General features: G+C 43.0%; 1 protein-coding gene and 1 long non-coding RNA gene across 5 annotated transcripts; both read left to right on the forward strand.

Annotated features, from left to right (window-relative positions):
- The first annotated feature begins 5122 nt into the window (after positions 1 to 5122).
- On the forward strand, positions 5123 to 47156 carry LOC130379074 (calcium/calmodulin-dependent protein kinase type II delta 2 chain). Of its 3 annotated transcripts, XM_056585665.1 has the most exons (22): positions 5123 to 5500; positions 8443 to 8537; positions 23577 to 23636; positions 25288 to 25342; positions 27650 to 27715; positions 29025 to 29097; positions 30782 to 30884; positions 31083 to 31166; positions 31782 to 31876; positions 33802 to 33924; positions 34131 to 34214; positions 34474 to 34516; positions 35642 to 35682; positions 36365 to 36424; positions 38733 to 38777; positions 39727 to 39775; positions 40621 to 40719; positions 41399 to 41419; positions 41787 to 41862; positions 41944 to 42038; positions 45162 to 45396; positions 45567 to 47156. In XM_056585665.1, the coding sequence occupies exons 1-21, from the start codon at positions 5439 to 5441 to the stop codon at positions 45392 to 45394; spliced, it is 1662 nt and encodes a 553-aa protein (XP_056441640.1). In that variant the 5' UTR covers positions 5123 to 5438; the 3' UTR covers positions 45395 to 45396; positions 45567 to 47156. The 3 variants fall into 3 exon arrangements, with proteins under 3 accessions (XP_056441640.1, XP_056441638.1, XP_056441639.1); XM_056585663.1 differs by lacking the exons at positions 40621 to 40719; positions 41399 to 41419; XM_056585664.1 differs by lacking the exons at positions 40621 to 40719; positions 41399 to 41419 and having other exon boundaries at positions 35645 to 35682.
- Positions 47157 to 65179: 18023 nt separating this feature from the next.
- Positions 65180 to 66405, forward strand: LOC130379079 (uncharacterized). Of its 2 annotated transcripts, XR_008895091.1 has the most exons (5): positions 65180 to 65226; positions 65357 to 65503; positions 65645 to 66015; positions 66105 to 66198; positions 66302 to 66405. It is a non-coding gene; the product is annotated as an uncharacterized LOC130379079 (long non-coding RNA). The 2 variants fall into 2 exon arrangements; XR_008895090.1 differs by having other exon boundaries at positions 65357 to 66015.
- Positions 66406 to 72089: the final 5684 nt, after the last annotated feature.

A 72089-nucleotide genomic window follows, 5' to 3' on the forward strand; every position in this document is an offset into this window, starting at 1 on the left:
CGTCTACGCGCCTATACCAATGGTTCCCTATGCAAAAATGCAGATTTTCGACGCCCCAAACGCGAGTAAAGGCCTCCACACACCGGCGCCGCAGCGCAGCGTCGCGTATTTTACGCGCGTCAAAAGCATGCCCCTAGCACAAACAGGAGGCGGCGCGACGGCCGCGCTGCAGTATAAAATCAGGAAGTCACCTGTCAATCAACCGCAGCAAAGACACGAAACGCAATGGGTGAGTAGCCTATTGTAGCCTAGTTTATTTATTTTCCATCTTTTTGGCTGAATAGTTGGAAAAATGTAGGCTAATCTGCGCAGTGAAAGTATGTTTTCAAGCATCAGATCAACTTAGTTTGTAGGGCACTTTATCGTTTTATTGACTGTCATTTCTTATTTATTTTATATTTTGCAATTATTCATCTACTGCATCAACAATCTCAATATCTGCAGGACCTTCTATTAAGCCTTTTTAGTATATAGTGCAGTCACCTTTTAAGGCCAATTGTTATTGTGTGTATTTATTGTATTGAGCTCCTGGATGGCTTTATTGATCCCCATTGGGACCAATACAGTATCTATCTATCTATCCATCTATCTATCCTTAACATAGCCACACATTTACATGTATGCAGCCAGTAGTTAGCCATTTTAATTGAGCAAGCTCTTTTACATTTTATTGAGTTTTTTTTATTTCAACAGAACAAATAACTGTTGCCAGACAGAGGGGGGCTGCCCTTCTTCTCCTGCAAGGAGCAAGGAGAAGACGAAGGGTTTGGGTGCACCCCATCAATGAACGGAGACAAGAACAGGGGGTATGCCACAATCTGGTCCAGGAGCTCCGTGCAGATCCTGAGAGGCACGCCAATATTTCAATTCGCTACTAAGTGTGCAATGGCAGAACCATATGGTGCAGCCTATATGATGACCTATAATCTAGTTATTATCCCTCTCTGGTATACTCTTTTGCATATATATACTTTTTTTTTATCCCTCGGGATAAATACAGTGATGTTATTGCTGTGCTGGATTCAGTAGCCAGTGTATTTTATTTGAGTGCTCGAGACACTTAATGTTATTTTTCCCTAAATCCAGAGAGACAGTTAATACATGTTCTGATAACAGAGAGACAGTTAATACATGACAATGCATTTTTGAGTTTTGCCTGTGTTTCCTTTTACTTATCTATTTTATTGTATGAGAATGTTTCTATGTGAAGCACTTTGAGTCTGCTTCATGTATTAAAAGTGCTATATGAATGAAGTTGGCTTGCCTTAAATAAAAAAATATATATTACAAGTAATCTGGTTTCTACCTACATGGTGTGATTATATGTGACTTGATTTCGTCTATTTCCCATTATGGTTAATGGTTTGGGTACTTAGTCCACCATTGTTGATTTCTCACCTGAAGATCCAATCTCCAGAGCTAAGGCTCGCCAGGCAATGACCTTTTTGGAGTTGTCTTTGTAATGACGGGAACTTTGGTCATACAATTCGACATATTTTTCCACCTCGACGACCAGTCTCTCATCGTCCATTCTCGTAATTGTTTATCACAAACGAAAGAGGGCGACATCCAGTGGTGAGGGGTAGATATGGAGGTGCCTACGGGACCCGGGATGAACAAACCAGCTTTTACAAAGCGCTTTTTCAGGGGCGGCGACGCTCGGGAATAGAACATTGTCTCGAAGAGTAGTTGGGCGGCGCGGCGCGGAACGCTGCCGCGCGGCTAGTCGGCGCCGGTGTGTGCTAGTACACCCGGAATAATGGGGGCAGACTTTTTGACGCGACGCTGCGGCGCCGGTGTGTGGAGGCCTTCACGCGGTTGGTGTGGCCGTACCTTAACGCGTCTACGCGCCTGTACCAATGGTTCCCTATGCAAAAATGCAGATTTTCGATGTTTTCGTGGCCGTACCTTTAGGCGCGTTTAACCATTTTTGTGACATTTTTGTGACATTTTGTGATCAAGCGTCAAGTTAGGCACGTTACACTCGTTATCCAACGCGAGAAACGCGTTTGGTGTGGCCGTTCCAGGTTTTAGTCAAACCTTCAGGCGTTACCAGGGAAACTAAATTATGGCATGTGAAAAACGTTATATTTGGATTGTAAAACGCATGAAAATATAAATGAATGATCTAATTCTTCTTTGGCAAGTGACCATGGTATAAGCGGGATTATGCCCTTCGAGGTGTCCAAAACATGTTTGATCGATCGTAATTAAATGTGACTACTTTTGAGGGAGATGAACTCAAACAGAGTATACATTTAATAAGCATGCGATACGAATTAGAAAAAGCATAATTATCGAAGTATTGAAATTGTTTTATTATGTTGGCAAGGAAGAAGTAGAATAAACGGGATAATCACCTCAAGGCAGGGCAATTAGCAGTTTGATATGCCCGGCTCCTCTCGGGCGGTAAGCCGTCCACGAGCCGGGCATATCAAACTGTATATTGCCCTGCCTCTCCGTGATTATCCCTTACTTATTGTGCTATAGTAATTAATTAATTCCATTATGTAGAACACATTGACACAACATCTCTTTCTCTTCTATCTAAATGAAATACTGCCGCCCTCTGGATGATATTGGTGTTGACGTGCTATAAGATGTAAATGGCCAACTGCGGAGGGGTTTGCTGATTGTGAAGTTGCGCTACAGTTGTGAACATTAAGTAGACCTACATAACGAGTAGTTTTATCACATTTTCGAGCAAAGATTTACTGAGGTGTCAGGAGGGCACAACCAAATACCTACATTTCTAGTAGCAGCCTACTACCTTGCCTGGAAATGAGACAGCTGTCGATGATATGTGCCCATCTCCTTCAGTCTAGTCAAACGGGGTCTAGATAGGCCTACATATGGCTAAATAGTACTTCATTTATATCCAACACTGAATTAATGAAATTAAATCTAAATCAGTTTAAGCTGACGGCAACTGCCACTTATCCTGTCATCTTTGGGATGAGAATTCCATGTAAATGTGTGACATATCTTCCATCAGCACAAGACAAATTACTGGAATTACTTTGCAGATGATAATTAGCCTAACCAGCACATACGCTTGATATGCATTTAAAAAGAAGAGGAGGGAAGTTCTGTTGACCTGAACAAAGTGATACTGCAGTAATAGGTTCAGTAATACATGCAATGAGTCGACAGATGGCCTTAGCAAATTAACTTTGTATTTTGTAAATAATCAGGAAGGTGTTACTTTAAATAAATATTGATTTATTTTGAAGAAAGTGAACTCGTTCACGCGATATTCTGAGAGCGTGCTGAAGTAGGCCTACTAATGCTAGCGAGGCTAAAAAGCAAGCCAAGTTTCAAGTCCCTGGGCTGCTTTGAAGCAGACTTGTGATTGATTTAATAATGGGGCCGATTGTTTGTGTTTGATTGTGAGCTATGGCGCCCCTGTCGCCAATGAGGTAGGCCTACTTTACTTTTTGGAGGCCAGTTTAAGTTCTGTTTCTATAAGTATACCAACTTTGACAACTCTGAATTGCTCCCCTTCAGAATTGTTAAAGTCAGCGTTTTATCCCCATTGACTTGAGATTGACCCTGCAACGAAACTTTGTTAGCTATCAAACCAAACTTTACACATTACCTAGGGGGTATGTCCTTGATGGGCACATCACATGTAATGCCTCTGGGATTCTCTGAAGCTCATTTGCATAATCATATGTTCACATAAATCGGCCATAACTCGGCCGATAATATACTACAAGGTCAGGTAGTAGGCTATTAGTAGTACGTTTACCAAATCTTGAGTGTACGGGTCAGTTAAAACTATTCTTTCAAGATTTTCCAAAAGTTTAAGGGTACAGAAAAAACTTTGGTCCTTGAGACAAAAAGTTTCAGCATGTCAAATAACGCAGTGCAGCCTTTAAGGTTTGGTCTTCAGTTATAGAGGCCCCCCTGGTAACAGAAGTACAAACATTTTTGGAGACCTCCTTACTTCCGGTCCTACATATGCCTATTTAATTTGACAACTCAGTTTTCACGTTGGAGTGATTGATTTTAGTGCTTTTGCCCATTTCTCTTTTAATATTAAATAATAATGTTGTAAATACTAATTAAAAAAGTATACACATTTTCTTAATTGTAGGATCTCAATTTTTATAACTCCAAAATGTAGGATTAGATAATAACGCAAAATGAGGGGGAAGAATAGGAAGATTATAAAATATATAATAAGGCACATGATTACTAGTGTGGCTTGCTTTGCAACCACACTAACTATATGTATTCATCTGTGTTTATCTGCCCATAACCCAAATGTCCCAGATTCATGTTTCAGACATTGAGAAAAAGTTGACACATATCAGTTGTGTCATGTTATTTCACAGTAATCGCCTTACCATGACTTTCATGATGGTCGTCCTAAAAAAACTAACATCTGATCTGATAACCGCGCACAAAAATACTGTGATCAAGTTATTCAGTCATTGTTATTAAGCCAGAGCTATCGACATGTTGATCGATCACTGAAACTGAAATTGTTGACTTTCCAATCATTTTGGGGGATTGAAGCCCCATTAAAAAAGTTTGGATTAGGCACTGGCTGCAGGTGTCTCAAAGGTTGGGTTTAAATGAGGCACGGTGGCAGTGACCACAACTATGGAACTCCCCAAGAATACACCTGCAGCTGTGGCTAACGTTCTGATCCAACCTGGCATTCAGTGTTAAGGAGATGCCTTATTAATACGATGAATGTGGTTTCTAGGACAATCTTCACTGACACAAAACCAACAAATAAACTGACATACATAGACATTTCTTAGCTTGTTTAATCCAAAGCGAGTGCCACTACAATTTAAGTTAAAAACCAAAACAAACCACGCAATAACGGGATACCAATCTTCAAATAGAACCGGACAATGATTGCCTATAATATACCTATATATATATATATATATATATATATATATATAAAAAAAAAAGAACTATTACAATAGGTTGCTCGCCGTTTCACCGGATCTTGACATCTTAATAATAATGATAATGATAAGATTAATAAGAATCCTAATATTATAATGTGGAGGAGGCTTCCAGAGGGGGCGGGGCCTGTCTCGCAGCAAGGGTGAGATGCGGCGGTGCGGCGTCTGATGAGCGCACAGAGACTAGTCGAGCTTCTGGGATGTACATACGATAGATATGGAAATGAACCAAATACTACGCGACTGATCTGTGACAAATCACCGCATGTGAAGACAAAACCCCATACACGGCAGAACACTGGAAATCCTCTGTCCGGCTAGAAGCCATAAAACCGACACCTCTTCCCTCAACATCATCTTGCCAAGTACTCCTGTCAATGCGATTTAGCTTTGCATGAATCCCTCCGTTCTGGCTTGCAGGTTCAGGACAAATCGGGCGGCGTTGAAGAAGGGGATTCTGTGAGCACCTTAAACGCGTCTCCGAGCACCCCGAGCTTTGCTATCAGGATGGCATTAACGATCTGCACAAGATTTACTGATGAATATCAGCTCTTCGAGGAACTGGGAAAGTAAGCACGCATGATTTTTTGTGTTTTTATTTTATTTGCATCATTAGGGCATCATCGATATTGTAGGAAATGTCATCCGGTTATGTAATAGATTGCCTTGGATTAGGACCCGGAATCCGCGATGTTGTAAGAACAGGTGCTGCTGTAAGAACAGGTTCGTGTCCGACATGTTCGCTGGTTTAATCATGGAGCACACAATGCAAATTATATGAATATGCCACATTTCGATGGATCAATAGATGGTTATCGGTAGGCCTACTGAAGCCGATTGAGTCGAAGGCCAGTCCTTTATTGTCGACGACCTTGCTCCTATAAATATTGCTTAACCAGGCCTATATCTATTTGATTGTTGGGGATCGAACGGATTTGGAGACAGAATCCACGACAGGCCTGTGGCATAATGCAAGCTGCAGCCTTGAGGGCCACCCGAGTGCTTCCATAATGTAAATTGAGAATGAGTACGGATGCATCTGGCTGTGTGAAACGCTGAGGTGTTGGACCCTGCGACAGAAATACACATAAGGTAGTCCTACTAGGCCTAATGCGACAGCAAACCTTGCAGTTGGAGATTACAGATTCCACTGCCGACCACCGATTTGCGGTTAATTATCACAGGCACAGGCATTCCTAACCCTGAGCGACAGAGAGAGAGGGAGGGTAATGGTGGTGGTGGTGGTGGCGGTGGCGGTGGTGGTGGTGGTGAGGGAGCCTGACCTGCAGTCTATTTACCACCCTATGGTCAGAGTAAGCCTGCAGCTCCCTGACTTTCAGTTAATGCAAAAAGACACCCACTCCTCAGTTATAGTGCATACAGTAATATACAAGTACAAGTTGGGAGCTTGAAGTTCTGGAGGCCTTGTTGCAGTGAGGATGGGTGAGAGGTTTGGTCTCCCTCAAGCATACATTTGTCTTGTCGGTGTATTATATTGCTTAAGTATTGCTGTGGTTTTTGCGCAGCCATATTACCACACATGAAGTTGAACAAATGTCTCATGTACTGATCACTATTAATAAACATTTATTTTTATATTTGTGACTAAACATAAACTGGGTGAACTGAATGTATAAATGTAAAGATGAAAATAAGTCAATTTAGACAATATTGTTATCTAAGGAGAGGATAATGCTGTCTGAAACTATTCATGAATTGGATTTCGATTTTATAAAAAATACTTTTGTTATTCACATTTCTTTCCTGCAACATGGTCACGGTGAGAATGTACTTCTGGGATAGATACCGAAAAACAATGCTGGTCTATCATTTCATATTTATATTTTAAACAAACTTTTTAATAACAGTCCTGTTATCGTTTTTGTTACACAAAATTGCACGAAAACTACAATCAAATGTACTTTTCTCTGTCTTATCGATCAATCCTACACCATGATCCGACCAGTCCACTTTAAATGCAGGAAGTTATTTCACTGTTTCTCATACACACAGAGAGAAGTGAAGGATAAACGGGGCCAGGAACGCAGTCCAGTTAGCAAATACCCTAGTTGGGTCAGTGGCTTGCCCTGCGCTGCCGTCAGCCATAAGGACACTGTCCTACAGCATATGAATCTTATGTAATGCTCCACGGGAACATCTCCCCCAAATCCCTTTACATTAGAGCTAAGTTGGAACAGTATGCTGCTAAAGCGTGTTTAGTAATGCTCAGTAAAAGCTTCAGGAATTTATTATTATCAATTGGAAGAACACAGCTGTGGTGTGCATCTTATCTCACGTTTGGACATGAATACACACATTTACGCACTGAAGTGATATGATAAAGATAGGGAGAGTGCATAGACTATCATCACAACCTTACACTGCACATCCCACGAAGGGACAGCACATTCTATCTCGTATAAATAACATAGTGAGTGAATAAATAAAACCAGTTATCCATTCCCAGTGTAGCATGCTCAGGGATTCTTCAAACTCTGTCAGGTGGATCATCCAGTGTGACTTTATTTGACTGCATACCTGGCAACTCTCCGCAACATCTGACACCCTGCCATCCCAAATCCACATTGAGGGGACCAAAGCGCTGTAGTACCCTACACGGCCACATACCCCGCTTTGACAAAGTTCCATAGGCAGGCATGGTAGCATGCGTTCATCTATCCAACATTTATGATATTGTGCTTCAACATAATTTAAAAAAACGTGATTTTAGAGAAAAGCCATCAGGGAGAAAAAAAACAGAGTAAAGCGGGAACAGCAGAGCAGGAACGGCAGAGCGGCAAGCATCTGGACGGGGTAAGAGCTGCATTGAGTTGCTGGATGGCCGTGTTCGCAGATGTAGCGCATTGCTCCTCTCTCAAACATAGCTGACCCAGTTTCACATGGCTGAGGCCCAGCCTCATACATGTGTTGCACACCCTGGATCTACATGAATGCCACAGATGATAAGGCACCCTGGCCCTGAACACATAAACCCTGCGTTAATTAATTCAGCCTCTTGGTCATGGTGGGCGCCGTTCCTGTGCTGTTGTGTACAGAGGGGTGTTGAGGTGTATTTGTGTGTTTGTGATTTCATGCCTCAATAAATCTTTCTCGATTTGATATTCTTTTACAAATACGAGTGACTGAGACATGGTAGCAAAGGCTTTTCCTTGTGTCTTCCATTGAAACATAACGCCCAGTGAATGGCAAGCAAACATGTGCTCGTACGGAGACGTGCCATCTGAATGGCAGAAGGAGAGCAGCTAAGCCGTGATGCAATATCATAATATACTATCATAAACCAAATTGTTTTTCAGAAGGATGAATGGTTGGCGTTGGGGACTTCCAAAACCCTGACTGTCATCAGGATAACATTTCATCGCATCCATTTGACTTGAAACTGGATGTTGAGGCTACAGGAGTGTTGAAAACAAAGTGTTCCTGTCAGAATGCTCTATAGGCCAGTTAACAAGTATGTGTGTGTGTGTGTGTGTGTGTGTGTGTTTTTTAGGGGAGCTTTCTCTGTGGTCAGAAGGTGCGTGAAGATCTCCTCTGGACAGGAGTTTGCTGCCAAAATAATCAACACCAAGAAGCTTTCTGCCAGAGGTCGGTACCACACACAGGCATGCACACGCAGACACACTCTCACACACACACACACACACACACACACACACACACACTCACACACACACACACACACACACACACACACACACACACACACACACACACACACACACACACACACACACACACACACACACACACACACACACACACACACACACACACTCACATACACACAAGCACACAAGCACACACACACACACACACACACGTGCAGGCCAACATGTGCCAAGTGACATTGAGTCACGTGAGGATGAGCTGTGAACATTACTGCCCCCAGGAATAGGCTCTGGGGATGAGAGAGTGAGAGAGTGAGATAGTGAGACGGTGTGAGAGAGAGAGAGAGAGAGAGAGAGAGAGAGAGAGAGAGAGATGGACGGATAGAGTTAGATGGTGAGCAAAGAGAGGGAGAGATACAGGTCAGATACATGGGAATCGATAGCATGTAACAGCATAGGAGGGTTAGGGTTGGAAAGAAAGAAAACCAATCATTTGACAGACAGAGTTTCTTCATTTATATCTGAGTATGGATGTGTCTGTTTATTTCACTCAATGTGTCCGATAATACTAGGAAACCTCTTGGTTGGTTTTCTCATTTTCTATATCAATCTGTCTTTAAGTCTTTAAGATCATAGCTATTTTCACTGTGCCAATGATGTGTCTGTCAAATTTGAATGAATACACACATATATATATATATATATATATGGAAGCAGGTTGGCTTTGTGAATATATTTGTCTGTGCATATGTTTAAGCGGGCATGCATTTGTCTGTGTGTGAGTGGGTGTGTACATTGGCGTGTGAGGTTATATCTGTGCGCGTGCATGCTTATTTTCTTATTGATTCAGGACACTGGCTGGTCTTGTTGTCCCGTGGGCAAATCTCTTGCAAAGCCGACCCAGTTCTTTCAGATCCGTCACAGTAATTGTAGCCCCTGGCCTGGTTGCCTCAGGCTTGGGACACGTGTGCACGAACACACACACACACACACACACACACACACACACACACACACACACGCACACACACACACACACACACACACACACACACACACACACACACACACACACACACACACACACACACACACACACACACACACACACACACACACACACAAACGCATGCATTCACACATGAACCTACAGCCCCCACACACACGCGCACACACACACGGACACACTCACCCATGTCCCACACGCAGACACCCGTCACGCAAACACAAATGCACACACACATACATACAAACATTCTGAGATGCTCCGACACACAAACCAGCATATGTACAACTCTCAGCAAGTCCAAGGAGTCAAGGTTTGGCCACTTGACTCTTAGTGATTTGAGTTCCTAGATATCAGTCTCTGTCTATTGCGATACAATCACTTTCGATATCATGTAGGCCATCGGCAGCCGCTTGGGGAAAGTGCTCCAACAAGCATTTGCATTTGTGTAGGTTTATGATGTGAGGACGCAATTAAGTAGTCAAGCTGACAAGTGCAAACACGTAAGGGGCTCATACAACTGTAAAGGAGGGGCATAGAAACTCAAAACTTTAAGTGGCAGCATAAATATGATTATTGACGTTAACAAGCAGGAACACAAAAACGTGGCGCTGCTTATTATCCAAACACTGCGTCGCCTCTCATACCAAATCTGTCATCAAGCACAACATTTAAAGAGAGGCAGGGAGACAGGGAGGTGCCAAAGGGAAGTGGAGATGTTGGCATTCCCTCTTTTTAATAAAAGAAAGCGTGTGGTTTGGCCCAGTGCGGGTGTACATATTACCCTTGCGAGGTGTTCTTTTTGTCAGGTACCAGCATCCATTCTTTGTGGAACGATTCACCCTAAGCCAGCCCAAAGATATATCCTTCCTCTCTTTTTGTTCTACCCATCACATCTTGTTTCTTGCCCCCCCTCCCAGCTCACATCCAGTCCCCCGCGTAACCTTTACATGCCTCCCTCCTCCGCTGGTAGCGCTCCGCCCCTTCTCCCCTCTCTGGAGGGTCTCCTTTGTCCATTTTGCTTTGCAGGCTGTGAGATCGAACGGCTTCCATCCTACTCACACAAACCTCAAACTGCCCTCTCCCTCCCCCCCCCCCCCCTCCTCGCATCACACATCCCCCTCACTGTATCCCTGGAGTCTGCCCCCCATCCCCGCTCTCCATACCTCCACCACGACCATCAGCGCAGTCTATCCCTCTCTCACTTCTGACCTTGTCCGCGCTGAGAGGACATTACAACAGGACTGCAGCTACTGTTTTGTTTTTTGTTTTGATGCTCATTCTTTCATCTTCTTTCTTTTGGTGGATCAATGACTCATAGAACAATATCCATAATGCTAGAGGCACATTACGTTAAGTTAGCACAGCGCTGTGATTTCTTCAAATGGCTCTATGTTTCTGACAAGCGGCCAAGAGATGCTAACGTATTGTTTTTAGAATGACCCGAAATAGAGGAAAGCAACTGTTTGAATTTCTGATGCTATAAGCAGCCAATATTATGATTACTTTTTGACCTAATACATTCTTAGATTGATTCATCGATTGTCAGAATTTGTACTGATCAATTATCTATCAGATTTGCCTTTTAACCTATTTGTGTCAATATTCCTGCCATCTCTCTGGAGTTTCAAGCTTCAGATACACTGAGGTGCTCAAACCTGTGTCAAACATCTCCTGGGCAAACAATTGCTTGACTTTCGATAGAAAGATGTCTCTCTTCATCTATATGGTCACAGAAGTTGTGATTTAACCGTCCCCTTGCTCTCCTTCCTTGGCCTCTTCCCTCCCCGTCAATGCATCACTTGGGTGGTAATAGACTCCTCAGCAACGGGGGATCTGTGTCTCACCCCGTTGCATGCAGGGATAGATTTTCCCTACAAATACTGCAAGGGGTTATCTCATTGCACAAGCTTGTGCACATTGCTCGCACACACGAGTGTGCATGCACACACGAGGGCGCACGCACACACAGGCATTTATGGGACACACACACATACACACACACACACAAACGCAAACAAACATACATCCACCCGTATACACACACAAACACATGCGCTTTCTCTTTCCTTCCTCTTTCCCTGCCTCGTTCTGGCTTCTTTTCATCTCTCCATCTGTCGCTCCTTTTGCTCCCCTCATGCGTGGGTGGATGCAGGGTGGGGGTGGGGCATGGAGGTCTTCCATTCCAGGCATGCTGCTCCGTCAGATATGGTCTTAGCCTCTTTCCGCGATAAGCCCTGGAATTGCAATGCTGATTCCCTGCTCTTCGGCAAGATCATGACCCTCCACAGATCCCCCCATCTCCCTCTGCTGCACAGAGAGACACAAACAAATACCTACACACACAGCACCCCCCCCCCCCCCCCAAACACACACACACACACACACACATACACACACACACACACACACACACACACACACACACACACACACACACACACACACACACACACACACACACACACACACACACACACACACACACACACAAACACAGTCACTCATACAGCGTGTGACATTGTTATGTCTATTTCGATGCACGACTGAATGTTAAGAAGCAGACATGTGCGGGGTAGTACTGAGTACGGTCACTGTGCGGAGTGCTTATAGGTTAACGCTTTGAGAGTTTGATGAGGGGTGTAGGGGGCTGGGGGGGGGGCTGGGGGGTGTTGTCAGGGCATTGCAATCCCGCATTTAGCAATCCTGATTATGCAGGATTTCATTAACAGCCGTCAGTGATTGAGATAAACTGAGGCCTAGTAGACAGACAGACAGACAGACAGACAGACAGACAGACAGACAGACAGACAGACAGACAGACAGACAGACAGACAGACAGACAGACAGACAGACAGACAGACAGACAGACAGACAGACAGACAGACAGACAGACAGACAGACAGACAGACAGATAGTGTGGGTGCTTGTGTGTATGTGCCTGGGCATGTGTGTGTGCGCATGTTTGTTACCATTGGGGGAGGGGCGCTGGTGCATGTAAGTATTTCTCTCAGCAGTTGAATATTTGCCCTCTCCACCCCCTATGCAAGTGTCAGTGTGCTGTCACTGTGACTCTGTTTGCTAGCCATCTTTGTCACTTTGCATTTCTCTATGCCAGCCTGGTTTGTTTGGCTCTCTGTGCTTGTTTAAGTGTGCATTTTGAGGGCAGGTTTTTTGTGTGGGTGGTTTAGCACATTTGTGCTTATCTGCGTCTGTGTGCCGTCTGTGTTTGTGTTTTATTCAACCTTTATTTAATCTGGAGTGCATAACAATGGTATACATATATTTTTTTGTAATCCATTTCAAAGGAAAATGGTCGCTCATTGGAAATGGTTAAGTGTCTTTTCGTGTCACCATGGTTCCTGGCTTAGTTCTGCTTTATTCATGATTCTGGAAGTAAGATATTGGACAGTTCCTATGGTAACGGGGCAGGCTGTTGTTTTAAGATACCTTATCTGAAGGAGTCATGGTAACAGAGATGCTGAAACCTAAACTAACAAGAGAGGCTAAATCTAAATGGGGTGTGTGTGCGTGCATTTATGTGTGTATTTGTTTGTGCATGTGTTTGTGTCTGCATGCCTGTGTTTTTGTTCCTGTGTGGGAAGATAAACTCATTCAGTGAACATTCATAGCTCTTGTCTGCCCTTCCTCCTCCCTTTCCTATTGCGTTGTTTTGTGCTGACCTTGTAATTTTTTCTCTCACCTTGGCCTTTTCTTGTCTGTCTCTGAAGGCAATCTCTTGTCTCTCTCTTTAAAGGCCTTGACTTGTCTCTATCTGGAGGCCCTTGCCTTGTCTCTCTGAAGGCCTTGTCTTTGTCTCTCTCTGAAGGCCTTGTCTCTCTCCGAAGGCCTTGTCTTGTCTCTCTGAAGGCCTTGTCTCTCTCTGAAGGCCTTGTCTTGTCTCTCTGAAGGAATAGTCTTGTCTCTCTCTGAAGGCCTCGTCTCTCTCTGAAGGCCTTGGCTTGTCTCTCTCTGAAGGGCTTGTCTTGTATCTCTTAAGGGATAGTCTTGTCTCTCTGAAAGGCCTTGTCTCTCTCTGAAGGTCTTGTATAGTATATCTTTGAAGGCCTTGTCTCTCTCTGAAGGACTTGTCTTGTCTCTCTGAAGGAATAGTCTTGTCTCTCTCTGAAAGCCTTGCCTCTCTGAAGGCCTTGTCTCTCTCTGAAGTCCTTGGCTTGTCTCTCTCTGAAGGCCTTGTCTTGTCTCTCTCTGATGGTCTTGTCTCTCTGAAGGTCTTGTCTCTCGTTGAAGGCCTTGTCTCTCTGAAGGCAGGGCAGTGGGAGGGGAGAGAGAAGTGGGACTGCTGAAAAGAGAAACGGAGCGATGGATTGATGGGAGGAGGGAGTGAAGGAAAAAGAAGTGGGGATAGATAAATCACATGACACACACTGTGTAGCTCTGGGCTATAAATAAACGTTGGTCACTCACTTACTCACTCACTCTCCTCGCCTAGACACACACACAAACACAAACACACACACACACACACACACACACACACACACACACACACACACACACACACACACACACACACACACACACACACACACACACACACACACACACACACACAGCGACCCACCCACACACAAATGCAAGATGTTTTTTCTCCTCCTCGATATGCTAACCTACCTTGCCAACCAAACGGCTTATTAGTGCACGCCATCCTTCACGAATATGTCTGTAGGTGAGTGTGCGTGTGTGTCTGCGCACGTGTGCTGTGTGTTTCATTCTGTATGTGTGTGTGTGTGTGTGTGTGTGTGTGTGTGTGTGTGTGTGCGTGCATGCGTGCGTACGGTTTATAAAAAGTAAAGTCAGACTAACTAGGGCATTGTACCTTGCAGAGGAAGCTAGGGCATTCTTAATTAGAGAGCATACTCTCATTCTTCGCTCCTCTCCCTCTCCCTCTCATGTATCCTCACCGTGTGCTTGAGCTCTCTTCAACCTTTTTTCTCCCTAGCCCTGTCTTCTGCTTGTCCTTCTTCTTGTCAGCTCATCATGTCAATTGATTCGACTTACCCTTTAACTCCACATCATCCTCTTTGTACCCCCCCCCCCCCGCTCTCTCTCTGTCTTCCTGTTGCCTGCTTCTTCAGCCCGGCGGTCTGTGCATTCCTCATTTCTTCATTGTCCAGCCTGTGTTTGAAGGTTATGAAGGTTGTCTCTAGACAGCTGCCCATTGATGTCTTATCTCCGTGTTGAGGATTTTAACAGAAAACAACATGTTCAATAAATAAAATCAGAGTTGTAATAAGTACTGCCTATTTTTTGTGGCTGATTCAGACAACAGGTTCAGACAAACCACAAAATGTGTGAGATATGGAAAGAGAGAGAGAGAGAGAGAGAGAGAGAGAGAGAGAGAGAGAGAGAGAGAGAGAGAGAGAGAGAGAGAGAGAGAGAGAGAGAGAGAGAGAGAGAGAGAGAGAGAGAGAGAGAGAGAGAGAGATGGAGAGAAGAGGGATAGAGATGGGGGGGAGAGAGAGAGAGAGAGAGAGAGAGAGAGAGAGAGAGAGAGAGAGAGAGAGAGAGAGAGAGAGAGAGAGAGAGAGACTCAGAGAGAGAGAGACAGAGAGAGACACAGAGAGAGACGCAGAGAGATACACAGAGTGAGACAGAGGGAGAGAGAGAGAGAGATGGGGCTGGAGACAGAGAGGGAAAGGGAGAGAGATGGAGAGAGAGAGAGAGGTGGAGAGAGAGAGAGACAGAGACAGAGAGAGACAGAAACACAGAGAGCGAGAGAGAGAGAGAGAGATGGGGCTGGAGACAGAGAAGGAAAGGGAGAGAGACAGAGAGAGAGAGACAGAGATAGAGATCAAGAGAGAGAGAGAGAGAGACATAGAGAGAGAGAGAGAGAGAGAGAGAGAGAGAGAGAGAGAGAGAGAGAGAGAGAGAGAGAGAGAGAGACAGACAGAGACAGAGACAGAGAGAGAGATGGGGCTGGAGAGAGAGAGGGAAAGGGAGAGAGAGGAGAGAGAGAGAGCGAGAGAGAGAGAGAGAGAGAGAGAGAGAGAGAGAGAGAGAGAGAGAGAGAGAGAGAGAGAGAGAGAGAGAGAGAGAGAGAGAGAGAGAGAGATGCAGAGAGAGAGAGGGTGCTTGTGATAAATGTGAGTTTTTTTGTCCTTGAAACCCTTGTGATACACACTGGGGAGGAGAATCTTTAGTTTCCTCTGAAAGCCTGAGAGTGAGACCGGAATGGAAATGAGAACAAGGAGAGACAGTAGAATGAGAATAGAGTGACAGAGAGCGAGGTGGCGATTAATGGATTTGTTGGGGTGATTGATGATAGATTGAAATAAATTATAAAGTGCAACATGTGTGCAATATTTTTCATTCCATTTCAACGTGGAAATACAACATTTCAGTCACAGTTTCTTCTGTAATTCAGATGATTTAGCAGCTCAAGGGCGTTCACGTTAGCTGAATAAATATTTACCAAGGTGATTCTGTGGGACTTGGATGCGTCAGTGTGAGAACCAAACATGACCACTACGGGAGAAAAATGTCTATTAATGCCTTCAAATGTTACTAAGAACAAAACCGGATCCCACTTCCCCAGAAATAGCACGTACATACCCCATAAACTAGCCACAGTGTGCACATATGTGTAGGTGCTTGTGCTGTACATGTGGCCCATCCCTCTGGACCTGTATGCTTGTTTTCTGTATTTATTGCTGCTCTGCCCTCCAGAACTATTGACACCATGTGTGTGACGCAAGCGGAAGACTTCTTTCTCCTCCAAGAAAAGACAAGGAATATTTGGGAGCCTCAGACCTCTGATGTTTGTGGAACAGACAGAGTCCAGGTCATGGGCCCGGGCGTCACCGCTCTTTCCTAGGGCAGTGGACTGTGCATTCTTGAATGATGATCCTTAGAACCGGGGGGTCTGACAGGGTCTGACAGGGTTCTGCAGGGTTCTACAGGGGCAGAAGCAAGGAGGGAAATGTACGGCGGAGAACCACTGGCAGAGGATGTTACATTCACACCGCTACATCTTTTTAATGAAAGGAGTTAATTAAATTTATTTTTAGGTGTGGTGTAAATCTCAATGTAAACTATGACATGAGTCTGGGCCTGTGCTACTGAAACAATATCTGCTGAGCATATTAATCTCAGTTACTGACTTTCTGTATTTTCTGTCTCTCTGCTTTGAGTTGATCCCTTTTGCTTCTGTGTCATTATTTTCGCCTGCCTTTCCTTTTAATTCCTGCTATTCGTTTGGTCCGAATTGATCCATAACTGCCCAATATCCATAATTTTTATGCATGAACCCATGAACCCAAGCAGGAGTTGGTTGTTTTAGACTTCTGCCAACCAATGTAAAACATTCAGCACAGTCAATTGTTTTTCCCCAATAAACTATTTTTCATGCTTTTTGTTCTATTTCCTGTTTACTAAGGAGGATAGCTTTTGTGGTGTTACTGTAACAGCACTTCGGACTCAAATTACGCTAAAAACACTTCTTACATTTATTAAACACGTAGAGATATACTTACACTATTTCATTCATCTCATGGTCTTGGTGAGGGTGTATATTTGCAAACAAATGACAGACTTTGACCATATGTTATGTATGTGCCATGCAAATTGCAGACAGGGGACAGGTTGACCATAGATACAAAACCAACCTTGCACAAAAGTCTAATGGCGCAACGCATTTAATGAAAGAAAGTTTACCTTATACTCATTGCTCTGCAGAAGGCAAAGACACACACACACACACACACACACACACACACACATACACACACACACACACACACACACACACACACACACACACACACACACACACACACACACACACACACACACACACACACACAGATCATCCTCTGCTGCAGTGCGGTTGCAGACCCCATATACTTGAAACTGACGGGCATAGAGAGAGCGAGAGAGAGAGAGAGAGAGAGAGAGAGAGAGAGAGAGAGAGAGAGAGAGAGAGAGAGAGGCACAGAGAGAGACAGAGAGGTGACATGTAACCATGGTGGAGTGGTTTGGACTGTCTTAAAATGACCTATAGAGGGAAGGGGAAGGTTCCAAGGCACTTGCATTTGGCCATAGGGAGCTAAATGAGCTATATTACACAGTTGAACCGCAACATACAATCAGGGTAGGGCAGGGTAGTGCAGTGGCCATGGTGTTTGACTGGTGTATGGCTACTCCATTCAATCTACAATGTTCATCGGAGATTGTAGAGAAAGATGCCTGATTCCTAGTACCTGCTGCTACATCACACCCCTGACCCATGACAAGCTGATTCATGGTGGTGTTAAGTTGGACATGGGGGACAACAACCAATGAAAGAGTTTGATAGCCCTTTTTTGGTTTAACATGCACTTCACCCTGCCCCTTTGAAAATAAAAGTGATGGCTGGCTGTATGTATCCTGTCTAAGGAAGTGTCAAACACAGGTTTATGAATCCAGGAAAATATAAAACCTTAAACTAATGTAAACCAACAGTCAGACAATCAGCGGAGAGCTGGTGAACACAGGCCCGGCAGGCGTAGCATGCAGAGGCTGACTGGCATCAATGTAAATTTGTCTGGACAGTCAAGTTGGTTTTACATTAAGAGAATATGCAGACCTTGGCTTACTCAGTTTGAACCACGTAAGCCTAAAACTCCCATCTGACATGGTGGGGAGGCTGAGGCTTAGAGAACCTTTCACTTCCATAGAAACACAGACAGAACACTGATGTACAGTATACACACACCAAAGGCCCACAAACGCATGCACACCCACACACGCACACACCCACACACAAAGGAGTCGTGAAGTAATATGCCAGGCTGGTCACGGCCTATTGTTGACACTCTTGAACTTGAAAGGTGGAGCAGATTATAAGTATTATAAGTATTATAATTGCCAGATGACTGTGGTCAAATGGAAAGCAATGTAGGAGTTCCCCAAAACAGAAACATGATGGCAATCAATTTCAGCTGGAATACTACATTTACATTTAGGGCATTTAGCTAGTACATTTGTCAGAAGTATACTATTGTATATTGTATTGTATACTAACTATACTATTGGTAAACTATTGCCATTAAAATAAATGGTTTTGTCAAAAGGAATGTTCAGCATTATAAATATATTACTAATATGCCATGATCTATATTCAGGCTCCTTTTAAGGGTTCCATATAGACAACTCAACAGGCAAATCTGGTCATTTATTTAAAGCTCACGGTATGATCTGAATCGTGTAATCTTCTGGAGTGCTAGTAACCTGTAGCCATCCAAGTCTGTAGGTGTCGAGAGCTGGCTTGTGTGTGTGTGTGTGTGTGTGTGTGTGTGTGTGTGTGTGTGTGTGTGTGTGTGTGTGTGTGTGTGTGTGTGTGTGTGTGTGTGTGTGTGTGTGTGTGTGTGTGTGTGTGTGTGTGTGTGTGTGTGAGGTAGTGCTCGATTCGTCAGTGTGGGACATTTGCATGCAAGGCTGGTTCCACTGCAGAGGAGAGGCGAGGCCTGGATCTGTGATTGGTGCAGGAGTTGCTAGACAACAGATGTCCAGTGGGCTGGGAGGGGTAGCTACCTGTGGAGGGAGAGAGTAGGTGTAGGAAGGAACAGGGTTGAAAGAGAGGAGAGACCGTGAACAGCGAATAGACGATGGGGAAGTGTGTACGTGTGTGTTTATATTTTGCAGAGGAGGGCAGATATGGGAACAATTTTATTGAAAAGGAAAAGAGAAATAAGAAAATGTATATGCTTTGAAACTGATCAAATGCAAAATGATGCATTTAATTAGTAAAAAAACTAAGAGGCACAAAACCTGTATGCGCACATATCCAGGGGGGCTGCTGTAATTGAAACCATAGCAGGGTCAGTAATAGCAGAGGGTGTAGAACTAAGCAAAGTGAAGGCCCAAAGAGGCTCGAAAGATTTGAACTACCAATTTCTAATTAATATTATCCGACAAACAAGATAAAGAGGGCAAAGTAATAAAAACCCTAACTAATTCCTAGAAAAAATAAATACATCTAATAAACCCTAGAGCAAACCAGGCCAGTGCTGGCTTGTGGATTACACAAGGCGAGATCAATCAAACACAGATCACAGAACAAAGGACAGGGAGAACTAAATAGGCTCTAAACAGCTGAGGGACATTACTAATCAACACATGATCGACATGACCAATGACCAATGCCGGAGACAGGACGACTCGTAGTGGAAGCTAGAGGTGAGGGAACAGTGACCATGACAGGACTGCCCCTCTGATGCATGGCTCCTGACGGTCCATCACAGTCCATCCTCAGGGGAGGTGAGGGCTCAGGGAGAAGGGAAACCTGACCTAGGTCACCTCAACACCACTCTCTGGTTGAAGACGACACGCTGTGGATGGAGGCCTCAGGATAGGCTGACAGAGGCCACAATGGGGGTACAAAACACCTCCCAGAACCTGGAGGTGATCTTGAGCTCTGTCCTGAGCTAGGCGATAGAATCAGAAGATGTGCTGGACGATCGGCCAGGCTGTTCTTTGGGCTGATGGGAGCTTGGGGAAAGGGAGGAAGTGTGTGGCTTTCAATTAGAATAGTATTGAGTCCTACGGAAGGGGGCGAGCACAATTAAAATGAGAGAAATCCTTATGGGAACAGGGGCTGTATGGGTAGGGGATCGATGTGCCCATAGGGGATTATGACAAGTTCTTGTTCTGGTCATACTTGGGACAGGCATGGGTGTTTGCATTGGCCAGAGCTGCCTCCTCTGGAAGGGTAGTATTTTCGAGGCTCCAGGATAAATGGTAAGGCAGGGATCAGTGAGCCCATTGGAGTCATGGTGAGGGGCTTCCCTTACCAATGTCTCAATACCCGGGAAATGCAGTGCTGATAAACGGCGATAATGGGTATGTTCCTCCTCTGAGGTATCAAACTGTCGGGATAGGGTGTCAGTTTTGGGATTCTTTGATCCAGGGCAGTATGCAAACTGAAGCACTACTCAAGGTGTGTGAAGAACAGCGCCCATCTGTTCTGGAGAAAGTTGAAAAAATTTGGTGTCCTGGCTGCACACCAAGTTTTTGTGGTTTGTCCATATTATGAAGGGGTGGATAAACCACTGCAGCCAGGGCCTCCATACCTCTAGGGCTAGCTTAGCCGCCGGGGTGCCAGGGTGCAACATCATAGCTGTGCTCAGCAGGGGTCCAACTCCCCATCTGTCTGTTTGACTCTCTGTTTCTCAGCTTGTGCAGTCTGACTACCCACAATGCATAGTGCGTATGCATATGCACAATGCAGCACTCACACACCGGTGCATGTACTTGCAGTATCTTTCTTGCATTATTTATTTTTACTTAGTACACGGTGAAGAAGAGATTTCTCTATTTACATTTTTTCAGAGAAGTTGGATTATGTAAATAACCACACGCTACCCCATATTCAAATATGTGAACACCCACTTCAGTACTTGCTGTCTGGTGTGGAATGCCTGGAGGCCTTGTTCCTGGTTGGTTCAGAATACTACTGAAAGTGTCAACAAGTTACAACAGAGGAGGAAGTGGCAACAAAACCTACCCCCCCCCCCCCCCCCCCCCGATTTAAGCTGAAAACAGACTCCACTTTCCTTTTGCTTAGCTGGCTTTCATCTCCCATGCATTGCTCTCCGTTTCCTCTCTCTGTTCTCTCCGTCTGGAAGCATCGCTGAAGGGCTTATCTCTGGGGGGCAGATAACAGAGGCGAAATCCCTCTTAGGGTGCTTCAACATCAGGGACCCAGGCCTGGATTCGAGTACACTTGACCCAAAAGTCTGACTTGTTTGATCAAGCTTGAACACTGTGTACAGTACTCAAGTGTGGATCAGTGAACCATGTCCGAGTCCACCTGACAAGGTGGTCTTGAGTACCGGTCTTGTGTACTCGGTAACGGTTTGCATCAAGTGTCAATGCAAACTGTACCTAAACACTGCATATCTGCGCATGCACGTAGCACGTACCTTTCTCAACCTCTGAACTGCACGGCCATAGCTGATGAGGAATAGTGCGAGGTCTCTATTGAATTGGTTTGGGATCTTGCGATTGCCACACTTTCTACACTGGAGTGACAACATAAACAATGAAAAGTGTACTCTTTTTCTTCTTCTTTGTGTTTATTGGCAGATCGCAACCCAACTAAGGGCATACCGCCACCTACTGTATCGGACCGTGTAGATAGGCAAGTGTGCTCGGGTACGGAACAACATTACTTTGAAGGGGCATGGATATCTCGTCACTCTCATTTTTTTTGCGGCATACAATGCATTTCAAATGTCTCTCGCTCATGCTCTCTCTTTCTCTATCACATTGTCCTTCTTTTATTGGATATTATGTTGCCCTTAGGTTGGCAAACACAACTGTTTGTTGTGTTTGCCACAAAAAATGCCAAAAATCCCATAAAAACCCAACCTAATTAATGCTAGCCCATGCCGGAGGAACAGGGGGGTTGGGGTTCTAGGAAGTGCTGGGATTGTGTACCTTTAGCCAAGGTTTTCAGTCCCCTCCTAGGGCCGAGAAACAAGCGGTATGTATATGCAGTATGATTGAGTAAAGGATCATTCTATATCTTTTTAATTGCCAAGATCTCCATGAAACGGTGAAGCGATCAATGAGGCAAGGCTCACGAGTCAACTCTGTTAAAAAGCCATTTCATATAAAGTGGCATATTTATTTTATTTTATTTTATATTTATTAGTCAAATAGCTGATTTCCAGCAGGTTCCTGCTGGAAATTAGGAACCTGGAAATCTTTTGGACTTCCATGGCTGTCCAAAAGAGGACAGAAGGCTTAATCCAGACACAGAGCCGTAGAGTTGCTTTGGTTAGCAGAATCCACTCTATGAATACATTACACTTAAACATTTGTGTCACCACACTAGAGATGTCTTTTGCTGCTGTGGTATGTTTTTATGTATCTTTAGAAAATTATGAAACACACCAAAGGTAGAGAACACCACATAGTCCTGGTGCCTCTTTTTGCTGTGTGCCGTGCAGATAAAATCAGAGAGAGTGTGCTGTTGAAAGATGGCCCAACCATGCTGTTTGCACCTGGACCCAGCGGGCCATGTTCCGCCTCCAACGGCCAAACGTGACACTGATAACTAGCTGCATATTTGATAGTCCCCGTTAATATCACCCTTTCAACCGCAATGCTGTAGGCAGACATGCTTTTATTTTGTCATGCTAGTTGCAACAGCATCACTTATAATGACTCTCTTTATTACACCCTGAATGTTCTCTCTGGGATGAATAAATTACATTGTATCTTCAATATGTTAGACATATTTTAGTTACATATTATTTTCAACATACTTAAAGTTTAGTCAATACTTTCCAGTATGTGAGACAGTGAATCAGCTAAATCAGATGATCTCACGTCTCATGTCAAAAATAATTACACTTGTTTTAACTTTCTAACAATATAAGTGCTTTGCTGACTATATTTATAACAATAGTAGTACAAGGAGTGGATGTAAAAGGACAAATAAGTGGACTTGTGTTTGATGTTGAGAGGACCGTATAGTCAATTCTCCTGTTTCATCTATCTTCCTGGCTTATTTGTTGTCATGGTTTCATGTCACTAATGGCATTATTCCTCAGTCTATCATTTCCCAGATATCTTTTATTCAGTTACGTTATATGTCATGATTTTACCCAATAACTGCCATGCATTGCGGATATGCTATTTCTTCTATTCCTATGACCTAATTTCAAGAGAGGGTACCATTCAAGCAACAATCTTGTTATGCCTTAGCTTATCCATATCTACCATCCAGTAAAGTCATACACAATCAGATCAAACATGCCTCTGTTGAACATTAGGGGAAAATTACAAGATTCAATTATTTTAGGATGTAAAAGCAGTTTGTTGGTGACTATCTGTCCTTTCAACCTATTGGCTGCTAGCTTAAAATCTCTTCGCACAGTGCTTTGGTTCCTCACCAACCCTGACTGTATATATGTCACATGAATATGGGCGTTTCAGGTCACACACAGAGGCTGTATTTCAACTAACCCCTCATTATCCTATTCCTTGTGTCCCCCTCAGATCATCAGAAGTTGGAGAGAGAGGCAAGGATTTGCCGTTTACTCAAACACCCCAACATTGGTAAGCTCCGCAGCTCTCTCACAGAACCTTCTTATCAACGTTGCCCAGCATTAACATTGTCACAAGACTTACCTTGATAGTGATCATCTGACTGTATTTAGGTTTAGCATTAAGAAGTCACTGTCACTACGTCTTCAGTAATTTAAAAGCATTGATCCAGCAGCCAGAGGCATTGATTTGTAATCACACTTTCCTGTAACAGGAACAGGAGAAGATGAAGTGTATTCAATCTCACAGCAATATCCCAAATATCTAGAGATATAGAGGTATAGAGATACAACAGAAATTCAATGTGTGCTCTATATATTCATGAGCAAACACTGACTCAGATAGTTGGGGTCAAATATATGACATATGTTAATATGTGGCCAATTCAAAAAACATCTACACACATATCGCGGACACAACACACACATTGAATGAACAAGTATGCTTTGTACAAACGCACCCACTCACACATCCATTCAAGTACACATGCTTAAGTGTTCAGATTATTTCCGCACAGATTCATATTTAAGATAATGCAGCAAGTATATGGGTACACAATGTATGTTTGTATGTGTGTCTGTTTGTGTATCTCTGTGTGTGCCAATGTTTCTGAAAGTGTATGTGTTTACCAGTGCATGCAAACTCCTAATGATGATTTATCTGTTCATCCTCCCTTTTGAGTCTTCTCAAGTTAAACCTCTGGATGAACACCCTCCCTCACTATCTTGTACTCTCTTGTTTGCTCTGTCTTCCTGTGTTTTTTTCTGTCTCTCTCTTTCCCTCCATTCTTTCGTTCTATTGGTCTCTCTATCTCCTTCCCTCTCTCTCTCTTGTGCTCTCCCTACTTTTCTCTCTCTCCCTCTCTCTGTTTCTCTCCCTCTCTCTCTCCCCTGCTCTTGTTCATTCTCTCTGTCTGTCTGACCGACTCTTTCTCACTGTCTTGTTCTCTTGTCTGTCTCTCCCTCTCTTTTTGTCCCTCTACCTAGTTTTCTCAGTCTCTCTCCCTCTCTCTTGTTCTTCATCTGTCTCTCTGCCCATCTCTCCCTCTCACTTGTTCTATCTATAGGTCTGTCCATCTCTCTATCTGACTCTCATGTTCTGTCTGTCTCTCTCCCTCTCTCTCTGTCCCTCTCTCATTTTATGTTCAAAATAAGTGACCCCTTTACACCACTCAACACTACAAAATGTTTTAATCCTTTTAAAACTACCGTATATGTTTTTTAAAGTAGTAGACATCAATATATTATTCTGTTGTTTATATTGGCATAAACAAATTGTATACTGGTGAATATGTGTGTTCAGTTCATGTCAAAGTAAAAATAAAAATAAATTCTCACATAAGTAAAATTCCATTCCATTTACAATTTTCTTGTTGTTACGATTTTCAAAAAATAAATCTTGTTGAAATCCACATCAGTAATTGTAATTATGCAGTTATTCATTCATGATTTGTGAATGTATAGTTCAATTCAATGCTATTTTGGCAGGATTATTTTGAACTCTGTTGATTTATACTATGGCATTCGGTTATGATGAAGGAGATGCTGAACGCTGGGAGATACGTGAAGTTCCCTTGCATCTCCTTGGTCATACGTGTTTGTCTGTGTGTGCCTGAGTGTGCATCTCTCTGTCTCTCTGACTCACTCTTATTTTCTTATTCCAGTAAGACTACATGACAGCATATCAGAAGAGGGATTCCATTATTTGGTGTTTGATTTGTGAGTAATGCGTCCACACACACACACACGCACACACACACACACACACACACACACACACACACACACACACACACACACACACACACACACACACACACACACACACACACACACACACACACACACACACACGCATACACACTCACAATCACACAGACAACTGTGTGCACACACAAGCACACATGCAAATGCGCACAAGCATCCATGCAAATGCACACATGCACGCACACACACACACACACACACACACACTCTTTCGCCAGGCATTGCCTGGTGTGCAACCATGTCTGTATAATCTCCACTCTGGCAACAGATAAGCGGGTTACATTTTAGGTTACAGATATTAGGCCCACATTGGCACCCAGTTCTAACGTCAGCAGCGGTGAGGACTCAGACGTTATTTCATCCTATTATTCCCCCAATAGAATCACATCTAACAACACATGTAGCCGGACGGTTCATAACCCACACACAGACTGCAAAGCCATCTTTCTTCTTCACGATCCTCTGGCTGTGTTGCTTATGGTTCTCGAGTGCTGCATTCTATGTATGCCACTGTACATGGAGCTGATTAACATGAGGATGCAGTGTGTGTGTGTGTGTGTGCATGTGTGTGGGTGTGTGTGCGTGCATGTGTGCATACGTGCGCGCGTGTCTGTGTGTGCGTGGGTGTGTGCGTGAGTGTGTGTCTGAGTGTGTGTGCGTGAGTGTGTGTCTGTGTGTGTGTGTGTGTGTGTGTGTGTGTGTGTGTGTGTGTGTGTGTGTGTGTGTGTGTGTGTGTGTGTGTGTGTGTGTGTTGGCCGTGCGCTGACCTACTTGAATGTTCCCCGGTGCCGGGGCTGAGGGAGAAGAGTTAACCCAGAGCCCGAGGCCCCCCCCACAGAACACCTAAAGGAAGATCTGCTCCAACATCCAACGCACACACACACACCCACGCACACACACACACACACACACACACACACACACACACACACACACACACACACACACACACACACACACACACACACACACACACACACACACACACACGCTCAGACTTTGCAAGCATGCACGGATGGACATTGGAAGGCCAAAAGGATCCCAACTACGCTTCATTGTGAACTTGTATTTATTCAAATCAAATGAATGTCTGTTATGTAGGCCTACATCTATTATTTGTGATGTTCTGTGTGATTGATTCACCAATAGGTGATTAGCCTGGGAGCCAAACGAATCTCGTCAGCTCATGTTACATATGCTCTGCGAAGGTCCCCCCTCCCATCCAAAAATATTTCTGCCCGGTATGTGATAGACCGAAAAATCACAACCGCCTCATCTAAGACCTCAATATGATGACGGTGCAAAGAGATGCCATGAGGCATTTTCAACAACAATAAAGATGGCTTCCGCTGACGTAGAACGATGTGTTGATTCCATTCTGCCTGCTTGTCTTTTAAAGAAATGTGTCATCCAGTGCTGGGTCAGTTGCTCTGATTGGTTGTAGGCCTATCCAATTGGGTCCAGGGCATTTTGATCTGGGTCCGTTGGTGACGCCCCTTGAAAATCCAAAGTGAACGGAGAGGTTCCAGACGAATCGCAGTTTGTCTGGAATTCGTCTCGCGATGCCAGGCTGAGACAGCCACACTGAACATCAAGGATACCAGATGTATGCCTACAATAACACATATACATTGACCACAGTCGAAACACAAGTCCATGCGCTACTTTCTGAGAGTAAACACAGACAAAAAGTGGTGATCTAAGTGAAAATAATGTTTACTGAGTTTGACATAAATACGCAATACAGACTCCACATAGTGTAGTGTAGTGAATGCATAGCGTGAGCAATGGAAAGATCATTAATGGGCCGATGTGCGCTCACATACTCCACTCAAAAGCCGTCCAAAAAAGTGTATTTTACGTTTTTAAGTGTTTAGGAAAAACGCTGTCAACTATGTCATATTGAAACACTCAAAAGGCACATTTTACGGCGCAATCAAATACAAATGCTTAAAATGCAGCATCATGAAAGCTTTAATGAATTCATTTCTGCAACGAGGCATAGTGTTGACCCTTTTGTTCCCTCCATAGAGGCACAGATGGACAGACGCCTACATGCATGCACACACCACCCCCCATGCACACAAACACACACACACTTTGGTGTCTGAATCAAAAATATTTTTGTGCAAATGCAGCATATATAATAAACTGACATAATGGAAGGGTGTATGAGCACCAAAGCAAGATAAAGACAGGATGTTAAATGCTAACGATAAAATGTCTTCTTGATGTCATTTTGAGTATTTGTCTTCACAGAGTCACAGGAGGAGAGCTGTTTGAGGACATTGTTGCCAGGGAGTATTACAGTGAGGCGGATGCAAGGTAATACGCACACACACATACGCTCATGAAACACACGCACATGCATGCACACACGCAATGCACGTACAAACATACACACGCACATGGAAACACACACAGACAGACACATACACACAAACACACAAGTACACACACATACACACACACACACACACACACACACACACACACACACACACACACACACACACACACACACACACACATACATACATACATACACACACACACATACACACACACACACACACACACACACACACACACACACACACACACACACACACACACACACACACACACACACACACACACACATAATTGCAAAGCAAAGCATAAGTAAAGTATCAATGTGGTGGAGAGGGTCTGTTATGTGTTTTAACTGGGTCCCTGTTTCCCTATTGGTCAAATGCAGCTGCTGATGCTGCTTATATGCTGTGGTTATTTTTAGAAGTGATTAATGACACTGAGTCCATATTATTAATCATACAGAGCCTTCCTCATACTCCCAGCTTTATGTCAAAGCACCTCCCTTCCCATGGGGGTAGAGGTAAAGGAGGAGGGGGGATGGCGAGAGAGACAGGTGAAGACGTTGTATAATAGAATGAGACATAGGATATAGAGAAGGAAGGAGGTAGAGATATACAGAGGAAGAGACAGAGAACAGCAGAAAGAGATGAGAGAGAGAACAACAGAGAGAAAGAGAGGAAGAGAGAGAGGGACAGAAAGAAGGAAAGAGAATGTAAGATTGAGAAAGAGAGAGAGAACAAGAGAGAGTGAGTGTGAGGGCGAGAGAGTTATTCAACTAGGGAGAGAGAGAGAGCAAGAGAGAGAGAGAGAGAGAGAGAGAGAGAGAGAGAGAGAGAGAGAGAGAGAGAGAGAGAGAGAAAGAGGCGGAATGGGGTTATAATAAGGAGGGCAATGAAGAACCGTCAAGTGGAACATAGTTATATGGAGTGATTAATAAGCATGCAGGAGATGCTCTGTGCTCCTAGTTAGACAGCTTGTTGGTGCCCATTGTTTGTATCGTGCAAGGCTTATCTCTCTTTATCTCTCTCGTACACCCTCTCTGTGTATGCATGCTTTTAAATAAAGCCTCTTCAGGGGGAGATCATCAGCTACCAGGGATTAATAAGACTCTGATACACTTTTATGGAATGTTTTTTATTTGATATTTTATTCATCGTTTCATTTGCTTTGCACAACTCTATATTCGCTCCTCTCCATCATCAAGTATTTCTTCTTTTTCTCCTCTCTCTTTTCATCCCTATACCCATCATCTCACCCCCCCCTCCCCCTCCGTGTGCAGCCACTGCATACAGCAGATCCTGGAGAGTGTCCATCACTGCCATGTGAACGGCATAGTCCACAGAGACCTAAAGGTTTGTATGTCCGTAGCAACCAGGCAGTGATGGCAGGTGACAAGGTGCTCTGTGTGGGGAGCAGTCCTATGGCAACTAGAGATCTGTTTCCCCCGGCGGTGGGCGCGTTTAGCCATTAGCTCCTACACGTGAGCGTTGTTCACAGCCTTTGTTGTTTTATTTAAAACCCCCCAAAAATAAGATTTTGTCCACAACCACAAACATGTAGTCTGAGGAGAGTAAGTAACAAAGGAATAAAAGGCTCAGGTGAATGATCTTTGTTTACCGTGGGAGCTAATGATGTATTTTTGTTTGTATGCCAGCAGCCATTAATGTCTGGTACATGTGAGTGGCTGTGTGTGTGCGTGTGTTGTTTTTGTATGTGTTACTTAGGTGTTCCTGTGTGTGGGTTTAAGTGTGTTTGTGTGTGTGTGTGTGTGTGTGTGTGTGTGTGTGTGTGTGTGTGTGTGTGTGTGTGTGTGTGTGTGTGTGTGTGTGTGTGTGTGTGTGTGTGTGTGTGTGTGTGTGTGTGTGTGTGTGTGTGTGTGTGTCTGTGTATGTTTATGCGTGTGTATGAGGTCTGTGTGTGTGTGTGTGTGTGTGGCAGCATTGAGCCTGCATGACCACTCTGGCAGGGATAAGAGCAGTGTGAACACATGAAAGGTAGCATTTGCATATTTATGTGAAAATGATGCTGAAATGTGAAGCATTTTACAGGACCATGAATATTCCAACGGTAAATTCCTTTCCGGTGCCCAAAAATAATGACTCTCAAAGCTGTTGATTTAGAGGAAATACCCTGCAATAGTAAGGATCAATCTACTGCCTTTAAAAAATATTATTGCTCAAATGGTATGTTGGCCTTATGGAAGTTTATTTCATTTGGTTCATCTTTAGCATCTTGTGATAAAGGGTAGTGTTTGTAACAACAGAACTATTTGAACTGGTCACAATGGAGAAAATGTAGACATTTGGTGTGTGTCTGCTGTGGTGTAAATCTATGCCTGCGCTGTTTCTTGCGGGCTGTCTGAGGCTGTCTCTAAATGTTAGGAAATGTTTTATTCATAGGGGCGCATTGTCTAACTGGCCTTTGGTTAGCAAAGACCTTTAAGACCTAGCACCTGTGCCTCTTTGTCGGTCTGTGTCTGTGCATGTGTGTGTGTGCGGTGCGCCACAGGCTTGGTTATGTTCACGAATGCGTTACGCTGTGTTATAAGCCTGTTGTGTGTATGTTGTGTTTTGTTTCTACCCCCCGACTGGTCCATCTGTGGCCGATGTCGCTCGTGGTGGTTTCCCTCCTGTTAGTCCCATACTTCTATCTCTTGGCTGCTTCCTATGCTGTGCTTACTCTCCTCCCGGTCATGGATGTAAACATGCTGGATTAGTTTACGTGTCAAACTACTCTGCCATGTCTTGCAGCCCATCCATGAGTTTAAGATCCATGAGGAGGCAGAGGCAAGCACGCAGCATGGACGTATTCCAAAGATCCGTCCCACAAGCCGTTGGTCTCGTGTCTGTCCGTTTTCTGCCTCACAAAGAGAGCGCCCTATGGACACCGATCTAGGAGCAGTTTAGCACCTTTACCCCTGATGATTGCGTTAGGATTCGGTGAGGCTAATCTGATCCTAGATCTGTCTCTTTGGGCGTCTTGTTCCCTGAGCGTGTGTCCTCTTGCCTCTAACCTTTTTGACTCCGCCCCCCCCAGCCTGAGAACCTTCTATTGGCCAGTAAGCTGAAGGGGGCGGCGGTCAAGTTGGCTGACTTTGGGCTGGCTATCGAGGTGCAGGGCGACCAGCAGGCCTGGTTCGGTGAGTATCCTTCCATTGGCCGAAGCAGCCACTCCCACCTTCCAATCAGATAAAGGCATTAATTTGGCCGACAAGTGACGCACTCCCTTAATCAAGTCATCCAAATCAATGAGCCAATCAGCGATCAATCAGTAGGTTAGCAACTGACCGGCCCCCCTCCCTCCTTCATCTCCACTCCTCCGTACTTCTCTCCTCCAGGGTTTGCGGGAACCCCGGGCTACCTGTCCCCGGAGGTGCTGAGGAAAGACCCGTATGGAAAGCCCGTTGATATGTGGGCCTGTGGTAAATAACGTTTGTGCACTCTCAGTGTCTCTTCGACTGCTTCACCGGTACCCCCTCTTCGCCCCCTCCCCACTGCTTATACTCTATTGTCTAATGCGACCTGCTATCCTCCTTGAATGTATACACAACTATATTTCCTTTTGTTATTCTCTTAACTGATGGCTACCAGCTTACTCACTGGCCAGCACCTCATCACCACGAACAACACACATCTTTTGCACAACAATGTAATTGACAAAAAATGTTTGCTTGTAATGCTACCATTATGAATGTAAAAGATGGCACCCAATGCAACCCTAACCATCCCTGGAAGGAGGTATCCCCACTATTGTGATGTCCTGTCACTCTTTGTTTTCTTTTCAAGGCTTCTTCCATGATAATTAAGGGAGTTCTTTCTTGCTCTTTGAGGGTTAATGGTTAGGGGGGTGTCATAAATATATGGGCTGCAAAGCCCTTTGAGACTGCAACTGGGATTGAGGGCATTATCAATACAATTGACCTGGTCCTCACAGGAGTGTTGTACTGTTGGTGTTGGTATGAATCTAATTGTAATTATTAGTCTGTTGTTGTTGTTGTTGCTGCTCGACAGTAAACAGTAAAATGTCCCCACCCTAGGTGTCATTTTGTACATTCTGCTGGTTGGGTACCCTCCATTCTGGGATGAGGACCAGCATCGTCTCTATCAGCAAATCAAAGCTGGGGCCTACGATGTGAGTGTGTAATCCTAGACACACATGCACAAAACACATGCAAACACACACACACACACACACACACACGCATAGGCACACACACATGCACTCACATGCAATAGCATGCACACAAACACACACACACACACATGCACACGCACACGCACACACACACACACACACACACACCCACACAGGCACAGGCACACACACTCGCGCTCAACACTCCACAGTGTCGATAACACATCCAGGGTGAACTTTCAAAGCACTAATGTATGCAAAAGCCAGCATGCAGTGCAGCGGATGCGACTGTAGTCTGATCTGTAAACAGCAGACAGTCATCAGCTTCTGCTCTATATCCTCTGCCCATATCCCTGTTCAGCCCCACAGCATGATGGTCCTAGGTAATGTTTTCAGTGTTGTGTGCTGTTAAAAGTAGCTCTGAATCCCTCTCTCTGCCCCATGTATATTGGTACTGAGGGCGATTTGTAAATGATCAATAATCAAGCAATTGGTCCGCAATTGTATCGATATTTTGAGAAAACCTCACCAGGAATTTGCCTGCTCAAGACCTAGTTACATTACCAGATCACTGGCGGTATGGCTGTGTTGTTATAAAAGCAGTAAGATTGCCGGAAGTCATGTAAAGGGTTAAGTCCATCTGATGTAATACACGTTCACATGTCAAACTAAACATAAGGCTCTGCTGGAGACGTGGTTGAACCTGCGACTGCTTGTCTTAATGCGGCTATGCTTGTTGGGTGATCTGATAAAAATATCTATACAGCTTGTTTTGTAAGCAAACAAGAGTACTTTTTTCAAGAATGGCTGCTAACTGGACAGGTTCAAGTATATTGGAACACCTCTCGTCTGTGAGTGTTACGGCGTCTGGCATCAATAAGTGTTACATCTTCTTAACCGACCCTTGGCCCATCTATCCCGGCAATGCTATGCCATGTGTGAAAGAGTGCAATACTGATGTGTGAATGTGAAAATCCCTAGCGGTGCCTGAAAGGTTATTCCAGTAATTTACCAGGAATTATGTGTAAATGGGGCTTTGCAACATATACGCTGTACTTCACAGCCATCTCATCAACATCTTTATTAAAGGCCAGGCTCTTCGCTGCCAGTCCCAGTGGAAGTTTCAGCGCAGTTTCTCCATCGTCTTGACCTTCTTGTCCATGAACAGTTCCTTCAGCAAATGCTCTTTCTCTAGCAGACCCTCCCTCTTCTGAAGGAGGTGTTCTTTCAGCAGATGCTCCTTGTGGGTCTGAATCTCTTCTTCCTGTTTCTGGAAGCCTATGTACCTCATGGACATGTTCTCCTTCTCTCTACCCACTCTCTCCTGGAGTAGCCGGCAGTCTTGCTGTCAGTCTTGAAAAACAACATTTATTTCAAACATGAGCTAATTGAGCTTGAGCCAGAGAGCCTTCTCTGGATGTGAGTTCAGCCATCAAATTTTCCAGGTATATAATACATATATAATACAGTAAACGACTATTTATGTTAGTAATATAACATAATATTTACAATTAAACCTGTGCGTTTACAATTAAAACCTTTATTTTTTTCTACGTTGCAAATGAAATGACAAAACACTGAGAGATCTAAGTTTACCTTATGAGTCATCTGACCAGATATATTTATGTTCATCAAACAGTAATGCGCCCACATGCGCCCATACGGTCCACGCACATTGACACACACACACACACACACACACACACACACACACACACACACACACACACACACACACACACACACACACACACACACACACACACACACACAACCACAAACACAAGCACACACCTACGCCAATACTGCTTCCCTTCCATTTGCACGCTTCCCTTCTCCGCCTTCAGGAGTGCTTTACAGTCCTTGATATTGTCTTAGCGAGGAGTGTGGGTTGATGAGTCGGACACGTTGCTTCTCCGCAGTTCCCTTCTCCAGAGTGGGACACAGTGACCCCTGAGGCCAAGGACCTGATCAACAAGATGCTGACCATCAACCCCAGCAAACGCATCACTGCCACAGAGGCCCTGAAACACCCCTGGATCTGTGTATGTGTCGAGCAACCACACACACACACACACACACACACACACACACACACACACACACACACACACACACACACACACACACACACACATCCGCATATTTCCTGTTTCACACTCGAGCATGCAGGGTGAAACTGTTAGGATTCTGCTTTAGTCTAGCAGTGTGGATATTGGTCTGGTCTCATATATCCACCTTTGTCCTGCAGCAACGCTCCACTGTGGCCTCCATGATGCACAGACAGGAGACTGTGGAGTGCTTGAAGAAGTTCAACGCACGGAGAAAACTCAAGGTGAGTCTACTAGGAAATTCAGCTTCTTTCTCTGTGTTATTTCAGCCGTTTCACCTTTTTAGCCTTGGTTCGTCTTTTCTCATGCCGGACAACGCTAGATTTGACTGGCAACACTTGAGTCCCTGTTATACTCTATACTCTACTCCAACAAATTTACTAATCTGCCCATCTGTTGTCCACAACTCTCTCCCCCTTTCCTTTCCTTACTGCCATCCATCCTCCCTTCCTCCCTTCCTCTCTTCCTTCCTGCCAATAACAGGGAGCTATATTGACAACTTTGTTGGTCACACGAAATTTCTCAGGTACGTCTTTTCTTGTCGGGTCATCAGGACCTGCTTCCTACACCAGTGTTTTTTAATTCAGCTACTTCAGCTCTCTCTCTCAGACACACACACGCATACACACACACACACACACACACACACACACACACACACACACACACACACACACACACACACACACACACACACAAACACACACACACTCATTCACGCATATGAACACGGATACACATCATACACGCATTCCCACACAGATAAACATCATATACGCATGCACACATACTTTCTTCTCCTATCTCACTTTCTCTCTATAATCTATGTTTTGGTCTGGTCATCTAACCCATGCTATACACACTATTCTGTGTTTGCTGCATATTTCTGCAATTCCTTCTGTTGGAAGTCTTTTGCTTTACATTGATCTATTATGTTTTTTGCTATCTTCTTATTCATCATTTTCTTATTTCAAAATTCTTTCCTTCTTTTGTTTCGAATGTGGTTTCGATTTGAGGTAAGATGGATTTGAGAATGGGTTTGAGTAATCAATAGTTAACCAATTTGCTCAGATTTCAAAAGTGATGCTGAAAAAGTTGCCTGTATCTATGCATGTTAATGATATGCAGCATTTTGATTATGTTAATGTTCTGTATGTTTGTGTGTGTGTGTGTGTGTGTGTGTGTGTGTGTGTGTGTGTGTGTGTGTGTGTGTGTGTGTGTGTGTATGTGTGTGGGTGTGTTGGCATACTGAACAGAGCTTGAGTGTAAGATGCATGTGGATAATGTGTGAATATGTTTTACGCTTCTCAAGACAGTCAGTAAATGATGCCACGTTTGAAGCTAGTGAATAAGGGTTCCATATGAGGTCCATACTTTTGCATCACCTTGTAAAGCTACAGTTTTGCATCCAGTTGGTTATGTAGTGCATTTGCATCTATTGTTTGCATAAAAAAGGATGAGGAACAAAGGCACAGTGTTTGCAATGCATTTTCTATGTACATTAGAACAACCTTGCACCTTGTTTCATTAAATAATAGTTTATATGTTTGCTGCATGTAACTGTAGGGTGATGACTTTTGGCTTTTCTAAGACAACACGTTGAAGAGGAACACCCCGGGCTGAAGTTCTGTGTGATTCTGTCTCTCTGCAGCAGCCAAAAGTTTACTGAACAAGAAGGCCGACGGCGTCAAGGTGAGTCACCCGTTGCTACGTGAATGAAGACCTGAAGGTCTTTTGCCCTGATCTGGTCTGCTCTGGGCCTTGAGTGACCTGCCACTGATTGACACTAGGTACTTATGACATCATCATTCAGGGACGGTCTCTAGCACTAGTGGGCAGTGGTTTGTCATGTCTGCCGCGATAGTCTTTGTCACAGGGGGGAAAAGGACAACAGTGTGTGCGTTATCCTGGAAGTAAATCCCAAATGCAGTTTCACAAGTTTGTATCCATTGTTCCCATGCTCCTCTCCTCCTAGTATTCTTAATCAAGAGCTTATTTAGTGTACTTTTGTACTAAATAGCTATCTAGACTTAGGTGTGGAGAGACCGGCGATATAGAATGCGTCCCTATCAGTGACCCGTTGAGAATGTGAATTATGGCTAAATGTGTCGTCGAATTGGAAGGATTCGATGTGGATCTTATACATACCAGAGAATTCCCTTGGTACAGAGAAGTGGCTCCGTCAGTGGAGGGATTACAGCTCATTAGAAGGCCTACTTTCTGCGTGGAACCCCTGGGGTTGGCGTGTGTTTGTGTGTATGAATGTGTTGTGTGTGTGTATGGTTGAATGTGTGTGTATGAATGGTGTGTCTGAATACATTGTTGTGTCATGTTCCCTCTACACTGCCACCACTCCCCCACCCCCCTCCCACAGGTGAACAACAAAGCCAACACAGTGACCAGCCCCAAAGAGACAGGCCCTGCCCCTGCACTGGTATACATACACCCCCCTCCAACACACACCCCTCCTCCCCCACCCATCGCCTAGGAGGTACGGGTTAACCCTGACGTGCTCACCCAGACGTGATACCTGTGGAGCACGGTGATTAGTCGACTGTCGGATCAGTAGATCGGCGACTAAACATGGTCATCTCACTAATCAGGGACACATTATTCACTTTATCCCTGAATTAAATATAACGTTTTGAGCCTTCTGTCTTAGTGTGTAGCACGAGCAAGGCAAACTAGACACAATTGTGCATGAATGGTCAATACAGTAAATCCAGTATATGCAGTAGGTTGAACCAACAGGAGCTGATGCTAAAGGGCTGTACCACAACCAAGCCAGGCCTCAGTAGCAGTTTGTATTTGGCCTCAGCTGGTGTGCTGATTGAGCGTTCATAATACTACTACTAGTACGCAATAAGGATAATTGAAGCTGTAGTAAGGGGCAACCTCTACCTCCAAACCCTCCCGTTCCTCGCTTGCTTCCCTCTTCACATTCCTCCGCCATGCCTGCTTCTCCTGGACAGTGCCTGAGATTCAACGCACAGGGATGAAGTGTTTACAGAAGCATGTGTGTGTATATATGTGTGTGTGTGTGTGTGTGTGTGTGTGTGTGTGTGTGTGTGTGTGTAGGGTTAAAGATTGAGCTCCTGCTCTTCTCAGGCCCATGTCTGTTTCTGTGTCTGCGCATGACCACGTGAAGTGCTGACGCTCCGCATGAAGTTATCGGCTTTCTCCGTGTTCTCGTTTGCTTTTCCTGTTGATTGCGCATGGACACGCCCACACACCGTCGCATTGTCTTGGTTGATTTTTGTCTCATGAGTGCACACGCGCACACAACACACACACACACACACACACACACACACACACACACACACACACACACACACACACACACACACACACACACACACACACACACAAAGGCGGTCTGGTCTTGGATGTAATAGCCTAATGTAATCCATCTGAGAGATATAAAGGGTTGAGCCGGTCATTGGTATGGACACGCCCTCTGAGCCACGGTCAACAGTACATGTTGTTTCCACGGTGGGGCAGTGTGCACAGAGCAGAGAGAGGGTAACACACAACACAGCAGGAGGAGATGAGCAGGATTGTTAATGGAGGATATAACTCAACATGTGAACGACACTACCCGGGATGGATGGATAGATAAACATACAGATGTATAGATACATTTATAGATGCCTAAATATATACACACACACAAACATATACATATACATATACATATATATATATATATATATATTGTAGCGGGCCAGTGGGTGTGGGGTTACCACGCTTCCAAGTTGAACCGATAAATTCCAGTGCCGAAGGGTTTATTTACCTAGTAAATGAAAACCAGGGTGGGAAAGGGTCATCCACCTCCTTTATGCTATCGTCCGTCACACCTTCCACCTGTCTCTCTCTCTCTGGGCGTGCCACACTGCCAGGCGATCACACAGATCCTGCCTGTCCTAGCCCTAGCTCCTCTTCCAACTCCAACTTCAACCTCCCCACATGTCTGTTTGCTAGCTCTTTTAAGCACAAGCTCCCCTGCTCAACGATCCCCAGGCTTGCCTCGTTAACGTGAGGAAGTCCATATATGGCATGGGGGTGGAGCCAGCAGGTTGCTGGACCTACCACTCCCCTCACTCCTCCCTGGCATCTGCCACAATATATATATATATATATATATATATATATCTATATATATATATATATATATCTATATATATATATATATATATTAGGGATGGGCGATTAATCAAATTTTGATCACTATTTCGATTTTAGCATCAAACAATCACAGAATTAACATAATCGAGTTTTTCGATCTTTTTTTAATGATTATTATTTATTTACTTTTACATTTTTTTTATGTTTTATAGAAAGGGCAGAACAGCTGGATACATATCTGTACTTTATTTTAGATTGGAACATTTTGTTTTTGACCATTTTGTGCAATTTTTAAGGGGAAATTTCAAAGATCTCAGTTACAGAGAGACATGCTGAATAAATGCAACATGTATTCAAACTCAAAAATAATCGTTTGAATAATTGTTATTTCAATATTGACCAAATTAATCGTTATTATGATTTTTCCCATAATCGAACAGCCCTAATATATATAGGGAGAGAAAGAGAGAGAGAGAGAGATACTCACTACAAACGTAAAGTTCAATGTAAAAAAAATAACACATTCATACACACACACAGACATTTCATATTTCCGCCTTCAAGATAAACACTATTTTACCTGACAAGCCTTATCTGATTTCTTCTTACTGTAGGAGCCACAGACCACTGTCATTCACAACCCTGTCGACGGAAACAAGGTATGAATGATTGTTACATTTTAAATTAAATGTATTTGCTTGACTATTACTGACTGTATGTCTATATAAAAACTCATGCATATTGTTTTCTTTTTTGGTTTTAAGCATAGTAATATGTCTTCTAGATCTTTAACATTGTAATCGATGCCATTTTATTGTGGTTGCTGAAACAAGAGCGTAATTTAGGGAAAACAGAAGTCAAATCCTATGTTGCTGCCAATCTGCGCTCTTACTGTGAATGTTCTATTCTGCTCCGAAGGCGGGTAGCGTTCTCTATGTGTCGTTGAACTGCCTTAAAGTTCGCTCTTTGTATGATGCCATGGTTTGTGTTGACGTGCAGATTAGTGGAGCTCATTCCGGGCAGCGGATGATTTTGATGTTGGTATCAGCGACGTATAACGCCGGAAGCATTTAATATACACGTCGCTAATTATAATGCCCATACACAACAATGGTACTGAAAAATAATCCAAAATTGCCATGGATCGTAACCATGGCGATAACACCTCCCCTGCTTCCTAGTACCCACTACCCAAAACCTAATGTTTTACATTTCATAGTGTCCGAATTCGAGCTGAAATAGGGGGTTCACTTACATCGAAACTGAATGACAATCAATGAAAGGAATGAAATAAAATGCATCAGTCTGGTCATATGCATCGAAAGACAACAATCCGCGCTTTTAGCGGGCCAGAGATAAGGGTACATCTCAGCTCACATCTTCAGATTAGATATCCTTTTCCTTCACCTTTAGATTATGTAAAAAAAAAAGGGAAGGTATCCAAAACCTTGCGTTGGCAAATTGTCGTACTTCAGAGAAATGGCAAAATCCCAACCATAAGACCAGCGGGGCAGGGCAAATGTCTGGTCTAATAATCTTTCTAAATACCATACAAGCAAGTATTGCATATCTCTTATGTTAAAACATCCTGACTCCTCCATCCCCTAGGAGTCGGTTGAGAGTGCCAACACCACCATAGAGGATGAGGACGTGAAAGGTGAGTGGGAGGGGTCCCTTCTGGTGCTACTACTCCCCCCCCACCACTGCTACTCTCCTACACAGCCCACGCATGGCACTGATGGAGTCAACACAAATGTCCCCCGGTCACTACGCTGCACGCTCATTTACATCATTTTGATTTCATTTCTCCATCAACGGTGCCCAACTATTGATCTATAACTGTTCATCTTTCCTCTGGCGGCGCTTTTCTCTGTTAGTGTTTCCTCTCCTCCTCATTTCTGTCACAACGACTTTGAGGTTAAATTGGGAACACAGCTGTTAGTGTTTTAAGTATTATGGAATGCTTTTCTCTCTCTTTCTGAAACACTTTTCTTTTCTTCCTTCCTTCCCTTCTGTTGTTTTGTTGGGCATATTCATTTTTGTTCTTGTGCTTTCTCTCTCTGACTTTCCTGTCTCTGATTTTAATCTCATGTGCATACAACCCCCTACACACACACACACACACACACACACACACACACACACACACACACACACACACACACACACACACACACACACACACACACACACACACACACACACACACACACCACACACACGCGAAACACACGACACACACTCGCACCCCCACATACCCACCCACACACACACACACACGCACAAACATACTCAATCACATTGTGTACTTACAAACACATGCCTATATTAACCTAATTCTGACCTTTTACGTGACCTAATCCGGCTCCACATCTACTGTTTAATCAACCTTAAACACACACATACACACAATCACACACACATATGCAACACCCCATGGCCCTCCACCCACTCATGGCCTACGCCCACGTGCACCCACCCACCGTACCGCACGTCCGCCAGCCCTCCGCTTGGGCAGCTTAGTGGGCAGTTTGTTGGGCTCTAAGGGCCGCTCTTCCCAGATGTCTGAGCCAAGGCAGAGTCCCACCTCCTCAGTGCAGAGTAAGTCCCTTCTGAGAGGGGAGGGGAGACTCCCTGCTCCTCATCCCATGGATACGCCGCTCCCGTCCCCCCATAGTCTACTCTGGAGTCCTGTGAGCCCACCGTCATCAAACTGTTTCCCACCCATAGTCACATATCCCCATCCCTTTCCTTGAACCCCTCAAATCTCCAGGATTCCCTTCTGGCATTAAACATATTTTTGTCATAATATTATCATGATAACTTCTGAACAATGTTCATTAATGTGATTTACTCCTGTAGATTGTTCATAGTTACATAATACAACTTTTAATACATTGTTACCATTCCCAACTCCCCCCCCTGTTCAGGTTTACAACTGCTTTAAATAATCTATTGGTAAACCACCATAAAACCCAATGCCTTGCAAAGCCTATTGCTCTCGTCAGCCTTCTCTTTTAAATTATTTTTTAACCAACATAAATATGATTGGATACAAATGTTTTCTATGCAAAGGGATGAAGCAGTAAACATTGTGATTGAACTACAGCTGGTGATACTCACCCCATCACATAGTGGCAGTGCCTATTGGGCTTAGTACAGCAAACATATTCCGAATGGCTTTGAAGGCATCGGCAATAGAGGACACCTTAAGCACATGACCACATGATGACCATGTCTTTGTTGGGTTAATTGTAAGTCGTTTTCTCACTATCCCCAGCCTGCTCCAATAACAATAAAGGTAATTGTCAACATCTCTTAGTGAAAACAGCATCCGTAAAAGCAAGTGCATCCGAACATTAGTTTATTTTCGTGTTTTTTGCGCTCTGTTTGGTGAAAGGAATTTGTGCCGTCCTACATTTCCTGTCAATATTAGTCATGGGAGACGCTGTTTTCTTTGTGTTGTTGTATTTGTTACCAAATAAAACACTATACATTTGAGGAGAACCTTTTTAACCAGTGCCTTCCATTTCTAATAACTTTGATATAGCCTACTGGTGTTTCATAGACTAGAACCCACCCCTGATTGTTGGGTGATGCCTTCACACCTGCATTTGTGATACAGTTTCAACACCCAGCTGACACGTTTCTTCAATTCTGTGTTGTAGCTCGCAAACAGGAAATAATCAAAGTCACCGAGCAGCTTATCGAGTCTATCAACAATGGAGACTTTGAGGCTTATGCGTAAGTTGGATTTTTCTCCCTTTTTTGCTTGCGTGTTCAAGTCTCCGCTGTGTTTTGACAAAGCTATTTTTGTTTTTGTAGGAAGATCTGTGACCCTGGGCTCACTTCCTTTGAGCCTGAAGCCCTGGGCAACCTTGTGGAAGGACATGACTTCCACCGCTTTTACTTTGACAACGGTGAGTTGGCTAATTCACCCCATTTCTACTGAAATACACAGACACAAAAATAGGTTAAATAAGTTCATTTCTAACATAAATAGATGGGTGACATCAATAAGGAATACAACTGTTGAGGTATTGTTAGAAATGGCCATATTTCAGCTATTAGTAAAATGCAGTCTCTTCCCTGATTTGTTTGGGGAATCTATCTAGCCTGTCAATCAAAACTGAGTGCAATGCAACAGTTAGCGGATAAACGTAGAGAGGGAGGGGACATTACAAGTTTCTGAATCTTGCTCTCTTCTACTGTTTTCTTCTGACTCACTTTACAAGTCTCAAATCTTACATAGAAGTCTTAAGTAGGAATCAATATCAGATCAATATATATTTGCTTAACAAGAGTAATAAAGGCATGTTATTAAAAGCAGCCAAAGGCTTGCCTTCACACGTCTAATTTTATATTCAGGTTTTTACTGGTCCAATGCAAGGTCATTTCTTCATTCTTCATTATGGACTATCCCAGGAGAACACTGAAGTTATAAGGAGTGGTTGCAATGGTAAAACGTCCTTGGTCCTGCCATTAATAACGCAGTGAAAACTACTTCATCTCACCTTAATCACTCGACATCTGATTGAGGCACACAGCTAACATCCCCCCGGGAAATTGCAAGATGATTGATAATAATATATTTTGTTTATTAATCGGGTCAAGTAGGGAAAACTATGTGTCCGTGATCCCCTATTTATTGACGTACAACCATTAACATTTTTGCAGGGAAATTGCCATCGGTAATACCATGCCATTTTTACTTCAACCACTTTCATGTTAGGCAACCATTACCTGCTAACTATTAAGGCACCAATCATGCTCCGAAGCATCTCTGGAGGAGGGAGGCCTCCTTCTGTGTTCATTGCCAAAGTGTTTCCCTGACATGAGGGAGGTTGCCTCATTGCCCTTTGGGTGCTAGGGTAAGAGGGTGTCACACAATCCCTTTGGAACTGGGATTTAAGGGCTATATAAACCAATTCACTTGATGTAAATACCATGTTGCTGGTGGTTCTGTCCTTCAATAGGGGTTTATTTGATGTGCTCCCCGCCCATTTGGGCCTGGCTGCTCGGATGATATAATAGAACCATACTGCCAAATACAAATGCACTTTAAATGTAAGTGCTCTGATTGAAATAAATATACAAATTAGTGGTGGGCCGTTATCGGCGTTAACGCGATAAAAAAAAAATCGCTGTTAATCTATTTTCAAACACTTCCTTGTTCGGACCCATCACGTGACTGAACTAACCAATCAGAAGCTAGAATTTAGACTGAGGTAAACGTGAGGGAATCAGAGAGGCAGATTCAACAGAATATCCTGACTGTGTTCAATATGTAAACACTTAAATATGTAAGTAATAATTGTGTAACATAAATATGTAAATGATTAACTGACTAAACATTGTAAGTACATTTCTAGCAAATTAACTCCAATATAAATTATATTAATTAAATTCTCATTCTCATTAATTAAATTCTCAATGCTGTAGACTGCTCTATTCACTTGCATGGGCCTTCCCAATGTTCAGCTGTCAATTATTTTTGCCATTTTTTTGCCATTTTAATCTAGATTAATTCAAAAATTAATCTAGATTAAAAAAAAATATCTATGCCCACCTCTAATGCAAATACATCCCCACACACACAGACGGATTTTGCAGGGCCAATTTCTACTGAGGTTAACATGATCAATATGTTTTATTCTAAAAATCATATTACCCAATTTAAAGGACAAATCCAGTGCAAAATGGATCTGGGATATGTTTAATATGATAACGAGTTGGGATGTTCGTTTGGAAGCAAAAAGGCAGATTCTACCAAAACACTATAAACTTGGAACGATGGGGCCATGTGTAATGATAAAAACTAAATCGCTATTTTAAACCACTTAGAATGCTAAAAGTAGCCCAACACTTCTTTGGTAGTATAATAAGGGTCTTAACATATAAAACAAAAGCATTGATAACTTTTTAAGTGTACAGATTTTTATTAAAAAGGACATTTTATACACACAATACCATCAGTAGTTTACCCGTCAACGCCATCTTGTTTTTAAGACTCGATAAGTAGATTGGCGAAAACAGAGATTGTGCCACCCGTCAACAATACGCAAGCTCTGTGTTCGCCAACCTACTTATCGAGTCTTAAAAACAAGATGGCATCAACGGTCAACGATTTAGTTTTGACCATAACACATGACCCCATCGTTCCAAGTTTATAGCGTTTTTGTCACGGTTAGCGGGTGGCAGGCAGGCAGGTAGGACCCAATCGCAGACAGTTCGGGTAAAAGGATAATTTATAACTCAAAAGGTAAGGAACAGGGGTGACACGGGTGACGCGGGTAACACAGGGAACACAGGGCACAATCATGCTCCTAAGCATATCGGCGTTAACGCCTGCGTTAACGCGATACTTTTATCGCGCGATAAAAAAAATATCGCCGTTAATCTATTTTCAAACACTTCCTTGTTCGCAGACAGTTCGGGTAAAAGGATAATTTATTAACTCAAAAGGTAAGGAACAGGGGTGTTCACAGGGAACACACAGGACACAACTCACCACAAACTAAAATGATCCGACAAGGAACAAAGGAACGACAAGGGCTTAAATACCAAACACACACAGGGCACGCAACGAGTAACAGCGGAAACACATTAGGGGAGGGAGCAGTAATCACACAGGAAGGAAACCTGACATGGGGAGAAACAAGACGGATACCAAAGTAAAACAGGAAACACACCAAAACAAGACAAGGAAACAGACAGACCATGACAGTTTTCGTAGAATTGGCAAAAAATAGCCAACTTAAGAATGCGCCTTTTTGCTCCCAAACGAACATCCCAACTCGTTATCATACTAAACATATCCCAGATCCATTTTACACTGGATTTTTCCTTTAACTTGAACTAGTACTTCACTCTGAGATGGTAGGCCTTCATAGATACATACAATACTTGTAATGGGATCTACACACAATGGGTATGCGACTGAGAAGAATAAAAAACTAATCTCGCCATCACTTCCGATTTTTTCCGGTATTTTAAGTGTATAGTAGTTACGTAAATGTAAATCCCCCCCCCCCTGCCCCCAGCTCTGTCTAAAGGCAACAAGCCGGTGCACACCATCCTGCTGAACCCCCACGTGCACCTGATCGGTGAGAACGCGGCCTGCATCGCCTACATCCGCCTGACCCAGTACATGGACGGCAGCGGCATGCCCCGCACCATGCAGTCCGAGGAGACCCGCGTCTGGCACCGCCGTGACGCCAAGTGGCAGAACATACACTTCCACCGCTCCGGCGCCCCCAGCGTGCCGTCCCAGTAAAGGCAAGCGCCCACATTATGGTCATCATCATCATCTTCATCGTCACCATGTCCCTGGAACAGGCAGCGCATGTGTTGCCCGGGAGTGATAGCGCTAGTAGCAGTTAGCGATAGCAGCAGTTAGAGCTTTCTGATTTGTGTGTGCCTCTAACCTATTTTTTTGTCTTTTGCAGATAATGGCATGTGAAGATTTGGTAAATAAATAAAAAATCCCATCAGAAAATCTTTGCAGGGGTCAGTCAACTAGCAAACCTCTGACCATTATCAGAACCCAAGCCCTCAATAAGGACATCGCACAGGACAAGAGTATTAATACGTTTTACTGCATTTTGTTAATGGACATCCTTCAAACCACTGATTGGTGGTCACACACACCATATTTGGACATTGTCAAATGAGCATATTAATTCTATTTATCTTTTGTTGTTTTTTTTAAGATGTTTTGGTATGCATTTTAAATATGATATATAGAGATGTTTAAATTCTACTACTGTATCCTCTCCCAAAAATTAGTTCTGTATTTTTATGTGTAATAATGTGTGTGCAATACAAAACATTTGAAAGATCAGAATGTTAAAATTAAGCTTGCTTTAGTTCTGGTGATGTATATATATATACATTGTGATTGTTGATATAAAACAAAAGTTGAAAATTGCTATTCTTGCTATCAGAGAAATTAAGAGTTTACGTAAACCGAGTTTATCAGCTACATTTATGTTTGCAATGAGCTAAGTCATACTGTTTAAATCGTCAGATTTCAACCTATAACACTAATTTAATTATGAAGTAAAGCAGAGCAGCTTATACTTTGCATTAAGATGTTTGCCTTTATATCAGTTAAATAAGAAATAAGAGAATGTAGCATATATGTAACATATGAAAAATCAAGTTTATTGTGTAGTGCATGGGGGGGTATTGTGAGTAAGACACTATAATATCTTCTGTTTGATTTGTGAATCGCTGACTTGTTTGTTTGTTTGTTTGCATTTGTTATTGTTGTGCATCAGTCCTCCGTGTTCTCCAATGTCCCTGCTGTCCTCCACTACCATGGAGCCGTCTCAAAAAACAATCACACATTTATGATACATATCCAGTGCAAATTTCAAACATGAAAATATTTAAGAGGAGAGTACAACTAACTCTTGGTTGTGGAAGCACCCCTTAACATTTTGTATAAAAAATAATAATATGACGAGAATTTCTTCATTTTCATAATGTTTGTACTTATTGTATTGTACGATTTTGTGTATGATTCCCGTCGTCTCCTTTGTACACTCGGGTGTGTTCACACATCACAGGAATGAAGCTTACATAAGTGCTGGAGAGCTGTGGCAGCCTCGCTGGAAGACTCTCGGAACTGGGACCTGGAGCCTAGCCTGCCGGGCCTATGGAGCAGAACTAGTTGCGATCAGGAAACGATAATACAAGTGATGGAAACAGAGGGCCGGGAAGAGAGAGCGAGAGGTACGGGAGAGTAGAGGTAGGATTTGAGGGTGGTGCAATAGATTCGGTGATGTCTTCCTTGAGGATAACTACTTCCACTACGAGTCGGTGCAGGTCCCCGAGCCACGCGCAGCGAAGCCTGGTTCCTCTTCATTCCTTCTCGTTCTCTCTTTTGTTCATTCGTTTATTCCTCCTTTCTTTTTTAGGGTAAATGATGATGTCAATGCAATGCACCACTCCTTATATGGTGTTTATATCCTGTTGCCAACATGGCAAAAGTTGGCTGAACTAATGTTTAAGAACTAAATAAATCAACTAAGGTGTGGTAACTTTGTGTTTGCTGATGTTATTTTCTGTGGTTTCATATTTCACATTTAATGCCATCAATATACATAATTGTATGATCATTTCCATTAAAGGTAAACAAATACAGGCAAGAATGTTGTAGTGATGATAAAAAAAAGAATAATATTTCAAGCATACTTTCCCATCCTTTATATACCTTACCAATACAGTTTAAATACACTCAAGGACAAGTACAATTTCATTCAGTATGCCAAAGAGACGGCTTGTTAAGAAAGGTTTTTATGAAGGACTTGATGAGATCTGTATTTTACAGTCTAAAGATGACATCTGGTGGCTATGAGTAGAATATACAAGAAGCAACATAATATAATGGATAAGAAAAGAATCCCAAAACATCACATAATGTACAACCTTATATTGTAGCCTACATTATAGTGTAAAAATAGAACTTCCCAGATTAACCTGAACACATCATGTAGCAGAGTCCACTGCGCTCAATACAGAGCTGACTTCTGACTTCCGGTTTTGACGGCTGTGCTGTGCCTACACAATAACCACAACCATTTAAAGAGGTTTAGATGAACTCTAAAAATGTCCACCAAGACATACATTAATGCTTGAATATTTTGAAGTGAATACAATTAAATACTTTATTCCAGAATAATTAATTTGGATGTTGATTAATTCTTATGAATGATATTTTAATCAATGGTTATATCTGCAGAGTTAGACCCACAAATCATATATCAAAGTGACATGAGCCAGGCCACAGTGATCTCTGTAATCCAGATTAGGACCGTCACACCACCCTAACCCTACATTTGATTTAGAAAGGGGAAAAGCGAAAAGCTGCTGAGAAAGATGGGATCCTGCTATCAGCTTGCTCATTTAGCATTTTTTAATTGTACCTAAAATGTTTGCTTATAATACTGTTAGGTGTGACAATAATGGCACCCATTGCACTCCTAACCATCCCTTGGAGGAGGCATCCCCACTCTGTGTCACTTTTGAAGGTTTCTTCCATGATCATTGAATAAAAGTATTTGGGATATTAATTTGCTGTGATAGGGTTCCCACTGAGGATCCCAGCGTTGGGGGCGAAGGTGGCGCATGCGAGCGCGCCCTCAGCCAAGGAGCAGGTCTGGGGCGCAGCTTTCACCTGGATGTAGTGATTGTCGTTGTTTTTTATTGGATTAAAGAAATGGACAATGTTGATCCATAGGTAATAGATGTCGTTCTTACTCAGGGACCCATGGTTATCATCTCACTCAGGACCCTGCTGGAAGAGCTACTCTGCACTGTGGACAGGGCTGGAAGGCCTACTCTGCACTGTGGACAGGGCTGGAAGGGTTACTCTACACTGTGGACAGGGCTGGAAGGGTTGCTCTACACTCAGGACACTGCTGGAAGGGTTGCTCCACACTCAGGACACTGCTGGAAGGCATGCTCTACACTCAGGACACTGCTCGAAGGGTTACTTTACTCCAGATTTCACACAATATTTCACATCTCAAGTTATTTTTTAATGCAACACAGAACAGTATACTCAACTGGTGCATTTAGTTTTCCAAAACAGACAGACCATATTGTCTGCCTCTTCCCATTAATATGTAGGACAATATTCATCCTTCATTATTATTATTTTTTAGCTTTCTTTGACTCCAAAAGCAATGCTTCTGTTTTTTATTTATTTTTATTTGTTTATGTCTGGGCTTGCCCTAGGGCAGATCCATGCTTTGTTATGGTTTGGGGGACAGTTGGAAGGAAACAAAATATAGGGTCTGCCGTGGATCCCAGCGGAAGCGAGAATCACTTTGTGTGGTTTGTCTGTTTTTTGGTTTCAATTTATGGGCGGAGCCAGCAGACTTCAGCTTCTCCTGACTCCTCCTTCTCCACCGTAACCAGAACAGAGCCCATTCAAGAGAGCCTTGGCACTCTCTATTGAGCCCCATTGTATCGAACTTGGTTGCAGTTCCATTAGAATTCCACTGGGGGTGATCGCGGGCGAGTGCAGATTGAATGGGGCTCTATGGAGCTAGATGGCTAAATGTATCTCTTTCAGCTGCTTGACGTTGAAACATCGCAGATTTGATTGTAGATTGAAGTTCAATATAGATTATATTTTGAAATTCGAATTGTCCTTTCAATTTCTTACAGGTTGGGCCATTGTTGGCCTTACGATTGCCCACGATTGCCCACGATTGGTCAGTGACGGACGTATGTGGTGCGCCGAGAGGATGGTCGCACTGACAATGGCTCCGCATGCACTACGCAGCTTTATGTTTATAATTGTTTTTATTGTTAGTTTTTTTGTACGTACTGCACTGTCGCTCATTCAGTATGATCGACTGGCACTTTTGGAAATTCGTTCGTCACTTATAACAGAGTTTTTCTCAACTTACCGGAGTGCTTGCTGTGACTCCTTTGTCTTACCGCCGGTATGCCTACCAATACGCCGACGGAAGAGAAAGAAGAGAGGCAAGCGAGCCGGCATCCTGTGCAGATCTCGGACGAGATACTGCAACCCACCGCTTCCAAGCATTCTACTAGCGAATGTGCAATCTTTGGACAATAAACTGAACGAGCTACACACACGGATTGACTTCCAGCGGGACATTGCAAACTGTTGTGTACTGGCGTTTACCGAGACCTGGCTGGATCCTATGGTGCCTGACTCTGCCGTCACTCCGACCGGCTTCTCCATCTACCGGCAGGACAGGACTTCCGAGTCAGGTAAAGAAGGGGAGGAGGGGTATGCTTGATGGTTAACTCTCGCTGGGGCTCGGATGTTGCTGCACTTTCAGCACACTGCTCACCAGACCTGGAGCTGTTATCGATTAAAGTTCGCCCCTTCTACCTCCCACGGGAATTCAGCTCCGTTATTGTCACAGCAGTATGCATTCCACCGCAGGCGGACAAAACGTGCGCGTTAGAGGAACTTTACGGAGTAATTAATGGACTTGAGGATGCTCACCCTGAGGCGGTTTCTATTGTTGTTGGAGAATTCAATAGGACCAATATGAAGAAAGTTTTACCGAAGTACTATCAACACATAAACTTTCCTACCCGGGGTGATCAGATTCTTGACCATTGCTACTCACAGATTTGAAAGTGTTACAAACCCCTCCCCCGCCCCGCTTTCGGAAAATCGGATCACCACCTCCATTATGCTTATCCCTACCTACAGACAGCGCCTAAAACAGGAAAAACCGGTTTCTAGGGCAGTTCAACGCTGGAGTGCTGAAGCCATTAGCACTCTGCAGGACTGCTTTGACACAACAGACTGGCAGATGTTCTTTGTTGCAGCTGATGGGGACATCAATGAATACACAGACTCTGTCTCCTATACATCTCCAAATGCATTGATGATGTCGTACCTAGGGTCAGTGTTAAGACCTTCCTAAACCAAAAGCCCTGGTAAATGGTAATGTCCCGTGCTAAGCTCAAAGCACGGTCCTCTGCCTTTAACTCTGGTGACCAGGAGGCTTTGGGAGTCCAGATGTGACCTGCGGACGCCATCAGAGATGCAAAGAGAGAATACAGGGACAAGCTGGAGTCCACCTACCGCAGCTCTGACCCCGACGCCTGTGGGGTGGCCTGCGACACATCACTGGCTATAAAGGAGAAATAGCAGTGATGATCAGCCTGCCGCCTCTCTCCCTGACGACCTCAACACCTTTTACGTGAAGGTTTGAGGCAACCAACCCCCTTCCTTCAGCAAGACTGGCCGAGGCCAGGACGACTACACTCTGTCCCTGACCGTGGCTGACGTGAGGCGAGAGCTCCAAGGGTGAAACCCCCGGAAGTCATCGGGGCCCGATGGAGTCCCAGGCCGCGTCCTCAGGGGGTGCGCTGACCAGCTTGCGGAGGTATTCACCTCCATATTCAACTTATCACTGCATCTGTCTGAAGTCCCCACCTGCTTCAAGCAGGCCACATCATCCCCATACCAAAGAAAACATCAGTAACCTGCTTGAATGACTACCGCCCTGTAGCACTGACCTCCACAATTATGAAGTGCTTTGAGCGGCTGGTCAGAACCCACATCTGCTCTACCCTTCCCAACACCCTGGACCCCTTTCAGTTTGCATACCGTCCAAACCGATCAACAGACGATGCCATTGCCCTAGCTACACACGCCACCCTCTCCCACCTGGAAAAGAGCAACACATATGTGAGGATGCTGTTTGTGGACTACAGCTCAGCATTCAACACTATTGTGCCTGCCAAGCTCGTCCCGAAGCTCAGGGGCCCTGGGTCTTAAAACACCCCTGTGCAACTGGATCCTGGACTTCCTGACGAGCAGACCCCAGGTGGTGAGAATGGGCAACCACACCTCCTCCTCACTGACCCTGAGTACCGGGGCCCCCAGGGCTGCGTACTCAGTCCCCTCCTGTACTCCCTGTACACGCATGACTGTGTGGCAACACACAGTTCCAACATCATCCTGAAGTTTGCAGACGACACTACCATCCTGGGTCTCAACGATGAGACCGCCTATAGAGATGAGGTAAGGGTCTTGGCAGAATGGTGCCGAGACAACAACCTGTCTCTCAACGTTTGCAAAACCAAGGAAATGATCGTGGATTTCAGGAAGCTGCAGACCCCATACACATCGAGGGAGCTGAAGTGGAGAGAGTCTCCAACTTCAAATTCCTCGGTGTGTACATCAAGGATGACCTAACCTGGTCCATGCAGGCAGGCTCAGCAGTCAAAACTGCACAGAAGCGGCTATACTTCTTGAGGAGAACTCAAGAAGTTTGGCATGTCTTCAAAAACTTTAACAAACTTTTACAGATGCACCATTGAGAGCATCCTCTCAGGCTGCATCACTGCCTGGTATGGTAGCTGCTCCGCTGCCGACCGCAAGGCCCTGCAGAGGGTGGTGAAGACAGCGGAGCGTATCACCGGCAGCCATCTCCCCTCCGTGCAAGGCATCTACAACAGTAGATGCCTGAGGACAGCAAAAAAGATTCTAAAGGACAACAGCCACCCAGGCTATGGACTGTTCTCATTGCTGCCGTCTGGTAGACGCTACCGGAGCATCCGAACACGGACTACCAGACTCACAAGTAGCTTTTTCCCCCTGGCTGTAAGGCTTCTGAATCAGAAACACTGAACCTCTGAACAGTTGCCACCTCCACCTACTCCCTGCTCCCCCACTCATACAATTCACTTCATAGATATATTTGCACAATTTTAAAAACTTTTAACTTATCCTTAACATTTCTTTTTAACTTATTCTCTATTCACACTTAAACTGCTGCTAGCCCTTCTACTGTACTCTAATTGTTGAATGTTAATGTTATATGTTATATTGTTATAATTGTCATAGTGCTACAGAGATATATGTTGTTTTTTAAATTGTTGTATGTTAATGTTACATTTTATATGTTTTATTGCCATAGTGTTATAGAGTTTTATGTTATTTTTGTTATATGTGAATGACGTCTACTGCGTAGATGAATGATGCCTTGCCAAGTCGTAAGAATTTTGCTGTGCTGAAGCAATTTGGTACGTGCAACAATAAACACACTTTGACTTTGACTTGCGACTGATTACGACCAGAGACCCCGCTTGTTGGCTTCTGAAGCTAAAGCAGAATCAGAAAAATTATCGTAAGGAGAACTTTCCGTCAAAGTAAATTGTTGTATATTATATGTATATATATATATAATATATGTTATATATATTTTATGTGCGGAAGGGCCAAAGTGACTCAGAACTTGCCGTAAAGCAGGACGTCTGGCAGTATGAAAATATGTGACGTCATCAGATTTTTGGAACAGTCTTTTAGAACAGAAAAGTGAACTTAAAAAATGCAATATTCAGCCGAGTGTAATATCTTAGCCCCTTTTTAATGCAATTTTATTATTACTTGACAAAAATTGACACCCTGAGATAAGTCGATTCTGAGGGTGAAACCCCATAGACTCCCATTCATTCTCAACTCGCCCGCGAGCGCCCTCGCATGGACAGAGATGAGTTACCGCACCAGTTCAGGATCCGGAAGTTACCAGAGAGTGCCAATTATCTTCCTATTAGACATTCTCTGACCAGACACACCTGATGCTCATCTTAATCAACACTTCCTGTTTATATACTCCGGCTTCTCAAGCATTCATCGCCAGGTAACCTATATACGTTAGAAGCGTTCCTTCGTATGTATCTTTGTTCCTGTATTCATGATTATCATCTTCTAACCCTCTGCCCCTGTCCAGACCACTAACATGGTGCTGTTCCTCCACCGCCTTCCTGGTTCCTACACCGACCCGGCTGGCCTCCTGCATCAACCAGCCTCAGCTAATTTCCATTGAATAAACATTTAAACTGCTTCAACCCTCGTCTGTGTCGTGCGTTTGGGATCCCCCAACCTCATGCCGTAACAGTTACTGTGAATTAAAAGTCATGTCTGGGCTATATTTTATTAACTTCTCCTCCCTATGCGGTCAACTGCACTTAAACCCTGGATGTAAGACAACTGGACAGTGTCAAAAATGGCCACCAAATCTATTCAAAGGAAGATTCTCGGTTGCAACGAGCAATCCAACACCTGCTATGCTTGATTGGAAACAGGAATTCATGGACAATTTAACTTACTTGTGATAACTAGTTATCACAACTAAGACACCACTCACCTTGTATTCAGCAAAGACGAGTAAACACTGAAACAAGATGGCGCCCGTAAGGCACGAACTTAAAACAACGTTGGCGCACAAGGGGCATCATGCAAATCGCTGTAAAACAGTGCCACACGGTGGCCTGTCTAGGTAACAACCCTAAATTTATATCAAATCAGTCCCAGTTAAATAGGTTTGAAACCAGTTTCAAACACTATCAGAGACACGTTTCCTGGTGTTTAGCAGGACCATGCCCAAGGACGGATTAATTTGACCACGGGCCCTGGACACAAACCAGCCATGGACCCCTACCAAGATATATCATATATCCTGGGTTTTTCTGTCACTTTTTGTTGCTGTTGCTGCTTTAGGTTCTACCAAAATTTAAAACAATATGTTCTAAGGTTTTTAATAATATTTTTTCATTTCTACTGCAAAAGGTAGGGAGGGCTTAGCCCTGTTAAGCCATTTATACCAGCCGTCCCTGCCCCTACCTACATGCAAATACACGCACTAGCACAGCAAATTTGGTCGCATATTATAACTCATGCAATCTTCAATCACACACATTATGATGCGGCACGCAGCCAGGAGAGAGAGAGAGAGAGAGAGATAACCAACCCCGCGGCTGCGGGCATGCATAGTGCCAGCCGCTCGTCTTAACGGCAAAACATGGAATCTGTCAGGTTAATATCATGACTTTAAAAGTACGCTAATGACTTCCTTTAACGAATTAACGAGTTAAACAATGTTGAGATGGACGGTGTTTTTTTCATTCTTTCGTTTACGCTATGCAGACCATTTTCTTTTTCCAAAATGTGATGTATTTATTTTGCAAATCAAAAACATTGAAATCCTTTTCTCTTGGCCATTTGAAATTGTTTTAATAAAAAAAAAAAAAAGTACATATATCTATATATCTTAAGGGCCCCCCCATTGGCCAGGGCCCTGGACATGTGCCCACTTTGCCCATGCAGTAATCCGTCATTGACCATGCCCAGTCACATCAGCGTAGCGGTGGGAAGGTGACCCATGCTGGCTGTTGACTGACAGCAGTAGAACTATAGGTTGAGCAGAACGGGCCTCAGGGCAGAACCGTGTTGGACAGGGGAGGAGACAGCGTGAGCCTGCTATTATGTTAAGCAGGGTATCTGCAGGTTTCAGCAAGTCAAATTTAAGACTTTTTAAGACCTTTTTAATACCACCTCGAATGAAATTTAAGACCTTAAACCCGCGATGGTGGGGGGGATCCCGCTGTATTACAACCCAAGCATAGCATGTGTGTCACTCAATGAGACTCATTCAAGTTTACTATCTGTCTGTTTATTGAACATAAAGTGATACTCCAGGGCTCCAGACTAACTTTTTCCGTGGGTGCACTGGTGCGCCAACATTTTTAATTTGGGTGCACCAGCACGTATTTATGGTGCACCCAAGTTGTAAGTTGTTGAGAGGGGGGTGACAGTGTCTGGGCCCCCGGGCAGCTGCACCGGTTGCACCGTCGATATTTACGCCACTGATTAATAATATTTTCACCATTAAATAAATGCCTTCAGTAAGACCTGGGGGGTATTCCACGAACCTCGTTGAACATACCCAGGCTTTCTTGGGAAAACCTGGCTCGACAGAGCCGCAACTCGCAATCACAGTTAAATGGTACCACGACGCTCACTTTAGATTCAATTAGTTGAACCAGGTTTTCCGCTTTAGGTTCAATGCGCGTTCACATAAAAGGGGCATTACTCGCGTCATTTGACTCACCCTTATGCAAAATAAATCGCGCAAGAGCGGTGTATTTCATCCAAGGCGAGCAATGTATATTATGAACTCCTACGAGGAATTCAAAGTTCAAATCACAGCCAAGGGGAACATGGTTGCCCATAATATGGCTAGGGTGGCGTGCTGGCAAAAATAGCAGACCGTGTTAATTCGTAAGTGAAAAGATTCTGCATATTGTCTAAAAAATATTATGTATCTTCATCCCTTTTACCCCCATATATGCGGGGCCCCATGAATTGCGAGCCCAAGTACCGGGAATGCACTCGATCTCCGACCCAATATCGGACGTGCACGTCAAGTTGCTTGCTTTTAGTGGCGTGGTTCAACGTCTCAAATATCAAAATAAAATCAGCCTTGTTGACGCTGCAGATTCACTCGTTTCGGATGAAAGGCGCTGGTCCGAAGCGAGTTATATACGCCGTTTTGTCCCTTCCAGCAGTAAAGGTGCTCGCGATTTGAGAGTCAGGGAACATCAAACCGAAGAGATCTCCTATCCCCTCATTCGAGTTGTAGGACTGGTGCTTGACCACTGTGTTTAGAATCCACAACACCTCGCTTTCAGTGTTGGTGTCACACCAAATGCTACCCTCAGGTCAGTGCTAGCAGCGCGGACCGTCTGCGGCGGTGGCGCCGGGGCAGAGATGCAAAACGTAGAAATGGCTGGGGTCTGTGTTTGGCTCCTGGCAGAGGTTTTATGTTTTTGGCTCTGCATATGGCTGACGACAGCCTTAATCCCCATGGTGCCGAGCTTGAATGTAGGCTACTTTTCCACGGAATGCATCTGGCCTGTTCTGGGTTGGCAACGGACGCTAGCCAACCTCGGAAACGGACGTCTTCCAGCCAACTGACGTTGAACTTGCATTTATCCATTGTTGCAGACTAGCTAGCAAGCGCGCAGACATCCGTTTATATGCAGCTAGCAAGAAAGTAGCCCCTCGTACATCTCCTTCCCGAAAAGTCCCGCGAGAAAAATAAAAAATTAAATAACCCTGCCCCGACAAATTTAAGACCTCCGAGTTATAAATTTAAGACCAGCATATGACATTTTTGACGAATTTAAGACTTTTTAAGGCCTTAAATTTAGAAAAATGAATTTAAGACTTTTTAAGACTTTTAAGACCTCCGCGGACACCCTGTGTTAAGGAATCATAGCAAGATGACAAAAAAAATAGACAATGGTGATAAAACAAAGCATTAACTTTAATATTGGTCTGAATCATGGGCTTTCTGCAAAGTCTTAAAAGTAAATACAATTTTGATTTTGATATTACAATTTAACAGCAATGATACACAGTCCCCATGTGCTAAAGACCCTGGTCCTTCTTCTGCAGACTGTGCATTGTGCTGGATGCTGCTGGTCATCCTGTGTCCATCCTCTGTTCTTCTCCACTCCCTCCTCTCATCCTTGGTCGTCTACCTCCCCTGCAGAAGGAAAGGCAGCATATATATCTCTGTTAACTGTCATCTACTGTGTCTTGAGACCACGTACGCTACATATTGTCTTCCGTAGAAGCAGCAACTGTCTCCCTTTGGTGGTTTTGTGGCCTTAAAATGACTGTGTTTCTTTAAGATGAAGACCTCTATGTTGCTCAGGGAACAGCGAGCAGTAGAGATTAAACATCAACCAGGAACCAGGTAACGTATAGTTCATATACTTGAAAATTGAACATTGAACATGAGGAAAGGACTCTTGGTTCACGTACTTTCATTATCATTGAAAACTAAAGATACAACATGAATGTCAAAACTGTTGTCTTGCAAATAAAACCGTTTCATGCAAAGCATTATGGGCCAGCAGGTCCTTGAGGATACAGCTTATGAACCAACATGTCTCATCGAAGGCTCTCATCACATACACCCAGAAAAATAAGGGTTTAACTGTGAACCTCTTACACACGAGGCCCTGAGGCTTCGGCGGTCAACACAGATGATATAGGCGGGCCTCTATACATTTGTGGTCTCCATGAGGCAGAGAGGTTGTAATAACGTGTTCTTGGAATATTTAAGGTGCAAACACTGTCCTACATGTATGACAAGGAGTAGCCCTGAAAGTGCAAAAAATAATTAACTTAATTGCAAAGCATCCATTTCAGAAAGCAAGTAAAGCAAGCAGCAAGTTCAATGTTACTTAAAGATCCCATGGCATGAAAATGTCACTTTATTTCTAACATTAATATGAGTTCCCCTAGCCTGACTATGGCCCCCCAATAGCTAGAAATGACATTAGGTGTAAAACGAGCACTAGGTATCCTGCTCTGCCTTTGAAAAAACAAAGCTCAGACACGCCGATCTTGAATTTTTCCAATGTATGTCGTCATACGGGGAAATGTTACCTAGCTCTGCTTTTCCTGCCCAGAGAATTTGGCCCGCCAATGAGACAATGAGCTACGACTGTTGTAAACTTCCTTGTTATTTGGATAACTTCTGCTGTTGGTGTTATGGAGTATAACACATCAGGTTTTCTGACGTCTCTGGTATTTCCACAACAAGACTCGTAGTGGGGGTTATCTCAGCCATGGTGGAGAAGGAATTGGGGGAAAGGAACTTTTGCTTTGACTCCCTGAAGTACATGAACTGTGACATGGAGGAGAAAGGGATTGTTGATTGCGATTGTCTCCCGCAGGAGCCCCACTGCCTGCTTCCTGCTGCCGCGAGGCACCCTCGCCTCGGCGCTGCCTGCTGCCCGCTTCCGAGATGGTGATCCTCAGTAGCGGGGCTCTGGCGGGAGACAATCGCGGGCAACAATCCCTTTCTTCTCCATGTCGTGGTTCAGTCTACTTCAGATTGATGTGGAAGTGGAAGAACCAGAGATGTCGGAGAACCCGCCGCATGTGTTTGAGATTCATAATATCGTCTGGAGGCGCACACAGCTTTTGGCTGTGATAATATGTATTATATTTCAGGAACTCCTCACCCCCCCGACAAATTCACGTACACTCCGTTCAGGATCCACTCACACCCTCCAAACCCGACATACGAAGCTGTGCACCATGGGTGATCGGGCCTTTTCTGCTGCTGCCCCTAGGCAAGGCAAGGCAAGGCAACTTTATTTATATAGCACTTTTCATACACAAGGCAGACTCAAAGTGCTTCACATATAAACATTGTTATACATTAAAAAAAGAAAAGAAAACATATGCAAAGAAATTAGTAAAATAGAAAGTTAAAAAGGCTTTTTAGTAAGTAAAATTGAAAGTGAGTTAAAAAGGCATTTTAGTAAAATAAAGCTAAAGTATTTAAGATTTAGCAGAAAGCCAAAGCAAACATAAAAGTCTTCAATCTTGTTTTGAAGGTGCTCAGAGTTGGGGCAAGTCTTAAATCCTCAGGGAGTTTATTCCAGCTATTTGTTGCATAGTAACTAAATCCTGCTTTCCCATGTTTCGTGTTTACTCGGGGGATAATTAACAGATTGGTCTCAGAAGATCTTAGTGTTCTAGAAGGCTTATGTAGTGGAAGCATATCAGTTAAATATTTTGGGCCTAAACCATGTAGGGATTTATAGGTTAGCAACATGATTTTAAAATCAATTCTCTGACCTACAGGAAGCCAATGTAACGATTTAAGAATTGGTGTAATATGTTCAAATTTTTTGGTCTTTGTTAATACTCTAGCAGCAGCATTCTGAACAAGCTGAAGCTTCCTTAGAGTTTGTTTTGGGAGACCTGTAAGGAGACCATTGCAGTAATCAAGCTTACTAGTGATAAAGGCATGTACAAGTTTTTGTAAGTCTTCTGTGGACATGAGCCCTCTAAGTCTTGCTACATTTTTAAGGTGATAATATGCAGATTTTTGTAACTGATTTGATGTGACTTTCGAAATGTAAATCAGAATCCATGATAACCCCTAGGTTTCTGGCTTTGATTGAGGTTTTCAGGGACAGAGAGTGAAGGTGTTGGGTTACTTTAAGCCTTTCCGTTTTAGCACCAAATACAATTATCTCTGTTTTATCCTCATTTAGCTGAAGGAAATTTTCGCCCTAGACTATGGAACGCCCTCCCTGACCACCTGAGGGCTCCACAGACTACAGCTTTTTAAACGGAAACTCAAAACCCATCTCTTTAAAAGAGCATTTAGCTAAACTTTCTTTGAGGTTCCCCTTTCAATAGTTTTTTGTTATTTTTTTTTCTCTGAAGCACTTTGAGATTCTTAAATATAAAGTGCATTATAAATAAAATTTATTATTATTATTATTATTATATGATATAGATATCTATGTATAATACGATATTATTTAGATATAGATCTCAAGGGCTGTAACGCAAGTGTTGTACACTTCTTTGTTATTTAGATGGGTTCTCTGACGTCTCTGTAATTTCCACAACGAGACTCGTAGTGGGTGTAATCTCAGCCATGGTTGAGAAGGAAATGGGGGGAAAGGAACTTTGGCTTTGACTCCCTGAAGTACATGAGCCACGACATGGAGGAGAAAGGGATTGTTTCCCGCGATTGTCTCCCACCGGAGCCCTGCTGCCGCGAGGCACCATCGCCGCTGGGCACCACCGCCACGCTGCCTGCTTCCGAGGCAGTGATGCCTCATCAGCAGGTAGTGGGGCTCCGGCGGGGCGACTTTCCGTCTCGTAAACGGTCGTTGCCATTTGAAACGGTCGATGCCATTTCCGAACATTTCCGATTGCGTCCGCTCTCCGATCTTGAATTCCGAATGCTTCGTGAAACGGTCGATGCCATTTCCGACCATGTCCGATTGCGTCCGCTCTTGGAGTCAGTTAAAAACAGCACAGGGTGGAATGTTTTTTTCCGCTCAGTTGCCGTGAGTAATTATGAAACTATCTATGCCAGTCATACATAATGATTGATTGAATAGAGGAGACCTGGGACAGTTGCAACACTTTTTGCTATAATGGCTCTTTTGCTTAGCAACCATTTGAATTTAAGGGATGATATTTGAATAAAATAAACTTACATCTGTCAGCTATTCATCAATAAAATTTAAGGATGATTACCTTAAGTACATTATTCACAGTTGGCCTTTGAATGTAAGATGCCAACAGCAACTGTCCCCGTAAAGACACCCATGATAAAGACTGATATGCTCGGATATAAATAACAATAATCGGGTTAAATAACTTCACATGGTGTGTCTGGTGTGTTTCCAGTATTCGTAGTGTTGATCAGCAGATATATAGTCCGCCAAGACGTTGAGGTTGCTTAGCAACCAGAGACTCTGTCCATGCAAGTGAACGGAGCGTTCCCTCTTCGTCATAACTATCAAACCAAACATCCTTCATATTCACCGAGCGAACATTATGAAAGTAAAATGCACATTTCTCGTTAAAAATGTTTCCATAAACGCATTTTAATGGCGTAACTATGTTACTATTTCCACACAGAATAAAGAAAGATGTCGGCCGTATGCTTCTGTCCAAGCTCACTACTCTCTGCCAGTGACGTCGGGTCAAGCTCAACACTGATTGGGCAACGCGGCTAATCAATTCAAGATCGGAGAGCGGACGCAATCGGAAATGTTCGGAAATGGCATCGACCGTTTCAAATGGCAACGACCGTTTACGAAACGGAAAGTCGCTCCGGCGGGAGACAATCGCTGGCGACAATCCCTTTCTCCTCCATGTCGCGGTTCAGTCTATTTCAGATTGATAATGGAAGTGGAGGAACCAGTGACGTCAGAGAACACAACGCAGTCGTTTGAGATTCATAACTTTGGCCGTGATAATATACATTATATGAGATAGATAGATAGATAGATAGATAGATAGATAGATAGATAGATAGATAGATAGATAGATAATATGATATATATATATTAGAGCTGTCAAGCGATTAAAATATTTAATCGTGATTAATCGCATTAATGTCATAGCTATGACAGCAATGATACACTACGATTAATCGTGATTAATCGCAAATTATTTTTCTATGCTATATATCCCTTGATTTTTTTGTCCCATAATTCTTCTCATTTTAATTCTCTTATCAACATGGTGAAGTGCATCGGCTTGCCTTGGGCAAATTATTTTTTATTGATAACAACATTGGCATATACTGATCAAAACAGGACGATACAAAAAAAGAGCCTATAGTGCAATTAAACGACTGCATTGAACAAATGTCATTTGAACATAGCAGTCAGGCTACTGCTTCTTTGTTTTGAGCCAAAGAAAAAAAAAAAAAAAAAAGTTTTTAGTTTTTCAAATAAAATAATTGCGTTAATCGCGCGATATTTTTTTTTAACGCCGTTAAATTTGGTTTGCGTTAACGCCGTTAATAACGCGTTTAACTGACAGCTCTAATATATATATATATATATATATAGTAATGATAAGAACACATTTTGTATATCTTCATATCATGTGCTGACAGCAGGGGACGCTCCTATTAGATTAGTCAAGTAAGACCCCGAAGCCGGAAGCTGATAGATATACGTTACCTGTAACTTGAATGAAGCTCACGTCTTATAACAGTAAAGTTCTATCTCTTTAAGTAACTTGTGTCATTATTGAAGAACCCACAAACTCCAACAAAACATGGTTTCAGAAGTGTCGTGTTCTTTAGAAAATGTAGTCCAATCAGGGTCGCTAACTTTGAAGCAATTGGGTCGGCTTAGCTCAGGAGGTAGAGCAGTTATCTTGTAACCGAAAGGTTGCTATTTCGATCCCCAGCTCCTCCTAACTGAGTGTTGATGTGTCCCTGAGTAAGACACTTCACCCTAGCTACTTCTGACGAGCTGGCTGTCGCCTTGCTTCTGTGTGTTTCTGTCCTCCCTGGGGCAAGCGCCTGCTCCTATACAGAGTAAGCGTGGCCTATATGACGAAGTACATGCTCTGATTGGCTATAGATTTGAGAGCCTGCGTTCCCCTATTTATGAAACGGCATTCACCTTGGTGGGTCTCATAGGTTATACAGGCCACTGTCAACAATACAACAGTAGACAAAACCAATGTGTCATACAATCATATAGTCAATAAGGCACGTAGATAAATGCATTCATATAAATCCTAACTAATACTTCTAGGTGTATATGTGATGCAAAGTTATGCATTTTCAGCATGCATTGAAAGTGAGAAGTAAAAAATATAAGTGACGTAAGAATACAATTAAAACATTTAAAATGTCGCAGACTCGCATGGAGTTTAATGGCTCAGGTGATCTTCATGTATTGGTGCGCTGCATGTATGTTGGGGGTTTTGGACCTTGTTGTAGTCGCAGCTCCTGTTTCCTTTGTTGTCATCAGGACCTTTAATTCATGAACCCAATGTTCGTCCTTTTCTGTCAAGGGTGCGGCTCACATGGAGAGGTTACTAGCACATCATGCGAGTCTCCTCCGGGCGTCCAATCATCAACTCGGCCATATCAGTAGCAAGTAACATGTAGACTGGCTCGAAGAAATTTAACAGTCCCATTATCAGTGCAGTGATACAGAAACTACTCGTTACACTCGCAACCAGGGGCGGACTGGCCATCGGGAATACCGGGGACATCCCCGGTGGGCCGATGGCCGAAAATATAAATCCAACGGCCCATCACTATTATGTACCAGCCCACGCCCATCATTGCATCAGCCCTACACAGTAAAATGACAAGAGTAAAATTTCCGTAGTTAAAATTATTTTACTCGAAAATAGTATTTTTTGCTCTGATTTGAGGTGAAAGAACAAAACAAGAGTTGAGAGACACGCGGAGTTAGATCTGAATAACGGAGTCATAATTTTGACTCCTCCCCGAGGGCAACGCAGTTAAGTTTCGTTTTGTCCGCCATTACGCCGATGGTCATTTCACCTGCAACCGATCTGGAGAGAAGTCTGCTAGGAAAATAACAACGCAAGTAATACATCGACTGTTTTTTTTAGCGCATAAGTTTTGTTTTGTTCTCATCGTACAGGATGCATGTAATGTTTGGTTTGTGTTATTTTCAAATGTGTGGCTTAACATTACCATGCCAGTCTCAAGACCTGCTGAGTCGTGTCACACCTTTTCTAAAAGTGGAATTTCACAGGTTATTAAAGCAGAGGGAGGATGAGTTAAAATCGGTAGTATCCCAAATTCAAGCTCAACGAAGCCGCGTGATTTAAACATATTATGTAAGTTACGCTAGTCATTGCTATATGCAGCTGCTACAGTAGATGCTGCTAAGGTATCACGTTAGCTTGCCAGTCATTTGACCAATTCACGTTTTTTGTTCTTTAAATTGGGAACATTTATAAGTATATGTTACACTTTTTTTTTGTTTAATGCACACATTAGTCGACTGCGGAGAATTTTGTTAACCATAGTGTATCATTGACTGGTTCGTTAGCATGATTTAGCACCACATGGACTTAACTCTGGAAAGAGTCAACAGAGGTTGTGCGCCACACCGATGCAGTGCAATTCACGTTTGTGCTTTTAGGAAACTTGGTAAGTAGACAAGATGGAACATCGTCTTTTGTTGGTTTGTGTCCAGTACACATTGGTTCACTGTGGGGAGACTCGTTTTACGTGAGAAGCTTGGCATGTAATGTTTGGTTTGTGTTATTTTCAAATGTGTGGCTTAACATTACCATGCCAGTCTCAAGACGTGCCGAGTCGTGTCACACCTTTTCTAAAAGTGGAATTGCACAGGTTATTAAAGCAGAGGGAGGATGAGTTAAAATCGGTAGCATCCCAAATTCAAGCTCAACGAAGCCGCGCGATTTAAACATATTATGTAAGTTACGCTAGTCATTGCTATATGCAGCTGCTACAGTAGATGCTGCTAAGGTATCACGTTAGCTTGCCAGTCATTTGACCAATTCACGTTTTTTGTTCTTTAAATTGGGAACATTTATAAGTATATGTTACACTTTTTTTTTGTTTAATGCACACATTAGTCGACTGCGGAGAATTTTGTTAACCATAGTGTATCATTGACTGGTTCGTTAGCATGATTTAGCACCACATGGACTTAACTCTGGAAAGAGTCAACAGAGGTTGTGCGCCACACCGATGCAGTGCAATTCACGTTTGTGCTTTTAGGAAACTTGGTAAGTAGACTAGATGGAACATCGTCTTTTGTTGGTTTGTGTCCAGTACACATTGGTTCACTGTGGGGAGACTAATTTTACGTGAGAATTGTGATTCTGTTCTGGTGCACCGCGTGTACTCTACTCTTAAAAGAGTTAACGGGTCGTACTTCATGATGAATGCAGCTGGTGTGCACGTGTTCACGTGTACACGTGTAACCGTTAAAATCATAACCGTTTAGGAAAAAACAATAAACGAAAACATTTTTTAAACAAAAATCTTCAAATTAATTATGTTCTGGAGACACGCATTTATTGATTTTACGTCACTAATAAACTAATTGGGGAGGATAAAAGCTAGTGTGCCGAATCTGTCTGTCCCTCGGCGAGTGTGTGTGAGTGAGTGTGTATCGGCGCACACTCACTCACACACACGAGGACAATGAAGTCACGGTTAACCATTTACAAGAAAAAAAAATCCGTCAACACGGTTAGACATTTTTGTAAACGTTCACATCCCTGCGTTCTTCTGACTGCAGTTTCTCAAATCTCTGTTACTGTTGATATGTTTTTCATATTAATTAGTTCAAGACAAGTAATCAAACCAACTAACTAACCACTATTTTTTCCTGTTCCTTTAGGATGGAGGCAACTGTTAGGGTGAAATATAAGCAGAAAGAAGTACTTCTTCCTAACATCACCTTTTCAATTCAAAGTATTTTTGGAAAGTGGTAAGAGAAAACATTGCATATGCAGCCTTTATTATAAAATATTGTTACCAATGCATTTGTTTGTGTGTTGCCACTACTTATGTAGGCTATATCATGGTCAGTGTTAATATGACTTAAATGTCTTTTAAAGTTGCCAAGAAGTTTGATCTACCCACCCTGGATATTAAAGTCTATGATGAAACCAGGACCGAAATCGATGATGAGGCATTCAAATACATTCTAAAACAACAGGATATTGGGGTTTTAGAAATTGTGATCCCAACAGCAAGCGTTGATGGTAAAATAACTTTACGTTTTAACTTCTAGATATGAGTTTTTTAATCATCTCCGCAATGACATATCGTTCACATTTAACCTTTTCTGAGTTGTGCAGCTCATGCTGTAAACATTTTGTGTCCCATGAAACATTATTTTGTAGATTCCTTCAGTTCTAGTTTGATTGGCGATGGTGAGCCTTCATCAGGATCTGATGACACAGCAATAGTGATCAGAAATCCCTCAGAAAAAGAGATGCAGAGGATCGTCGTCTGGGTCGAGTAAGATCAATAGATTGTTTATGTCCTTTTTGTAACTTTGTTGCAACCATATATATGCTCTTGTTAATCTGTGTACTCTGTGTGTTCTCTGTGTACTGTCAATCACCTCTCCCAAGATGATTGAGGACATCCTCAAGAGTAGCCCTGGAGGTGATAAGATCACACATGAGTATGCTCGCACAAAAACATTGTCAGATGTCAGAAGACGTGACCTAGTGAAAATACTAGTTGCACATCTGACAAATGAGCATGGGTAAGTTTTTTTCATAAACTCACAAGACTGATATTAAATTAATCTTAGTTGTATTTTGGACAGGATGGTAATTTGATTTGTGTGTATAGCACAAGCCCCCCTAGGAGATTGAAGGAGGAATACGCCAAAGGAATCATCTGCCTTTTTCCTTACTTGGCTGACCCCCTGAGCAAGCTTGGCTATGTAAGTTACTGCTGCTTTTCTGGTGAAATGGTTTCAAATCAGTCACGTATTTATGGGTGAAAAGTATATTTGTATTTACATGTTTTTCCCCTTATTTTCAAAGGAACATTTTTATAATGCTGAAGATGGAAGTGGGTATTTGGCTTGGAGAATCAAAACTCTGCAGAAAGAGGTGTCCGAGGGGCGAATGAAACGGTCACGACAACTTCAAACAGGCCAGTGATTAATTTGGAACATGACCACTAGTTTATTTGGTCTAGGTTTTCTTTTGAGTATTAACCTGGCATGTTGTCCCAAACCTTTAGGTGGGCCAACTTCACACAGGGATCCATTGAAAGAAGACATCCAGTGGGACGGACAGCAGTGTCAAGAAGCAATTGCCCTGATGAAGCATTCCACAGATGAAGTTGTAGTGAAGGAGAAAATGAGGCTAACCCTGGCCTATCGTCAGAAGTTGCTGCACGATCCTGAGAACTCAGCCGACATCCTATCTGTTTTTCCTCGTTTCTTGGACATTCCAGGTTTGGTGAGTAAAGAACTACAAAGTAATGTTTTGTGTAGTTTGTTATTGTTTGTTTTCGTCAGACAGAATGTACATTTATCTTTGTTTGCTTTTACATGTTTTGATTGCTATCTGCCGAACCTGATCAGACTTCAGAAATGATCTCTGTAGCTACTTTGACCATCTACTGTGGGACTTACACTAAATGTCTTTGCCATGTCTTGTAGATTGATCAAGATTTCAGGAGTCTTTTTGGTGACGCAACCTCTGCAAAGATGTTGGAGAAGTGGACCACCAACTTTCAAGCAAAGGTTGTTACTCAGTGTCGTGGGCTTACACTGACTGGAGATGTACAAGACCTCATCCAAAATGCTGAAGCCACTGAAGTAGATAATGGTAATGTCTTCTCCTTCGACTATTCTAGATGGAATGGGGATAACCATTTTATTGTGCATTAAGGCACATTTTGTTATATGTACATATCAACCTGTTGCCTTGAGAAACGGAAGTGGCTGTCATTCACATGTGAAATCACTGGGAATACAGTAATTGAACTGCACAAAGTTGTTTTTATAGTTTCCTACTCAAAACTCATGTCATTGATCCTTTTGCAGGCTTTATTGGTTATGGATAATCCGTCTGCTGCTCCGTCTGTAAATCTGAATCAATATGAAATGCTTAACTGTTCTGTTTTTGTTATATATTCCCCAGGCTGGGACAGTGACATGTCATCAATGCTGTTGCTGGTTCACCTTCTGCCACCTTCAAGCCAAGGCCGAAAAAGACCAGGGAAAATCTCAGCCAGACAAGCATGCGACAGTCTTGTAAAATTCATCAAGTTGAGCTTTGTGTGGAACAAAAAGTGTTGGAAAATACTTCCTCTTTTATTATGCTAATAGTGCTGGGCCATTGGGTAACGCTTGAATAACTAACAAAAGGTAGCCACACACGTTGCATAACACTGACCTTATTTGCATTTACGTGTTTTGGCGTTGTCTTCAGAGTGCTTTACAGCGTATGTGCTAATAAGTGTTATGCATAGTGTGCCCTCTTCCTTTTTACTCTTATTGTAACTTTGTAAGAATCCAAAACATAATAAATTACCATGCCTCCTTATTCAACCACAGATTGGGACCAGCATCCAAGGACACCTGGACAACATCTCTGGGAGTCTCCAGCCATACCTACTTGCTGTTGGTGCCAAGAAGAGCATGATCGAGTCTTACTACATCGTGATCGACAACATGCTCTACCCTGTAAGACCTCAACTTCATTGGCTTGTGTTGATGAACTTTTCAAAGCACATTTCGTCTTTGGCACAAGATACTGTCAGGAATTGACCAATATGTACACCTTTCTGCAAACCACTGTCTATGACATAGATGTGGAAAACACCAAGGTAAATCCTAGAGTTGCAGAGTTGAGGGCCAGGATGCAGAAGTAAACTCCTATGATCTGCTTCATTTGTGCAAGATGTCATGCCAGTGTCAATGCCTTGATTAAGCACTTTAAATTGGTTCATGGTCTTTGTCCCGGAAAAACTCTAAGGTTAAAATGTGCTCAAAGGGGTTGTGCACATGTATATAATAGTTTTTCTGGATTACGAAAGCATCTCACTAAGTGTTCTTTGCGTGACAGTTCAAGTGTTGATGAAAGTTCATCTTCAGCCAGTTCCGTTTCAGTTAGGGATGTAGACCTTTTACCACATGAAAATGTAGCTTGTGAATCTGAACTCCTTCCAAAAAATATAGTAAAAAGTTGTGCGACAATTGTTGCAGAACTGAAAGTTGCTGGGGTAGCAGAGACCACCATTAATAATGTTGTCAACTCTGTTGGGGAAGTTATTGATGACATACAAAACGAAACTCTAGTGTCAGTGAAAAACGGTTTATCTTTACAGGAACCAATGAAAAGTGTTGTGGAATCTCAAATTGATCAGTCATTCCAAAAAATTGAAAATCCATTCTTGGCATTCAACTCTGAAAGCAAGAGAATGCAGTACTTTTCTGAGCAATGGGGGAAAATTGATCCAGTCGAATATGTCCTTGGGACAAGGTTTGCTACCAGACGTAATACAACAAATGGGTCATTTTCTCAAGTTGTTGTCCGAGATAAGTTTACATATATTCCCATTCTTGAGACTTTGCGGTTCATTTGTAAGCATCCTAATATTAATGAATTTTTAAGTAGAGATTGGGAAAAGAAAGAAACGTTTCTCTATGATATACAGGATGGAGAATTCTTTAAAAGTCATGCCCTTTTCTTGAAGCAAAACCATGCGTTTCAGATCCAGCTCTTTTTGATGAGTTTGAGTGTTCAAACCCCCTTGGGTCCAAGCGTGGAATACACAAGTTAGGAGCCATCTATTTTACGTTGAGAAATATTTCTCCAAAATATAACTCAAATTTACTTGCCATCCATTTGGTTTCATTATTTCACACAAGACATCAAAACGTATGGATTTGATAAGATCCTTGAGCCACTGGTCAAGGATATATCTCGTCTTGAAACTGAAGGAGTTCAGATTCCCCTTTATGATCATGCTGTTTACGGAACCATCATTCAAGTTACAGGAGACAACCTTGGTATCCATTCTTTATTTGGTTTTGTAGAATCGTTCAGTGCTCGTTATTGTTGTCGTTTTTGCCTACTTGAGAAGGAAGATTTTCAAACGGAGTTCAGTGAAGATAGCAGTAAGATCTCACTTCGAACCAAAGAACTTCACGCAGAACATTGTGAGGTTATCAAGAGTAACCCTCAACTTCCTTATGTTATGGGCGTGAAAAAGTCGTGCCTTTTAAATTCCTTGCAATATTTTCATACGGCGACAAATTTTTCAGTCGATATCATGCACGACATATTTGAAGGGGTTGCCCAATTTGAGATGAAGCTCCTTCTGCAACACTTGGGTCAGAATTACACAACACCAGCAGAAATACACAGACGAATTCAGAGTTTCAATTATGGTCGCTTGGAACAGTGCACAAACCTCCAGGTGTTAATTTAGTTGAGGGTTCTAATGACTTAAGCCTTAATGCTACACAAAGCTGGTGTTTGCTGCGCCACCTCCCGATTATATTCGGGGATCTTGTTTGTTCAAGTGACCAAAACTGGTATCTATTCATTTTACTGCTTCAAATAGTCAGCATAGTTTTGTCTCCAGCCATATCGAGTGGCATAACTATATATTTGAAGCATCTGATTTCTGAACACCACAGTCTATTCAAGTATTTATATCCCAACAAGAAATTATTGCCCAAACATCATTTCTTAATCCACTACCCGACGTCGATGCAGAAACTTGGCCCTTTGATACATAGCTGGTGCATGCGCTACGAAGGAAAACACAATTACTTCAAAAGACAAATAAAAGTTTTAAAAACATTACAAAAACATTGGCCAAAAAACACCAATGTCATGTGGCATATTTGTGGCAAACATTTAATCCAAATGAATTGAAATTAGGCCCTGGCAAAATGGTCCCCTTGAATAGACTAGAATCCTACACAGAGATCGCTGTTAAGCTCAATGTTCCCGTTTGGACAACGATCTACAATGTAAATGGATAAAGAGTTTTGGGAATTTGTATCGGCCTGGGCTGGCTGTTTGCATAGGAGTGGAGAATGATGCCTGTGTTTCATGTAATCCAGAATATTGTTGTAAGAGATGAGTGTTCTTTTTATAACGACTGCTATGAAAACTCTTTATTTAGAGGAACATGTCCATGCTTTCAAGGTTATGCACACCACAGAAGCACCCATTGTTTTGGAATTTAAAGACCTTTTGCACCACAAGTGTTTTGATATTTTTGTCATGTGGTCTTGATTCAGATTTGTTTGTAATCCCTTCTTTTTTCATGTAATGCTTTTTGTGATGAGGATAATTTTCTATTGAGAGCAAATATTTGGTGCCAAATAAAGACATGTGGAATAATTGATCTTTTGTCATTTTTAACAATCGTACGAGCTTAATATTGAATTGTGCAATTTCTAAATTGGACTCCTTACAGAGAAACAATTACTCAAAATTGAGGAATGTTAACTCTTTTTAAGGGAGTAAATTGCTGTGGAGTAAATTTGTAGTTCCTCTAGTAGGAGTAAAAATAGAGTGAGAGTCATTTGAAATTGTCTCTACATAGAGTGAATTGTACTATTAAAGAGTAGAATTTTTACTCTAAATTGAAGAGAAATTACTCAGATTAAACAACTCTATCGAAAGAGTTAACTTAACTCTTTTTAGAGAGGGACCAAATGTTATCCAAAATAGAGTAAAAATTTCTTCGATTTGAGTAAATTTTACTCTCGTAATTTTACTGTGTACAATGGTTGAAACAGCGGCACAAGCGTAATTTTCTCCAAGAGCTATACCTATCTAATCGCACTGACTGCTTTTATACTGCTACTCGCAATCGGTCTTCACACTCATGGTGGACTATTTTCGATTTTTTTATAGTGTCTTTTAATATGTGTTTTACAGACTTCGGAAGTCCAAAGTAAGAAAAGATCTCCACCTTATTAATAAACACCTCTAAATTGGTTCTTACACAGCCGAAGTGTAGGAGAATTTGGATTTGCATACATACACGCAACGCGGCACCCAGTTCTACGCATGCGCACAACCCATGAGGCCCAGCTCTTCGTTGTTTTGGAGAGTGCGAGAGCATGCCGTCGGCACCAAAACGAAAAGGTGGAGCTGAAAAGCTAAGAGATAAAAAGAAAAAATGTCTGGAGAAAGGTGCCTCAAAACATTTAAAAATATCACATTTCTTTGGAAAACCACCGACTGGTGACAGTGAAAAGGTAAGATGTGGCGTTGACGTTGCCAAATGTGAGCTTTCTATTCGCAGATGAGGTAACGTTCCCTACAGCTAGCCTTGCATATAGACCGTTATGATCTGGTAAAATAAGCAAGCTGGTGTTGTTGTCAACATCTAGATTATCTATTTTAACATGTTAGCCGTAGTCACTGGCTTACAATTGATGAGCAAGCTATCCATGGTGGTAGTTGTAAATAGGACAATCTTATAATTTCTATTAACCTGTGACAAATAAGTTAACCAGCTAGTTTGTTATGCTAAAATCTAAAATTATAAATAATGTTTATATGTTATCTAGATTGTTAATATGTTATGTAGAGGCGTTGACTTGGCCAAGTATAGCATGCATTTCACAACATATTAAACAAAATGTTAATATGTTATCTAGGCTCAGGAGCTCACTCTCTCAACAGCACCTGGAGGCTTTTATGTTGATGGCTACTCAAACAGATGTTTTGCAGATGCTGGACAGTGAGAAAATCATTGACGGTGTTGCAGAAAAGAGTGAGCTGCTGCAAAAACTACTCATGTAGTGGGCTTATAATAAAACTGTTATAGTATGGAGTATACTGA

Source organism: Gadus chalcogrammus, chromosome 3, assembly GCF_026213295.1.
Source record: "Gadus chalcogrammus isolate NIFS_2021 chromosome 3, NIFS_Gcha_1.0, whole genome shotgun sequence".
Taxonomy (NCBI): Eukaryota; Metazoa; Chordata; class Actinopteri; order Gadiformes; family Gadidae; genus Gadus; species Gadus chalcogrammus.

What these genes read in the sequence shown, in the direction of transcription:
- LOC130379074 (XM_056585665.1), top strand. Translation starts at nt 5,439, where the DNA reads ATGGCATTAACGATCTGCACAAGATTTACTGATGAATATCAGCTCTTC. An exon ending in TGAAACACCCCTGGATCTGT is followed by an intron (nt 33,925 to 34,130) that starts GTATGTGTCGAG and finishes TTTGTCCTGCAG; the next exon opens with CAACGCTCCACTGTGGCCTC. An exon ending in GGTCACACGAAATTTCTCAG is followed by an intron (nt 34,517 to 35,641) that starts GTACGTCTTTTC and finishes GTCTCTCTGCAG; the next exon opens with CAGCCAAAAGTTTACTGAAC.